The sequence below is a fragment of the Beta vulgaris genome, chromosome 9, assembly GCF_026745355.1.
Source record: "Beta vulgaris subsp. vulgaris cultivar EL10 chromosome 9, EL10.2, whole genome shotgun sequence".
Lineage (NCBI taxonomy): Eukaryota > Viridiplantae > Streptophyta > Magnoliopsida > Caryophyllales > Amaranthaceae > Beta > Beta vulgaris.
Genome location: NC_079210.1, coordinates 23,532,024 through 23,592,971, shown reverse-complemented (window position 1 = coordinate 23,592,971; position 60,948 = coordinate 23,532,024). Strand labels below are relative to the sequence as shown.

Sequence of the window (60,948 nt, the reverse complement as noted above, 5' to 3'; positions counted from 1 at the left end):
CGAAAGCTTCGGAAGAATTTGGAAAATTTGACTTTGGGTTCCGAGCCTTCTTCACCAATCTCAAGTACATCAAGTGAAGTTGAATCAGAAATGGGTGAAGCAAATCCACAACTGTTTAGGGATTTCGGAAATCCGGGTTCCTATGTTCTTCAAGGTGGAATTCGACTTCAGCATTCACCCTCAGTATACTCGGATGGTGAAAGCAGAGCAGTTTTGTGGGGGGTCAGATGAAGATCCTCTAGACCATCTCGACAGGTTTCTTGAGATCTGTGCCATGATAACAACTAATGATGTCTCTCCTGACTACATCAAGATGCACTTGTTCCGGTCCTCTCTTACCGGAAAAGCAAAGTCATGGCTCAAGAGCTTGCCTGCTAATTCCTTACTACATGGGAAGAAGTCACAATGGCTTCTTGAAGAAATACTTCCCGGAGTGGAAGACTGCGGACATAAGGAGGAAGATCTCCTCATTTGAGCAAGAGAACGATGAGACACTTGCCGAAGCTTGGGAGCGGTTCAAGGAGATGATCCGTTCATGCCCACACCATGAGTTCAACAAGAATCTACTCATGCGATTTTCTATGATGGTCTTGATCCGATTTCACGGGCCAACCTTGATGCTGGAGCGGGAGGTCAACTATCTAAGATCCCGCAAGAACAACTTGAGTCCACAATTGAGGAAGTGATCAAGAACTACTCATGGGGTGGAAGACGAAGAGGTGCTCAACCTAAGAAGAGCGGAAAGTTTGAAATTGACCCCATGGATCAAATTCAAGCAAGATGGACCAACTCGAACAGAAGCTCTCCAAGATCAATCTTGCATCGTCTACTCCTTCACAGGTAAACTCTTTTTCTTGTGATATTTGTGGTGGTACTAACCATGATACTTCTTATTGTGGAGGTACCCATTCGGAGCATGTGGCGGCAATTAATTCAAGAGGAGATGGATATCAAGGAAACCAAGGGTATAGGAACAATCAACAAGGAGGTTGGAGACAACCTCAACAAAACTACACCCAAGGATTCAACCAACCTCAACAAGGATGGAATCAACCTCAACAAGGGTACAACCAAGCTCACAACCAAGGGTTTGCGCAAGGGTATAACCAAAACCAAAACTATAACCAAGGTGGTTCCTCCTCACAAGGGTCCAACACTTACCAAGCTCCACATCAAAGGACCAACAACCCAAAACCTCCCTCCAATCTTCCATTTCCCCAAACAAAATCCCGAACCTACACCATCTTCCGATCCAACCTCTCTCCAAATTCTCCAACAACTCCAATCCATGAACCAAATTCTCCAAAACCATGAGCAAAGGTTTCAAGAGCTACAAGCCCACAACAAAATGCTTGAAACCCAAATTGCCCAAGTAGCTGAGAAGAATCCCTCACCCCCCAAATCAACTTCCAGGCCAACCCATCCCTAACCCCAACCTCCATCAAGCCAAAGCCATTCATTTGAGGTCGGGAACAAGTTATGCGGGTCCTAAGATGCCGAATGGGGAGTTAGAGAGGATGAAGAAGCTGAGGTTGTTGAGAAGGAGGATGGAGCTGAGGAAACTGAGAAAGAGGAAGTTGAGGAGAAAGATGAGTCACATGTTCAAGTTGGTGACAAAAACCCATTGCCATCACCTCCACCAACCAAATCTTATGTGCCTCCGGTTCCCTATCCTCATAGGTTGGTAGAGAGAAAGTTGAGTGACAAGTTCACTAAATTTCTAAATGTGATGAAGAGCCTGCAAATCAACATCCCATTCCTTGAGGCTATGTCTCAAATGCCAGCTTATGCTAAGTTCTTGAAAGAGATCCTCTCCAATAAGCGAAAACTTGAAGATGAGCTTATCTCCCTACCTTACCAAGTGAGTGCTCTTGTGCAACGAACTATGCCCAAGAAGCAAAGAGATCCCGGGAGTTTCACCTTGCCGGTGAAGATAGGTGATTAGAGCCTAAGGGTGCACTGGCCGATCTGGAGCAAGTGTCAATTTGATGCCCCTTTCTATTGCAAAGCACCTGAAATTTCCTCTTCATCCTACGCGCAAAAGATTCAATTGGCGGACCGCACTGTGAGAGTCCCTGTGGTGAGTTGGAGGATATACCGATTCAAGTTGGGCATGTGTTTGTACCATGCGACTTTGTGGTGATGGATATGGAGGAAGATCCTGAGACTCCTCTTATTCTGGGAAGAGAAGCTCTAAAGACTTTGGGTGCCGTGATAAACTGCAAAAACGACACAATCACGGTTGAGGTAGCTAATGAGCGGGTGGTGTTTAGTTCTCTAAGACATGAAGAGACCTATGATGGAGAAAATTTGCCGGGTAAGCCTAGTGAAGATGAGGTAGAGGACGACCATGAGTGTGGATAATTCTGGGACGAGTTGTATGCTACACTTACCGACACCCTTAGCTTGGACATGGAAGATGAAACGCAAGATGAGGCGTTTGAGGTTCTAGCTACATCATCCACTGATAAAGAGGAGTGTTCTAAGCCTCCTCCCAAGGTAGAGTTCAAACCCCTTCCCTCCTCTCTTAGATATGTTTTTCTTGATGATGCATGTACTTATCCTGTTATTGTCAATTCGAGTCTTGATGACATTTCTATATCAAACTGATTGGAATTTTGCAAAAATATAAAGATGTCATTGGGTATTCGATTGATGACCTTAAGGGGATAAGCCCTTCTCTTGCTATGCATCGTATCCATCTCATCGATAGTAATGCCTCCTCCATCGAGCATCAGAGAAGGCTCAATCCCAACCTCAAAGAGGTTGTGAAAAAGGAGATCTTGAAACTACGTGACGCGGGAATCATCTATGCTATCTCAGATAGCAAGTGGGTGAGCCCGATTCACGTGGTTCCAAAAAAGGAGGCATGACTATAGTTGAGAATGAGAAAGGAGAAACAATCTCAACTAGGACTGTCACTGGGTGGAGAGTCTGTATTGATTACAGAAAACTGAACAAATCCACCCGGAAAGATCATTTCCCCCTTCCCTTCATTGACCAAATGTTGGAGAGGCTTGCTCGTCATTCACACTTCTGTTTTCTCGATGGTTATTCCGGATTCTTTCAAATCCCCATTCATCCGGATGACCAAGAGAAAACCACCTTTACTTGTCCGTATGGGACATTTGCATATCGAAGGATGCCCTTTGGTTTGTGTAATGCCCCATCCACTTTTCAAAGGTGTATGACAGCAATCTTCTCTGACATGCTAGAAGATTCCATTGAAGTGTTCATGGACGACTTTAGTGTGTGTGGTTCGTCTTTTGACACATGTCTGGTTAATCTTGAATGTGTGTTAAAAAGGTGTCAAGAGACGAACCTTGTCTGAATTGGGAGAAGTGTCACTTTATGGTCGAGGAAGGCATTGTCTTGGGCATAAAGTGTCGAAAAAGGGTATTGAGTAGATCCGGCAAAGGTTTCGGTTATTGAGAAGCTTCCGCCACCGAACTCGGTGACGGGAGTTCGTGCTTTCCTTGGACATGCTGGTTTTTACGCGCTTTCATCAAGGATTTCTCTCAAATAGCCAAACCATTGACGAATCTACTTCAAAAGATGTTGATTTTGAGTTTGATGAGTCTTGTACTAAGGCTTTTGAAACTCTTAAAAAGCCCTTACTTCTGCCCCCATTGTGCAAGCTCCGGATTGGAGCTTGCCTTTTGAACTAATGTGCGATGCTAGTGACTTTTCAGTGGGAGTTGTTCTTGGGCAACGCAAGGAAGGGAGGCTTCATGTGATAGCCTATGCAAGTAGGACTCTGGATGATGCTCAACGGAACTATGCAACTACGGAGAAGGAAATGTTGGCGTGGTCTTTGCTTTTGACAAGTTCCGTTCCTACTTGACATGTAATAAGGCGGTGGTGTATACGGATCATTCTGCGGTCCGGTATTTGATGAGTAAGAAGGATGCCAAGCCTAGGCTCATTAGGTGGGTGTTGCTTCTTCAGGAGTTTGATTTTGAGATGAAAGAGAAGAAGGGGACGGAGAATGTGGTAGCTGACCATCTTTCGCCTCCCTCTTGACAATCTGGAGGAGATTCCTATCGAGGAAGATTTGAGAGAAGAAGCATTGTTCGCCATTCTGAAAATGAGGTTCCATGGTTCGCTGATTATGCAAATTATTTGGCTTGTGGGATTGAACCTCATGGTTTTACTTCCCAACAAAGGAAGCGGTTCTTAAAAGAAGTTTCAGGTTCTACTGGGATGACCCGCTCCTTTTTAAGAAGTGTGCTGATGAGTGTTTAGGGGTGTGTTCCTAATCATGAGATGGCCTCTTTTTATCATTGCCATACTTTGGCATGTGGAGGCACGGTGGAGCAAGCAAAACTGTTGCTAAGGTGCTCCAATGTGGTATGTTCTGGCCAACATTGCAAAAGGATGCCCGAACATTTGTGGTGGCTTGTGATAGATGTCAAAGGAGTGGTGGCATCACAAAGCGACACGAGATGCCTCAACAGAACATTCTTGAGGTTGAGCCGTTTGATGTCTGGGGAGTCGACTTTATGGGCCATTCGTTCCTTCCTGTGGGAATGTATACATTCTTGTTGCGGTCGACTACGTGACAAAATGGGTTGAAGCCATTGCCTCTCCACCAATGACCATAAGGTAGTCACCAAGCTTTTGAAGAAGATCATCTTCCCTCGATTTGGGGTGCCCCGGTGTTGATCAGTGATGGCGGTTCACACTTCGCCAAAAAGCAATTAGAAGCTCTATTGAAGAAATACGGGGTGAATCACAAAGTAGGTCTTCCTTATCACCCCCAAACCAAGGCCAAGTTGAGGTCTCGAATCGAGAGGTTAAAGAATTCCTTGAGAGAGTGGTCAATAGGACACGAAAGGATTGGTCTTTGAAGCTTGATGACGCTCTTTGGGCTCTTCGCACGGCTTTCAAGACCCATAGGCACCACTCCCTACGCCTTGTTATGGCAAAGCATGTCATTTGCCGGTTGAACTGAGCACAAGGCTTGGTGGGCAGTTAAGGAGCTCAACATGGATCTTCACTTGGCGGAGAAGCTCGAAAAGAAAGGCTAGTAGAGCTGGAAGAACTTCGTTTTGACGCTTATGAGATTCTAGACTATACAAAGAGCAAACGAAGAAATGGCACGATAATTGGATTCAACAAAGAGAATTCCGGGTTGGGGACAATGTCTTGTTGTTCAACTCAAGACTAAAGCTCTTCGCCGGAAAGTTAAAGTCCAAGTGGTCGGGTCCCTTCTCCGTGTTGAAGACTACTCCTATAGGAGCTTATGAAGTTATGGGTGAGAACGGTTCATTTTGGGTGAACGGTCAAAGATTGAAGCTCTACCATGATTCGCATGCTGTTGGCTCCATTGGTTGCTTGATTCTTCGCTCACCTGAGCGACTCTCATGATGGATGTATCCTTTTTAGTCAAGCTAATGACTTAAAACAAGCGCTACACGGGAGGCAACCCGTTTCTTTTCTTTCCTTTCTTTTATTTTAGTTTATTTTTCTTTTGTTAGTTAGAATTTTGATTTATCAGTTAGCCATGAGAGCTACATTGGGACATCTGAGTTATTGTGAAAAGTTAAGAGAAATGAGTGAATCGAAAAGAAAGAGTGAGAAAACAGAAGGTTAGGTGCTCCGCACGCGTGGACGTGCGTCCGCACCATTCTAAATTTTTTCGAAATTTAGTTTGGTGCGCCCGCACATCTCGCAGGTGCGCCCGCACCTTCCTCTACAATGTTTTTCAGAAAAAAACAGAAGACTTTGGTGCTCCTGCACCTAGTCAATGTGCGCCCGCACCTTACAAAAAAATTTCAAAAAAAAAAAGGTGTGCCCGCACCCACACAAGGTGCGCCCGCACCAAACGTTTTTTTTGAAATTTTTTTCGATTGGTGCGCCAGCACCAGGGAGAGGTGCGCCCGCACCAACCCGGCTGGGCAAAAAAACGCGAGTTTAGACTTTTTTTTTTCGACCCTCCTCACTCAATCTTCTTCATAATTCGAAACTCTCTCTCACACTCACTCACTTTCTCTCTCTTGCTCCTCTCTAGATCCGGCCACCACGACACTTTTCCGGCGACTTCCTACGACTTTTATCACTGGAATCTTCATCACCATCTTCTCTACAACATTCAAGAGCACAAAAATTGGGGTTTTGCAAGGATTTGATTTCTAGGGTTTCAAACTTGGGGATTTTCATGTCCATGTTGGTAACTCCCTTCTACCCTTGCCTTTTCATCAATAATCTACTAAATTGGACTTCTAGTGTGTTTTCTTTTAGATTGCATGCTTGTTTTCCTTAATTTCTTTTGATTATTCATGAACTTTGGTCATATTTGTGTTTGATGATGTGGTGAACAAGTGCAATTTTTGTGGTTTGTGATAAATTCATAATATTTTGACTTTTTGAGAACTACATTGCATAAATTTTTAGGTGTTGTTGATTCTTGTGCATAATTGTGGTTGGTTTGGTGAAATTGGCTTGAAAGTCTCTTTGAGTGGTGATACTCTTGATTGCTAGCAACTTGGTTGCTACTAATTGTGGATTGGCTAGCTGGTAGATCTTAGGATTAGTTTTTGATTTTTCTTTTTGTGTGTTTTCCTTTTTGTGTGGTTTGATTTTTCTTTTTGTGTGTTTTCGATTTTTCTTTTTGAGTGTTTCTCTGTGTGGAGCGTCCGCTTTGTGATTGTGTCATTGCAGGAGATCATCACTTCTCCTTCCTCTTTTTGCAAAACAAAAATTCTTTACCACCATAGGAAGAAGTAGTGGTGAAGGCTCCTCTAGGTCTAAGAGAGCAAAGACCGGGTCCTCTTCACAAGGACCCTCGTCCAGCTCTAATCCCCCTCCCCTCTATGCTGTGAAACTTCCCAATGCCGCTAATAAACAAATTTTTCAATAACTTTCTGAGCGCACGTTTCGTCCCACAAAGTTCTATGACTACACTACATGCAACTACCTTAACATCGAATCGATGATAAGGGAGATGGCAGGTAATGTCGGGTTATCGGACTTTCTTGACGTCCATGCACCTACTTATGATCAACTCACTCTCGAATTCTTGAGTACGTTGAACATAAGTAAGGAGCCGGGCACGGGTGCTCTAGCTATTCAATTTCGTATGTTTAATCAAGCTAGAACACTCTCCTTCGACGAATTTTGTGAGGCATTCGGGATGGATTCTCGAGCTCCCTGTGATGCCCCTTTGGGCACCATCTGGCAGGGATACAATGAGCAAGATTGGTGGGCCAAAATCACCAACGGCACGACTCCGTTTCGGACGAATTCGTCCAAAGCGTCGGAGATCATCCATCTTGCTCTCCGTTACTTCCATAGGATGTTGGTTTACACCATCTTTCCTAAACAGGAAGTAGGACAGTTGAGGAAGGACGAGTCGCTGGTTCTTTGGTTGGCCACTGACGGGGCCCACCATAGAGCCAGAATTAACTTTGCTGCGCTGCTCCTTCACCGACTGCTGGAGATTCGGGGGGGTACTACGGTGACTGGGGAGATCCTTTGTGGTGGAATGGTCACCCAGTTAGCGTCCTACCTCGAGTTGGACGATGAACTGGCTCGCTTGGAAGCTAGCGTGCCTACTGTTGGTCAGTCCAACAGATTGGATGGTGCGAGTCTGCAGCAGATGAAATTTCTGCGTAATTATAAAAAGGAAAACTGCATCTGGCTTGTGGGGGGGGGAGACCTTACTGTTTTATAGGGCCCGACTTCGTTTAGGACCTCCCCGCTAACTGTGAAAACCGTTGGCGGGTTCCCCCTGCCCATGACATCCCACGGGCTATCCCTGAGCCCATTCCTACGGAGCGCATTCCACGCGCTCCGAGAGGTCCGAGGCCCGACCACCGCATTCCTTAGAGTGAGGTGGCCGAAGTTTCCTCCTCTCAATCCTTCGACATGGGCTCCGTCATGGCAGCCATAGCCCAGATGCAGGCCTCTCAGGAGGCCAATCACCATGCGGTTACTGCTACTCTAGCCGGTATCCGCACCGACCTCGACCATGTGTCTCGAGTGGCTTGGTGCACTCACCTCGCCAATGTCCACTCCGGACATGAGCCTCCCTTCCCTAACCATCCCCACTATCCTCCTTCTTTCGACCCTCGAGAAGGGCCGTTTGAGGAGCCTTCTTTCCGTCCTTACCCCCACTACCCATCCTACTATCCTGATGGGTACTCTGGTGGGTATTTCCCTCCTTACCCCCCTCCAGATGGGGGTAATGGTGGGAACTATTAGGAGCTTTTCATAACCCCCTTCCCTCTCCCTCCTTTTGCAACTCCGAGCGCGGAGTTTTGCTTAAGCTTGGGGACTTGCATGTATGTCTATATCTTTGGGAGTTTTGGGGTCATTGATGGTTAGAATCTAGGGGTCTCATTGGTTTTCGGTATCAGTTGGTGATTGTTCCTGTCTGTTGGCTTTGATTTCCCCCACCCCTGCTGACTTCTCTTCACCTGTATAGCTTTGCTTTGGTAGTTTTGTTTTGCTTTTGCTTTGCATTTTTTTATAAAAAAAAAAAACATTTTCCTCTTTTATTCTTTTTCTTCTCCTTTTTCTGCATTTAGGATAGCTTGGTTGCATGCATGATTTGTGGCTAAAGTGTTCATGTCTCGATTGGAAGACCTTCCTTATATTAGACTTGATGATTTTGGAAGCCCTGTTGTGACTTTAAGCGTCTCTTGAAACCGATAACTTTTGGTAGAGTCTCTTTGAAATTAAGCGAGTTGGATGAATGGATTGCCTTGCCCCTTGTGCGATGAATCCCGAAGGAGGGCCAAGAACCTCGTAAGACTCACTCACAACCCTCACCATTGATCGCCTAACTTGTGACTTGCATTTTAGCTCCCCAAGATTACATAAGAACGAGCCTCTAAGAGAATGATTTAGGGCATTTCTTTTGCTAGTAATAGGAGCTACAAAACCAAAAGCTTGAATACCTGCATAATATTCGCTTCTCAACCCATCTGAGCCTTTCTATCCTATTTTTGCTTAACCCACATAATGAGTCATGGCCAAACTTTTCCCAAAGTGGAGTGCATGTGTAGTTTGTGTTGAGTTAAGTTGTTTTGAAATTAAGTCTTGGTTGAAAGTGAGTTAATGTGCTTGTATGATAGCAAAAATTGAAAAAAAAACTTTGTGGAAAAGAAAGACAAAAGAAATAAAAGAAAGAAAGTTCTTATTGTTTAATTTGGTTTATTATTGAAAATGAAAAGAAAGAAAGATCAAATTGATGAGAAAAATGAAAAAGTTCACAAAGTGAAAAAGAAACAAGTGAAATTCAAGACTATGTGTGAGATCTCTTTAATTGAGAATGGTGTTAGGACTAGCTTGGGGGAGTATCTACCCCTAGTTTGTACTCCACTTACCCTTTTTGCACCACATTCCTAGAATATAATCCACACCTCTAACCTAGCCCCGTTACAACCTTAACAAAGTCCCTTTTGACTTCTAGATTGGAATTGATCTATTTAGTAGTGGCGGGCGAGATTTTGTGCAAGTCATGACGAGGGTCATCAAAACGTGGTAGAGGCGAGATATTATGGTTGAGCATCCCTAGGGAGGAGTCAAACTTGGGTCTTGGAAGTGGAAAAGGGTGAGAAATCATCATTGGAAAGCTTTCTTTCAAAAAGACTCGGTTGATCGGTGGATAACCTTATAGTCACTCTTGTGCTTCCTAATCATCTTCCCTCTTGTGTTTGGTTGGTCTCCTAAATCTTGCTATGAACTCATTTAGCTTGCATGTCATGCTTGTAACCTTGCATTTAGAGCATATAGTATAGTTTGTTGCATGTTTCCTTTTTCTTCTGATTCTCTCTTTCTTCTTCTTTCCTTCATTCTCATTCTTGGTTTACTTGAGGACAAGCAAAACGCTAAGCTTGGGGGAGTTTGATAAGTGCGTTCTTAACGCACTTTATGGCTTCTTTTTGGCTTCTTTTGGTTCCCTTTTTCCCCTTTTCTTCCCTCTTTCTCCTCACTTTTCCCTTTTATTTCATTCACTTGATCATACTTGATCATAGTGACATTTTGCTAGATATTCGATATATTTTGATCGAATTTCTAGCACATATGCTTTCACCATGTTTGCTCGCATTTCTATTGCAGGTATGACCCTTTTCGGGGCCGAGAAATGCAAGACATGGCACAAGGGAACGAGCTAGAGGCTGAGAGTTAGCCTGAGGTGCGCTTGGTATGCCTCGCACAACAAGGTGCACCCGCACACGCTACTGGTGCGCCCGCACCATCGACCAGTTTTGGAGCACAAAACAGACGACATTGGTGCGTCCGCACCACGCACAAGGTGCGCCCGCACCTGCGTCTGGTGCGCCCGCACCAACTACATGTGCGCCCGCACATTTTGACGGAGGAATTGAGACTGAGGCAGAAGACATAGGTGCGCCCGCACCTGACATGTGGTGCGCCCGCACCTGACATGTGGTGCGCCCGCACCTGTTCATTGTGCGCCCGCACCATCTATGGAGCACTTTTACAAAAAGACAGAAGACTCAGGTGCGCCCGCACCTGAGGTATGGTGCTCCCGCACCTGAGCATGGTGCGCGCGCACCTCCTTTTGGTGCGCCCGCAGCATGCGTTCCGGAATAGAAAATCGTTCATTAAACCCTTTTTCTCTTTTAGTTTTAGACTTACGCTTTCATTCTAGTTTTCAGAGAATATTTTAGGGTTTGGTATTAGAGAGAAAACACTTTAGTCTTCATTGATAATTGAGATTAGTGATCATAGTTCGTGATTCCATTGACATTGAAGGTACTTTTCGTTGATCTTAATTCAAAGTTTCAGTTTTTAATTCATTCTCTTGGTGTTTGTTTATGTTCTTAGATTATTTTAGATCTTCATTCTCTTAGTTTAATAATTGCGATTTCTATTAGTTTAATAATTTCTTAATCATGTTTAACCTTAGATTAGTCATAGATTTTATGTTTAGTTGCTTAAACTCCATGATTAGTGAGTAGTTTCATATCTAGGGTTAGGGTGAAAGTATGAATTAGGGTTTTAAATATGTTGTTGATGTGATTGTGATGTATGGAGAAGTTTATGCATTGATCTTGGTGTTTTGAGACCTTAGGATAGATATTGATCACATTTATGCTTTGGTATTTTGATTTCAAATGTTCTAAATCGAATTTTGAACTCTTTTATCATCCCCAAGAATCAACTTAATTTCTATGCCAAGATATTGGATGGAAATTAAGGGGATCCTTCATTAGGGGTTTTCCATACTTATTGAATCTCTTAATCAATTAACTAAAGACCATTCGAGAGAGGATTTAATTGATTGGTTAAGTGATTACTCTTGAGGACCATTCGAGAGAGGACTCGAGTATTTTAGAGGAAAACTAAACCTTGCATAATCGTCTTCGTTGCTCCACAATCGCATTAACAATCATTATCCATTCTTATTCATACTAGTAACCTTAACTCTAGTGTCTTTTATCTGATATTTAAACTTGTGTTATTTGCTTGTTCGTGCTATTAGTTAGGTTTAATCGATACCAAAACTCTTTCAAACCCCCAAATACCCTTTCAATTAGGTAGTCTAGACTAGATAAACTTTAACCAATCCCTGTTTCCCTGTGGATCGACCCTTGACTTGCCCTTACTATTCGCTTAGTAATTGCTTGTTAGGACTTATAAATATTGTTTGGAAAGCGGTTCTTAGTGCCTTAACGACACACTAAAAACGTCTTATCATTCGGCAATAATAGTTGTTAACTTTTAGATGTGAAAGTAGTTGTTTAATATATAAGGTCTTGTTTGGTTGTATATAGGAAGTCATACTTTTTAGGAAGTTATTTTTTCCATGTATTTGAAATTTCTGGGAAGTGTAAAATTGTGTTTGGTTGATAGTTGGAAGTATAACTTCCTATTACCTAGGGGCACCTAGGTAAGTAACTTCCTCCATTTTGGAGGAATTAGAACTTCCTAGGAAGTGCAAATTCCAATGGTTTTGTCAACCAAACAACTTCATATACTTCTACTTCCTAGGAATTTGCACTTCCCATGATTTGTTTTGTCAACCAAACAAGGCCTAAGTGTTTGATAAAAATAATTGTTGAGATCATATATAATAAAATGATGTATTGTTTTATAATATTAATTTCAATAATATGATTAATTATTGTATGGTTAAATTAAATGTTAATATTATGATATTTTCTTTGTATTACAAATAAAATTTTAGTTGGATTTTAAAAATGCATTGTGTTCATACCACCAATTATACATTCACTAATTTACTATAGATAATTTTTTACAGTTTTATTTTCTTTTTATGCCACCACTTATGCATTATTCTTCTCCTCGTACTTATATGTAGATAACCTTGTGTTTCATCTCTCTTTATCATATACTTTTTCTCACCTCTCTCTCTCCCCCCTCTCTCTCTCACATACTATTTGAGAAAAGAAACCTTAATTCTCTTTCTCTTCTATTTCAAATATGGGCTTCCATTTTTTTTCTCTTTCTTTCATTTAACTCTTAAAGAAATTAGATCTTTAATTCTCTCTCGTTCATGATTGTGAATCTAAAAATCTTCCAAAAAGTTGAGTATATTCTCGTAAATATTTATGCGATTTATTGATTGATATCAAATTAATTGAAGATTCTATTCAAGGTTTGAGAGGAAGTTGCAGCGTTCATGGAGGTACGTAGAGGATAAGACTTAAAATCTTCTCTGGTTTTTGGTATTTTTCCCAAAAAAATAAACAAAAAACTTAGAAAGCTAATTTAACGTTATATTTTGTAACATTTTTGAAAAGCTAAGAAAAAGATTTTGTAACCATTGCTCCACCTCTCGACCGCCACCGGAGAGCTCTGCCAGCGCCACCAAAATCTTTGCCCAGCAGTCGCCTCCCTCCTTTCAATCTCACTGCTTTCCCCCGCTATTTCTCTTACTCTCACCCCACTCTCTCTCGTCTTTGTTGCCACCACTGCAACACCCCTCCCTGCAGCCTCCCTCTTGTCGCCTTCTGCCGCCACCAACACAACAACCCTATTTCCTTTCCTCCTCGCTCCCTTCTTTTCGTCGGTGTAGTTGTAGAAGACTAAGCTTCCTCAGCTCATTGTGTTAGTGTCAGGAGAGAATTTGGACTGAATCATATAGTAATTACACTTTATTCATAGGGTTGCTTCCAATTCGGCTAAAGTTTTGCAAGAAATTCAAAGATGTCAGTTTCAATTGGAATTCTTGGGTGATTGGTAGTAACAGTGGTGAGTTGTGGCGAGAGAAATGAAATACGAGTATAAATGTTGGCAATCGTCAAATCCTAAATTCACATAAACCAGGGGGGTAAATGGTGAATTAAGAATGTGACGGAAACTTAACGGTAGGGGCATTTTAGGAATTTTTCCAAACCTTAGGGATACCTGGTGAATATTGAAAAATGCGAGGGTACCAGGTGAATATTAAGAAACCTCAGGTGTACCTGGTAAAAAAACCGTATTAGATTCGTCTCAAATATCAAATTTTTATATTTTTACTTATACGCAATTAAAGCTATCAATGTCTAAAGAAGCATCTCGACAAGTGTGAAAAAATAAATGTTGCAACTAAAAAATACAGAGGAAGTATGATAGGAATGGGAAAAAAGACATCTTATCCCGCAAATCCTATATCTAAGGACGAAGGTATAAGAAAGAAGGATAAGGATTTTGGAGAATAAAAAACACATTTGTCCTCTAATGAAAATGAATGATAGGAATGGAAAAAAAGACATATTATCCCGCAAATCTTGTGTCTAAGAAGGGAGGTATAAGAAAGAAGGATAAGGATTTTGGAGAAGAAAAAGAACACATTTGGCCAATGATGAAAATGAATGACGGGTAGAGTTACTAAATTGGTATAGGTCTTTTAGTTATTTTGTTATTTATTATTTATTTATATATTTCTACTGGATACCAAACAAGGAATAAGTAATATTATATTCTTCTACAACTTATCAATTCTCAATCCTTATTTCACCCATTTATCCTCGTAATCTTTGTCCTACATACCAAATACTCCAACTTAGCTGGGGCTCAAAACTTACTCCGAATTTATAGCTGTAAATTTCGAATCTGAGTGCAACGGGCATGTACTTCACTTCTTGATCTAGTTCGGTTTTCTATAGTTGTGCTAGGTATGAATAAGTTGTTTCCTTTCTTAATCTATTTGGTAATTTTCTTCATTGTTGGAGGATATCCTTGATTTCACAATATTGGCAATGTTATTTGTAGTTGATTATGGATTTCGGGTAATTCTTGCCAGTTGGGCAAGAGGGTTGTTTACTAACTTTTAAAAGGGTAGATAGTGTAGGTTCCATGGAATTGTTGGAGAAGGTTATGTTGAATCAAGAGGAAGAAAAATCTTTCAGTGGGTATAGAATTGTCAATTTTGAGGGTGAGTAGTTGAAAAGGGTTCCAAAGTTAGGGGTGTGCAAAGGGTAGGGTTGTACTGGAACGAGGATTTCATTCCAGTCCCAGACTCCCAGGTGCATCAAAAATCAAGATTTTGGGTTTTCGATTCGCTCCGGTCCAAACCCGAAAAATTAAGGTCTGGATCGATTGAACCGGAATTTTTGTTTTTTCTTTTGTTAAAAAAATAGTTTAAAGGTTAAAAAAAAAAATCAAAGTTATAAATTTTGAAAGCTCAAAACCTAATTCTTATTAACTTTAAAACTATTGTTGTTAAAATTAATAAATTTAGTGTATCTATTTTATAAATATATATAAATTTAAATAAAAAAAAATTCTTTTTAAAATGCATATTCCAATTCAACAGGTCCAAAATCGGGCCGAACCGGATATATACCTTTCCAAAAAGATTGCAGATTTTAGTCCAGCGTCTAGTTGGTTCCGGACCGGTGCACACCCCTTATCTAAAGTAACATACTAAATGGAGGTAATATCTTTGAACACCTATGGATGGAAGATGAAAGAGGGGTCAGTGTTCTTTATGCTTAGTTACTTAATACACAAGAGCATGAGAAATCAACTCAATATTACATGGAAAAACATGAATAAATCAATACTACATAATGATGGTGGCCAACAACCAAATCAAGATTAGTCAACTCAATACTACATCAATAGATACACTATTTAGCATTGATCAACTCCTAATCACATCACAAACCAATAATCCTCATTTTCCAAGCTTTATACCTAAAATCACATATGAAAAGCTACTACTAATTATGGATGTTTATTTAAAAAATTGACATCAATAACTAATCTAGTGTTAAACATGATTCGTAGGTTAAAACTATATCAACAAAAGTAACATGAAAACTTGCAAACACATGAGCATCAAAAAACTTAACAAATAAAAGTAGAGATTTAAAGTTGAAAATGCTACATAATAGATTAAAGTACCTCAATGTTGTAGAAAATTCAATATTTGATGACAAACTAAACTCATCAATTCAACGCTAAAACGCCAAGTTTTCTCTCTCTTAAAAGTTCAAGATTTGAAAATGTGAAAAAGTAAAATCTGGTTAAAAAATCCTCTCTAAGAAGACCCCCTTCAAGTATTAGCCTTAAAAATATCATCAAACTCAGATGATGCGGGCGTACCATTATTAGTGGTGTGGGCACACCATGCTCTTTGCCAAGTAATATGGAGAACGAGAAACATGTGCAAGTGCACTATTTCGTAATAACGAGTGCATATTTGTTGTTGTTGCGGGTGCACCAATCTTCTGACCTATTTTGAGAATTCTTGGTGGATGCAAACACGTGTTCAAACTTAATCACCATTTTACCAATCGTCCCAAAAAAATATGCATATCTACCTCATTTTACCAATCCTTAAAAAGTTGTGAAAACGAGCTTTCACCTCCAACTTGAATCACCTCAATCGAATAAGAGGTTTAGTAGACATGACCATTTCAATCACTCCCTAACAAATTTTCAAGTGCATTTTGCTCCATTTGGTTTCTACCTCATTTCCAATTGTTTGGTCAAACAAGTAGGCCTCCAATAATTATGTTACCTACATAGTGGACAAAAAGAAAGCAATTAAGAAGCCAAATGCACAATATTCACTTGAAAATGGGTCAAAAAAACTAAATATTTACGAAAAGGACCATAAAGGAAGAAGATTATAAAAAAAATAAGGAAATTAATGGGAAAATAAAGGATAAAAGGAGAAGATAAAAGTGATAAAGGTACTAAAAGAGCTTAATCACATTTCAGCTTGGTATGATCTTGTCAATCATTAATTGAAAAAATCCATATTTGGAGGCGGCTCCCTAGCTGGAAAATTTACAAATTCAGAGCATGTTAATTGAATTGAGGTTATCATGTCCAAAGAAGAAACCCAAAATACCCACTCAAGAGGGTATTGAGTAACAAAGGAACGTGGCTATTCAAGGAATCATGCGCTATGAATTCCAAGTGGCAGCACATTACTAGGATTGCTCATGTTGCAAGTTCCAAATCTAGCTTTTAGTTGTTAGTTTTTCCAATCGTGAAAGAATTTCACTTCTTCCACCACTTCCATCATACATTGTTTACCCTTACAATGCAAGTTTTCCTCATCTAAGAAGCTACAATCTTTTCTCTTGTATTTACTATTGTGAATCAGCAATTGTCAACTACACACTAGAGTTATGACATATTCATCCAACAATGATGACCTCCCATATTCATCCAACAATAATGACCTCCCATATTCATCCAACAATAATGACCTCCAAAGCAATGAGGTCATATGAGTGTTAGTTGTTCTCTTTACTTTGTACACTTTATAAGAACTAGTTGATGTTTAATTTAGTGTTGTTTCTTAAATATATTTTTATGATAAAATGTATGAATTGAACAACCATGTCAGATAAAAACACACAAGTCATAACTTTTGCTTCTTTTTTTTCTTTAAAAAACTTTTAATATTCACTTTCTCCCTCTTTTGAAATCTTGTTTCTTGTAATCCATGATGGGTAGTCTTATTGAAAGGTTCGAGTCAAAGTATGACACATTACCCTTTAATTAAGTAACCTCATCAAAGTTCTTCACATACACACACACAAACACACACACACACACACACACACACACACAAAAGTTTTCTCGTGTTTCCCTCTTTTAACTTTTCACATTTTTGGTTTTGTTAATATTGTAAACACTTAGCTTATTCCTCAAACTAGCTGATTTTATCTCTTCTTTTCTATTTAAATTCTACTAGCTTATTTTCTCCTAACTTGTTTGTTTGTTATTCAAATTCATGTCCATATTAAATTTGGATCCCGAGGAATATATTTTCTTATAGCTATTTTTGCTTTTTTTCCCCCAAGTATCCATCTTGTATATTTTTGAATTATGGCATTTTCCATGTTAATTCAAAGATTACTTGTTAAATTGTTGTTCAAATTTCAAGTCCAACTTCAGGGTGTGTGTTCGCTCGCTCCAAATAATTTTTTGTGACCTTATATTTTTATGAACTTTTTGTAACTTCTCTCAATTTAATCTGAAAATTTTCTTATTTTTCCTGATCTTTTTCTTCTTATTATGATTTTTATTAGCTTCTTAATTTTCAGAAAAATAAGTCAAATAGAATAAATCATAATCTTCTTCATCTTGCCTATTTTATCCTTTTCCCTTTTACTATTGTTGTTTTGCCAAAATAAAGAGGATATTGATGCGCAAACTCCTAATATTTGTGAGATGTCTAACATTTAAGTTTTAGGATAGTACATAATATGTAATACATATGAATTAGTAGTCTTGGTTACTAAGAAAAAAGTTTATGAGTTAATTGGATTTGAAGACAGGTTTGATTTTAGATTTAGATCATATTCATAAAGTTGAACCTATTTATTTTCGACTAGCTACACTTTGTCTAAGAAGGATAAAACCAGTTTTTGTGAACTCCTGCATAGGTTAAAGGTTCCTGCTGGATACTCGTCAAATTTTCGAAACCTTGTCTCACTGAAGGACTTGTAACTCGTTGGTTTGAAATCTCATGATTGTCATATCTTGATGCAGCATTTATTACATGTTGCAATACGAGGAATTTTGCATTCCCAAGTAAGACAACGATCACAAAGTTGTGGTTCTTCTTCAGGACTATCTTTAGCCAGGTGATTGATCCTAACACTCTAGATGACTTGCAAGTCGATGTAATAGAGACGATGTGTCGATTTGAAATGTACCTCCCACCATCGTTCTCTGACATCATGCGTCATTTGATAATTCATCTTGTCTGAGAAATTAAACTTTGTGGCCCGTCTGTATGAGGTATATGTAGCATTTCGAAAGACATGTGGGTACTTTGAAGGGTAAAGTGATGAATCCAGCCAGAGCAGAAGTAAGTATTGTCCAAAGAACAGTTGCGGAGGAAGTATCTGAATATGTAAGTCAGTATCTAGCACGCGCACAAGCAATTGGATTGCGAAAATCTGGACATGAAGGAAGGCTTGATGGTTGTGGTACCATTGGGAGAAAAAAAATTGTATCTTGATGGAGAGTTGAAAAGAAAATCAGAATTGATCGTGTTAGAAAATCTGAAACAATTTTATCCTTATTTAGATGAGCATATGACTATGCTTAGTGTTCAGTATCCATTAAAGAATGAACGTGAGTTGATGATTGAGCATAATCGGACATTCGTTGATTTGTTTAAAGAAACGAGTTATGAACCAATTATATGACACTCCTAATGATGTATCGAATGTGTTGAGATGGTTGGCATATGGGTCAGAGATGCAAGTTCTTTCCTATGAAGGGTATGACATCAATGGTTATACATTTTACACTAAGCGGCAAGATGACAAATCGACGATACAAAACAGTAGTGTTACGATGGGGTATTTGTCATCAAAGTATAAAAGTAAATGGGATAGAACGATTGTTGATACGATGAAGTCTTACTATGGGTTCATTAAAGAGATATTAAAGCTTGACTATGTCGACTTCAAGATTCCGCTCTTCCAATGCAAGTGGGTTGATATTCGTCATGATGTTAAGAAGGATGAACATGAATTTTTTACATTAGTCAATTTCAGCCGGTTAGGGCATCATGAAGATAACTTAATATTGGCATCACAAGCAAAATAAGTATTCTACATGGTTGACCCTGCCGATTCAAATTGGTTTGTTGTCATCAAAGGAAAAAGGAGAATACTTCGAATTGATGATGTACACGATGAAGAAGAGTACGATACACAATTCAATAGAGTCATTGCAGTAGTCATTCCAAGTATATTAGGGGAAGATCTAGACACAAATTACATTCGTCGAGACCATAATGAGGGATTTTACGTTGTCAAAGAAAAAACTAATTAATAGGTAAATTATGTAATATTGACTCAACTGTTAATTTTCATAATCTTTAATTATATATTTTGTGCTTTGTTAAAATAATTTTGTACTACTTTATTGATGAATCTAACATGTACTTGGTTTTAGGTGTAATGATGGAAGATGAGATAATGTGTGATGCATCTGAGTCCGAGATTACTGATGGAGCTGCTAGGAAGAAAAAATTGAGCAGGCCAAGAGGTCCTACAAAAGGGATATGTTCCAAACACGAGGTCCAAAGAGTACTTCAATGGGATGAATTGATATGTCTGATTAGGGAGTATGTTGATGCGTACAAGACACATAGCGGCGAAATCAGTAGAAGCAAAGTGTTTATCTTGTACGACAGTTGGGATGATCTTCCAGAAGGCAAAAGAGACTTATGGGAAGATGTTAAAGTAAGTAAGTAACCTTATTCTCTTAATATAATTGAGATCATGTTTGTTATATTAATCGTGTATTATTGGTTTATTTTTGTATATTGAAGAGAGAGTTTGGAATAGAAGAGGATGCGAGGAAGAGACGAGATGTCCTGACTACTTGTTATAAGCGGTGGAGAGATTTCAAGTCAAGATTGGTGACTAGATGGATCACAAAAAAGAGGAAGGGGCCTAACAATGATACGCCACCGTATGTACTCTATCCTTTCATCACGCAAGAGATCTGGGACCAGTTTGTGAAAAAATGTAGCTCTAAGGAGTTTAAGGTATGTAATATGTACGTTACAATCATATGAAATTATATAATGATTTGGTTCTATAATATTGACTAGTTACTAAATCTTATATTAGGCTAAAAGTGAAAAAGCAAGAATGTTTCAGGCTGCTAACAAGCATCCTCATTTTTTGGGTCAAAAGTCATATGCAGAGATGATCCTGTCTGGAAACACAAAGGGTATATCCCTTCATCCTCTACATCATCATATGTTGACTCCTCTACATCATCAGTGATTTCCTCCTTGCCGGATCGAACATTGCCATGGCTTCTCGCGAGATCGAAAAAAAGATAAGGATGGAAATTTTTTCTTCCCTAATGAAGAAACACAAAAGATAAAAGAGTCTATTGTAAGCATTCTTCAAATTTTATAATATTTTCTTATCTAATTCCTTGTATTCTACTAATTATACGAATTTTTTTAATTAGACGCGGGATGATTGGAAAAGTAAAGAGAATGAAGGAGAGTTTGTTCCAGGTCGGATGGATGATGCTCTATCACGTGCTCTGTAGGGGAAATACCATCATGGGAGTGTGTTAACAGTTGGGCTTAACATTGGGATTACATCTGTTTGGGGAGATCCTGATCGGAGCAGTACTGCTCGCAAGGGTAGTGTAACGCCCCGACCTCTAATCATCATTATTAGGTTAATAAGAGAGTCATTAGCAGCGGAACCTAGAAGGTCGGTGCGTTACCACCGTACTTTCCGATTAGAAAGCACAAGGCTAACATAAATTCATAACTTAAACATATTATAACTTAAAGCATCATAATTATCCATTAATAAAGACTAAAGTTGAAACTTAACAATTAACATAGTTTGACATAAACTAAATCATAAGTGCTTTTAAGGAAGCTTAAAACTAACAACTCCTCACAGCTACGTCATCCCGTTATCATCATCAGTACCTGATACAGAAAACAAAACGTCATGAGCCGAGGCTCAGTAGCATACTATTCTTGTAATCCCCCACAATATTAAAGAATTTTCATAAATATATTAAAGTATTTATGTAGTTATATTTAAATCCAAATGAGTTTGGAAAATGATTTGACTTTTAAAAAGGGTTGACTATTTTAAAAGTCAACTAAAAATATTTTTCATAGCTTAATAAAATTTGTAATGTTTTAATTAAGCATATTTTAATAAGAGTTTTAATTATTAAAAACGTATTTAAAAAGGAAGCTTATTGGAATCGAAAGCCCAAAAGTGATAAAAAGGGAAAGGGTTATTTGATGACTAAAGTCCTAATGAGCCCATCTTATTAGTCATCAAAGTTTTATTTATTAAAATCTCTTTTCCTAAGCCCAAAAGGAAAAGCCTCTATTTAAATATCCTAAAAACCCAAATTTTACCCTACACATTTATTTCTCTCTCCTCTTCCACGTGACTCTCTCCTCCCTCTCACTCGCGCTTTTCTTTCTCTCTCTTCTCCTTTGTGCGCCATCTTTGATCTTCTCTCAAAAATTGTTTCTTTTCTTCAAGTAACGTTTCTTGTTGAACAAGAAACGTCACAAAACTTTGATTGAGCCAAGAAACCCGCTGCCGCCGGTCCGTTGCTGCTGCTATTGCCGCCGGCCTTGCTCTTCCTCCATTGTTGTGGTTGTTTTTCTTTCTTCCTCTTCAAGATTCCATTAAAGTACTAGTTTTTATATTATTTTATTATTAATTAGCATGTTTATGATTTAAATTATTGTTTATATGCCTAAAAATATTTCGGCCATTATGTTTATTAGTATAATAAATTCCAGATTTTATATGTTAAGTTTATTTCAGTTTTTATTATGAAATTTATAGTTTTTAGGATTTTAATCACTAGAAACTATATTTATAAATATAAATCATGAGATTTGGTTAGCATATAATTTTAATAGTATTAAAATATTTTCAGAAGATTTATAAAATTTTATAAATGCTGTAATTTCAGAAAATAAGTATTTTAAGGGTTTTAAATGATTTTTAATCACTAGAATAGTTGTACTATACTAGGGATTAATTAAAAATAACGAAAGTTTGATACATAAAAACGATTTTAAAACACATGTGAGGGAGTTTTGATCGTTTTAAAGTTGCTGTAAATTTTTAGTACGAGATATTTATTTCATTATTTTATTTTCTAGGCGGAGATTTCGTAGTAGGAGACTTTTAGAGCGTAAAAGTGGCCTACAGATTTGTTTATACAAGGTACGTACATTGTCTACGTGCTATATGATTTAGAAACATGCTCTAAGAATGTTTTATTTATTAGTATCATGTATAGGACTCTATTTGTTCATATATATGATTTACTGGAATTGTTTTACATGTTATTTGCCTGTGTGCTACATGTAAACTAGAAGTATTTATGATTATAAATGTTTGTATGGAAGTTTGATGCAAGCAGATAAGTCATTTATGTATTAATTCGTGAGTGAATTAATGTAAGTAAGATTGAATCATGTTTTACATGGATTCTTGAGTATTATTATTATCTTATTAAGAACCTGGATCTTATTTGGTAAGTACAGTTATACCTATATAAGGTAAAGTTTACTGTTGGCTAGGTTCAACAGCAAGTTAGTAAAGTATAAAAAGAAGTTAAAGGAGTCTTGATTGATAAGTTGTGAACACTTGTTAATCCAAAGATAAAAAGGAATTCTGTTATGATTGTGTGATTTTTAGTTATGTGTTATTGCTTGGTTGGTGTCAACACAAGTATTAAAATATATTCAACGTAAAGTGAAACGAGAATAGGTTATAGACTTTAGACTGGTGCACGTCTAGAGTTGGACACTAAGGGTTGGAGTACATGGTGGTAGCCCATGGCTTTTCTAGGATTGGATTGATCACCATTCCTCATTAGTTTAAAGGTTCCTCGATATCGCAGGTCATTTTGGAATATGTGGTAGCTCCCATATTTCCTATTTTCAGGTTGAGACAACTCGTCCAATAACTATTCCATTTAAAGAAATAAATAAAGTTTAGAGTCTAGTTCAGTAAGAGTTGTCTGCAGATTATTATTGTTTATTCCTGCATGTTATTTTGTAGTATCATGTTTAGGATTATGTATGTCTGATATGTAGTACTCAGCTTTGCTGATTACGTGCTTGTCTGTGTTTGTGATCATGGCTTTGCCTATTGATCCTGTGGTGATCCTTCGGGGGAGCAGAGTTGAGACGCATTGACATTACAGGTTCGAAGATGCATATCATTGGGAATCTGGAATGGAGAGACTCTTGTATTATTAGATTCATTTAAGTTGTTTTCCTAGGAGCTTACGTTTTCAAACATTAGTTCGTTTTAAGTTGGTGTGTTTAGTTTCAAACAATTGTTATTGATTTCATAAGTTTTAATAAAGTTGTTTTTAATAAGTTGTTTTCCGCTGCAAAATTCTGAGTAAGCCGAAACGTTATCACACGGGCGATAATGCCTGGGTAATTCTCTAAGGTTATTATAAAAGTATTTTCTAGAAAGAGAGAATTATCGGGGTGTTACAATTCTAACATCGTAAAACATTTCAATTCATTTTGTTAGCAAACAGGGAGGAGAGAAATAGTAAAACCATTTCATAAACATATCTGATCATTTCATAAATATATCATAATCTTCTTCATTATCTTTTCATCTTACTTTATAATCTTGGTAACTTGGTGAGTATCACATAAAGGGACGTCTCCCTAAAAACATACAGAAAGACGGCCACAACATAAGTGACACTTTCGGTGCCCACATTTTATCAGAAAGGCGGCCAGAACATAGGTGACACTTTCAGTGCCCACATACTTGCCAATTCAGGAATCATCTTTCACTTTACTTTATCATGTTTTATTTCTTTTCACATATCATAATTACATTACATCATTGTAATCGTAAACATAAAACATAATTAAAATCATAATATTATCATACTCATATTTTCATAAACATCAAAGTCATTTCATTTCATCGAAAATCATCATATTCATAAAACCTTTCATATCCCACAATCCATACATCAACAACATAGTGTAAAATACCATAAAACATCATTAGAAAGGGATTGTACGTGGGTGTAAGCAGTAGACGTTACCTAGTATCATAGTCATGTTTTCTTGAGAGCCGGGGGAGGCCTGTAATATTCCTTCTTTTAATCTAATAAAGAATTGAATAATGAAATTTATTACTTTTTAATTAGACGTTGCGGTTTTCTTAAACATTCCTTCATTAGGTCGTGAGATTACCAATTAAATAATTTAAGACCTTCAAGTTATACTTAAGCATAATCAATCTTAGTTTTATCTTATAGTTTATACCATTATTATCCAGCAACTCATTATTTCCTAAATAAGCTTATGTGTGGTTATCACTAAACTTGAATTATTATTATCATTAATCTAATGACCACTAATATAGTATAATACTTATTAACTAAATATAAAGTCATTTTTACAAACTAAAGTGTTCCTAGTATTCAATTATAAAATTCAGATTATATGAACTAAGAGTTAATTAATTTAACATAACATTTTCAACTAATCTTCAACATAATTATCAACCCAACTAGTTAAAGGTTTAATCTAAACCAAGTGATTTAATTAAATCCAGCAAAACAATCACTTAAGCCCAATAAGTAGATGCAACAAAATTAACTTAGGTGACTTAACTAAGTAAATCAGATTATAAGCCCGAAATTATGTTTAACTTAATAAACTAAACTAACATGGCTTAACAAAGTACTAAAACAACTTTAGTTTAACTCCATTAGCCCATTAATTATCAAGTAGCTCAACTAACATTATAAAAATCATATTTGAGCCCAAATAGTATACATGCAACAATTGAATTAAGTTGGTTTGACTAATGTAAATTAGTTTTTAGACCCAACTTAGATTAATTAACAATAGGGTAATAAGTGGGCTTGTATTATAATACTTAAAATCAGTTTTAGATGGAAAAATGAGGAGAGGTGGTATACCTCTGGTCACTTGGAGCAGGGACGAAACCAAATAGAGCAGAAGCCTTGGTAGGCTCCGGCGAGCGGTGCAGGCGACAACACGGGAGGTCTGCGTCGGAAACAGACCAGCTTCGGCGTTGATCTTTGGAACTCCAGCAACGGTGGAAGGCAGGAGCAGCAACATCGAACGAAGCAGAGGAGTGAGCGAAGTAAAGAGGAGAAAGAGAAAGAGCAGCGACGGACTGCAGGTGCGGCGCTGGTCGCCAACGAGAGACTGACGTGATTTGGTCGGTCAGAGGGTGGTGGCGCGCAGAAGGTGGTGCGCATAGTGGTGGTGACGAGAAGAGGAGGAGTGAAAGGAGAAGAATTTTGTGATTTTTTTTTGTGGTTTGAGTTTGTGATTCAAAACCTGCTAGTTCCTCTGTGTATTTATAGACAGATTTCTGGAGACAAAAATGGTGGTGATAAATGGTGGTTCACCATAGGGGTGGTTAGTGTAGGGAACAAAGAGGGAAGTAGGGTGAGGTGGTGGTCGATTAACCGTGGGTGTGGGAGGGGTTTCCTCCTTTTTTTTTTCTTTTGTTGATTTCCTTTTTGTTGTAATATAAGTTACTAACTTAGTTGTTATTAGTAATCCTACTCCTCATTTACAATATTTCTTAGAATTAGTAAGTCTATTTTGATAATAAATATTCATAGATAAGCTTATTTAGCTAATTATTACTAATCAATATTTTATCTTTCATATTTACTTAATTAAACGAGTTTAAAATTTCGGGATATTACAGGTAGGGGAATGGATGATGAGGAGATGCAGGCGTTAGAGGCTAGAGTGAGCGAAAGAGTTAGAGAACAGACAATGAAGAGATGAACTCGAAGATAGCTGCATTAGTTCAAGAAAGGTTCATGGCTTTTTCGGCGCAATTAGATATTCAAGTACCAAATCAAATAAGGGAAGATCCTCACACTCCAACCGCTCCTAGTAGTTGTCATTCGGGGGGCAATGGTCCATTTGTGAACTTGCAGGTATATATTTGTTTTATATATCTTCTAAGATTATGATATTATGCTTATAAAAACACTTAATTAATGACATTGTGCTCTCATTGGATGATAAGTGTCATGTTTCATGTCGTTTGGCGTTAGCCGATATCTCGGGACCGATCATTGTAGCTGAGGGTAATGTTCATCCACAAAAGGATTCATCATCACATCCTACCGCCGTGAAAGTGTGTGTTGATGATTTTTTTGCGAAGTATGCAGATGCTCCAGTTCCACTACCTACTCTATTCATCATGAAACTCAGTCAAGCTGAGGGTTCATGCATAGAATAGCCGAAAGAGTTGGTATTTTTAGTCTCAGATAATCAGTAACTTATGCTTAGTATTTTGATTTATATAATAAGAATTCTAAATGTATATACTAGGAAATATTCATTTATATATACCAAGTAATCTTTATTTTATATATAATATGAATTAAAAAGAAGTTGAATTGAATTAGGAACATATACCTAAAGAAGGTGTGATGAACAAGAATAAAAAAAAGAGTTGATAATGATCCTTGCACCGATGAGTCCGCCCATAGACACATAGATCCTTTTTTTGAGTTGTCAGTGGAGGATATGCTTGATATTGTCAAGGATATGCATCGAATATTGTGCAAAAAACCCGCAGATGAGCCTTTTACTATGGAAGTTAGTAAGGGTACCGTCTTCGACTATGATAGTGACCAGATGATCATTCTCTCGCAACAAGATGTTTTTCAATTTCTCACAAGAGAATGGATTAATGTATCCATTTTGCAAGTATTTATGATGTGAGATTTCTCAAACTCTAAACTAATTAAAATTGATATTTATTTTTATTATTGTTTCTCCTAACTATAAGTATTTGGAGTGTAGGTACTTGGCAAATGAGATTGAGGAGCATGGAGATGCAAATATTGGTTTCATGTGTCCAAGTATGATTTTGGAGACCATGATACGCAATCAACCAGATGTCGTGATCAACTACGTGGCAAATTCAATGAAAGCGAATCGACAAATGCGTTACATCATATGTCCGTACATTGAAAAGTATGTTAGTTAAACTAATCTTTACTTTATTTTATCTTTATAAACTTTAAGTTATATAAATGAACATCACATTTTGTTTTATGCCTTAGGGAACATTGGATTGTTCTTCATTTGTGTATCCAAAAAAATGGTATATATATCTGATTCGCTTCGGAGAGATAGATCCTTAGCTATCAAGATACCGCTGAATATGTAAGTTAATAATTGTTATATATACATGTTAATAAAATTACATGTATTTTATGATGTTTTAAATAATTTATAAACGCTTGTAGTAATTCTTTTATTGTTACAAATTTTTTGTAGTTAGTGCATATACAAAATTCACCCGCCTTGAAGGATCCAAAAAAGGAACTAAATTGTCTTGGATAACTATGCGGGTAAAGCTCTTATGGTTTTGTATTTGATATACATTTTATAATTCTATTTAGTATTTTTTTTCGATTCTAATATATATCTTACATTTGGTGTAGTGTGCTCAACAAACGGGAGGGGATAAATGCGACTATTTCGTGATGAGATACATGCTTCTAATCATCTGCTTTCACAACAAGAATGTCACTCGGACGCTAATTAGCATCCGTCTTAAGACTCGGACGCTAATGTCCAAGTATCAGATGGTAATTCCATCCCTGCTAATTCCAATATTCATGTACTTCTATTTTGTTTTTTATGACCTTAAAAGTCTGCTAATGTCAGATACTTTGTTCAGACAACATTTATTTTGTTTGATTTTTTTATTTTTTGTTAATATTAGTAATTGATTTTTTTCAATCTTTCAATAATATTAAGTAACTAATTTATTTAATAAATAACCAACAATAGTGTTATTTGTCTTAATCCAACAGATTTTAAAGGAAAAAGTAATTATTATTAATCACAATAAGAGTAATAACAACAATTATTAATACAGTTTTAAATCAATTACAAAAATTACAATATAAATAGAAATAAACATCAAAATTTGTGATAAATTACAGAATTAATTTAATCAATAAAGTAACTGAAAAATCTCTCTTCAATCTTTGCTTCTTCCATCTTTCCAATCTGGTAAAAAAAAAAGAAACAGTGTCATAAATCTTATACTGTACATAAATCAAAAATAAAAATAAAAATCATATACAAAAACATTCAAAAATAAAAAAGCATTCAGAAATAAAAAATATAATAAATCACAAAAAAAAATCATATACTTGTGTAAATCATACAAAAATCATAAATCATACAAAAATCATAAATCAAAAATAATAATAAAAAAAATCATACTAGCACATTCCACCCGACCAACCCAAACCCCGCAAGGCCGCAACCCTAACCAGCTACCCCCGAAACCCATAACCCAGATCCCCGAACCCATACCCCGAGCAAATAACCCATATCCCCATAACCACCATCCTATAACCCTGAAAACCATACCTCGAAAGCCAAACCCGTAACCCTCAACGAACCCCTCAAAAAAACCCCACCAAATACCCACCAAAAGCCCAGCCCAGCACAACCCCAGTCCCTTTACCCTAACCGCCGACACCCCAAAATCGCGAAACCCTAGCCGCCGCAACCAAAAAAAACCCCAACCCTACCCGGTCAAAATCGGAATACCCAAAAACAAACGAAATGAAAGAACTTATAGATCTAAAAACCTAAATTTTACCCACGAAAATGAAAACCAAAACCCACAAAGATGAAAATCAAAACCCATAAAGCCGAAAATTAAAACCAAGAAAAATGAAAATAACTAGAAAAACGAAAATCACCTAGCGTTTGGGTTTAAAGGATGAGTTTGAGAAGCGTTTCAGAGAGTTTGGGGTCAGAAGATTGAAGAGAGAGAGAGAGTTGAAACTTAGAATTTAGAGAATGAGAGAGAGAGAGAGAGAGAAGGCCTGAAGCGGCATTTTAGAATTTAGAGAATTAGAGAGAGAGAGAGAGAGAGAGAGAGAGAGAGAGAGAGAGGCGAAGGGTGAGGCGAGAAGAGTGAGGGAAAAAGAGGCCTGAAGCGCGTTTGAGGAACAGAGAGAGTGACAAGGGAAATAAATATACACTTGTTTGTTTGAACAGATTTGATGACCTTTTACCGTCCGTTTTAGCGGACGGTAAAAATAAAAAAGCGGACGGTAAATGTTTAATATATATTTTTTAAATTTTAATGCTTTTACCGTCTGTATATTAGACGGTAAACTTAAGGAGCAGACGGTAATTAGTATCTGTTAACATAGGCAGACGGTAAATTAGTAAAAATGGACGGTATTTACCGTAGGACAGCCAGCGGACGGTAAATTCGATTTTACCCTTTGTTTTTTAGGCGGACGTTAAAATTCAGACGCTAAAAGCGCGGAAACTAACTTGTTAGTGTTTTAGTAGGTTGAACATTCGGTGAATTTGGTTGAATTGGTTGATTGCAACATTGGTTGATTGCAACATTGGTTGATTACAACATTGGTTGCTTGTTTGAGATGTATTGAATCAGGTTTTGTTTATATATATAAATTTTCCCAACGATTTATAGGGTTGTCCAAATTACAAAGGAGACTTTGTCGAATTTTTCGCTCACAATTATTAGTATAAATGTTCGTTTAGTTTTAAATCATAAAGTTTAGATATATGGAAAAAAAACTAACAAAACAAGATGGAAAAAAAAAAAAAGAAAAACACACATCTGCGACGCAGATGTTTCATGTTTGCGTCGCACATAGAACAAGGTGCGATGCAGATGGCGCTATTGGTGCCCTTGGGAGATCCATTTGCGTCGCACCTTGTGCCATATGCGACGCAAATGACCAAGCTGCTAGTTGTAACACCCCAAAAATTTACTCCGAATTTTTCGCGTTTATTTCGTAGTGTTTAATTACCTCCGTTAGTGTTTCACTGTTTTAATCAATAAAATTTTTATCTTGATTTGAAAATTCATAAAAATTATAATTTTATTTCATTAACATGTTGGATTTATTTTCCTAATTTTTAAATAATTTTGTGAAATTTATTTCAATATTCATATTTTATTTGAATTTAAAATCGGTTTTGGAGAAAAATTAGGAAATCGGTAAAAATAATTTTAATTAATTTATAAATTTTAAAGCTCATTTCAAAGTTACTAAAATCAGTCTGTTATAGTGTTAACCTATTTTCGGATTTTCTAAGGCATTTATAAGCTTATTTGACTATTTGACTAACTTTAAGGTTTCTAATCTTTAAAAATATTAAAGTTGGTCCAAAAGTATTGAGATTTTTATGGGAAGTAAATTCTGATATTAGAGGAAGCTTCCAAGAATTTTCACTCCCTTGCCAACCCAGTTACTCCATCCTCCAACTACCTTGACTTCTTGACTTTTTTTTTCTTATTTACCTAAAGTTTTGGAGCAAATAACTTTTTACCCAAGATTTTTTCATCCTTAACTGAAGAGTAAGCTTCTCCCTTACTATATATGTCATTTTCCTACTCCATAAAAATTTTGAGTAATTTTTGAGCTTTAGAAAATTATTTATAGCATTTTCAAGTTGTTTTTGATTAAATTCCTAATTTCTACTATTATTTTCTACTTCAAATTCTAACACCTATTTCTTCCTTGAATATTTTTAGAAGGTGATACTTTTGATTGAGAGCTTGTGGAAGAGGAAGGATCTTAGCTCGTGTTCTCTTATTATCTGCATTCTATTTTCCACTATAATTTAGGTAACTAGGTTTAATCCTAGTTTAATTTCGATTAATAAGTTAATTAATATATATTATAGTATAAATAGTTATAATAATATTTGAGATGGATTATGTGAATTTACGTGAATTATATATAAATTTTTCGGATTTATGTGAATTTAATTGTTAATTATGATTTTCGATTTACCTATGTGTATTTAAGTGCGTGTATAATATATATTTACTGATTTTATATGTACATATCTTGATAAAATGATATATTTAATATTTATATGAACTCATGCATGTTATTAACTTGTTGGTGTGATTTAATTTAAATTTTAAAAAATTATTTTGTTAATTGTGCAATTATATCAGTAGTATTTTAGTGTTTTAGAATACGTTTAAATTTCAAAATTTATTTTTATACTCATGAAAATTATTTAAGATATTTTATTTTATATTTAAATCCTTATTTTTATGGTCGTGATTAACCTACTTGAATTATTGTATGAATTTGTTTAATTATTATTATTTATGATTAGTAAATTGTTTAATTCAAAAATCTATTAATTTAAAATTTATCTTTTTGAAACAAAATGAACTTGTTAAAATTCTATTAATATTAAGGTATTTCGTAACTAATATCCCTAATGTTAATTTTGGATTATTATTAATTTATTTTTGTGATTTAAATTCGAAATTATTATTTAATGAAAACCTAATTACCGAAACTAGTTATGTATTTTCAGAATAATTACATCAACTTTTAACTAAATTTTGATTTGTTTATTATTATTGTTACTTAATTTATTAAGTTTGTTTTACTAAAAAGAATTTAATCAAACTCGATTTTTCAGATTTAATTATTAATACGTGTAATTTAAGAATTTATAAGTTGATATTAAGTTGGATTGGGTGATTCCATCAACTTTTATGTCAATTTGACAAGTTGTGTATTTTTGGTTTAAAATATTGTTTATGTTGATATTAAGTTGAATTGGGTGATTCCATCAACTTGTATGTCAATTTGACAAGTGTATGTATTTTTGGATTAAAATATTATTTGAGTTGATATTAAGTTGAATTGGGTGATTCCATCAACTTTTATGTCGATCTGACAAGTTTTTGTGATGATTATAAAACTTCATTTTTATACTAAATAAAATGATTTGAAATTGTTCGATCTAAAAATGATGCTGTTAACAATCTCATGTTTACTACTACTTTAATTATGTTATGATCTTAATGTTGAATTATTTTTTTACCTTGTACTGTGATGGATACAAAGTGTTGTTGAGATGATTTTTACTTTTTATGTGTTGGGTACAAAGTATTGTATTGAGATAATTTTAGCTTTGCACTGAGCTGGGTGCAAAGAGATGTTGTGAGATCACGTTTACTATTATACTACGCTGGGTACATAGAGATATTTTTGAAATGATATTTTATTGAGTCATTACCTTTGTACTGAGCTGGGTACATTGGTTTGTTTTGTCGAGGAAGAGAAATCCTATGGGGATGAGCTGGGTCCCTTGGTATGAACTGTCATTTTGTGCTGAGCTGGGTACATATAGTTACTTTAAGTGTTGAGCTGGGTACGTAAGTCCGCTTTGATATTAGTCGTCGTCCAGTGTTAGGTTGTACTGAGTTGGGTACGACACACAAAGCTGGGTGCGTTGAAACTAGCACTATGAGTTATGGCTCTTTCTTAGACATAGGATATCGTATTCTGAGCTGGGTGTGCGTCCTAATACTTCTATCATCTAGGAACCGTGGGTGGTTGTATGCTGAGCTGGGTGTACATCTATCCACTTGCGTTCAGTTCTCCCCTCGATGTTGATTGTTGTGATGTTGTGTTTGAATGATTATTTGGGAGAGGTATTTGGATTTGGAAATTGAGCTTATTTTGATTTAAATGGTTATTTTGAGTATATTATTATTTTTAACGAAGAACTATGATCATTGGTGATGTTATGGATGTTTGTGATGCTTTGTGGTTACTATAATCGATGTTGATTCCCGTAATTAGCTTATTTGATCTTGTTTAACCTAGGAGGACTACTAGTTGCTCCCCACTGACTGTGGACCTCAATATATATTTTGCAGGTGAAGAAAGCTAATGATTCGGGTGGTTAACGGGCTAGAGTGAGAGATAGGAATTATGATATTTTGTTATCATGCTCTACTTTATGATTTTCGGAATTGCGTCATTTTGATAACTTGGGTTGTAAAGAGGTTTATAACCTCACTTTGGATGATATTGGAGAATTAACCTTTAGTTATGATAATTAGACAACCTTTTATTATGGTTAGAAAGTAATACTCCGATAGACAGTATTTCCGCTACTGTCTAATGATCATTAAATTAAGCATATTTTAGAAATTATCTTTTAAAATATTGGAGATGTTACAGTTGGTATCTGAGCAAAACGTTCCAAAAACTCTCTCTAGAGTTGCTACAAGTTTCCCGTGAAATTTGTAGTTTTAAAACATTGTTTTTGCTTAGCTTAGGCTTCAAGACGAGTGCTTTAGAGTGGGTTACTTGGGTAGGAAGAAAGCTACTATGGCATTGGGATATATGTCCTCTCAAATTTATATGACTTATGTGCTATGTGTTTACTTGTGTGCTAAATATTTATTTGGTGGTAATTATTTAACAACCCACTAAGGGCTCATGACGTATTCCATGTGTCGCAATTGCGAAAGTATCGTAGTGATCCTTCCCATGTGATCCTCGTTGAGTCAATCATTGTTGATCGGAACGTGACTTATGAAGAGCGACCTATCCTTATTCTTGACCGTCAGAACCGAGTATAGGAAAAAAAAAAGTGGTCCCGTTGGTAAAAGTGCTTTGGAGAAATCAAAAGTTCGAAGAGGCCACTTGGGAGACTGAAGAATCGATGAAGCAAAAATACCCCGAGTTGTTTACCTCATGTTCTTAGCCTTGTTTCTAAGTTTCGAGGACGAAACTTTCTTAAGGGAGAGTGATTGTAACACCCCAAAAATTTACTCCGAATTTTTCGCGTTTATTTCGTAGTGTTTAATTAGCTTCGTTAGCGCTCACTGTTTTAATCAATAAAATTTTTATCTTGATTTGAAATTCATAAAAATTATATTTTTATTTCAATAACATGTATTTATTTTCCTAATTTTTAAATAATTTTTGTAAAAATTTATTTTCAATATTCATTTTTTATTTGAATTTAAAATCGGTTTTGGAGAAAAATTAGGAAATAGGTAAAAATAATTTCAATTAATTAGTTCATTAATTTTAAAACTCATTTCAAATTTATTAAAATCAGTTTGTCGTAGTGTTAACTTATTTTCGAATTTTCTAAGGCATTTATAAGCTTATTAGACTATTTGACTAACTTTAAGGTTTTAATTTTTAAAAATAGTAAACTTGGTCCAAAAGTCTTTAGATTTTTATGGGAATTAAATTCTGATGTTAGAGGAAGCTTCCAAGCATTTTCACCCCCTTGCCAACCCAATTACTCCATGCTCCAACTACCTTGACTTCTTGACTTTTTTTTTTCTTATTTACCTAAAGTTTTAGAGCAGATAACTTTTAACCCAAGATTTTTTCATCCTGAAAATGAAGAGTAAGCTTATCCCTTACTTTCTATGTCATTTCCGTACTCCACAAAAATTTTGAGTAATCTTTGAGCTTTAGAAAATTATTTATAGCATTTTCAAGTTATTTTTAATTATATTCCTAATTTCTTCTATTAATTTCTACTTCAAATTCTAAAACCTATTTCATCCTTGAATATTTTTAGAAGGTGATACTTTTGATTTAGACCTCGTGGAAGAGGAAGGATCTTAGCTCGTGTTCTCTTATTATCTCCATTCTATTTTCCACTATAATTTAGGTAACTAGCTTTAATCCTAGTTTAATTTCGATTAATAAGTTAATTATAGTTAATTAATATATATTATAGTATAAATAGTTATAATAATATTTGAGATGGATTATGTGAATTTACGTGAATTATATATAAATTTTCGGATTTATGTGAATTTAATTGTTAATTATGACTTTCAATTTACATATGTGTATTTAAGTGCGTGTATAATATATATTTACTGATTTTATATGTATAAATCTTGATAAAATAATATATTTAATATTTTTATGAACTCATACTCCCTCCATTTCCTAAAGATCTTCCTTGTTACTGTTACTACAAATACCAATGAGAATCAATTTGTGTGGGGTGTGGGGTGGGTAAAGTAGGAGAAAGAAAGAGGTTAAGAAAAATAAACAAATAAAAAGGGGTTAAAGTAGGAGAGAGAAAGGGAGTAAAATTGAATCAATAATGTAATGGTGGACCATATGATAGGGACATGAGAGGGTAAAAAGGGAAGAAAGAATTCCAAATAAGGAAAAAAGTAAAAGAGGGAAGATATTTTGCCTACGCACTTAAACGGAAAGAGGGAAGATCTTTAGGAAACGGAGGGAGTACATGTTATTAACTTGTTAGTGTGATTTAATTTAAATTTTGGAAACTTATTTTGTTAATTGTGCAATTATATCAGATACTAACTCCGTTTTCTAAAGATCTTCCTTGTTACTGTTCCTACATATAACAAGGAAGATCCATTGTGTGGGGTATGGGGTGGGTAAAGTAGGAGAGACAAAGGGGTTAAGATAAATAAACAAATAAAAAAGGGTTAAAGTAGGAGAGAGAAAGGGAGTAAAATTGAATTAATAATGTAATGATGGACCATATGATAGGAACATGAGAGGGTAAAAAGGAGAAAAAAAAATCCAAATGAAGAATAAAGTAAAAAATGGAAGATCTTTTGAAAACGCACTTAAACGGAAAGAGGGAAGATCTTTAGGCAGTAGTATTTTAGTGTTTTAGGATACGTTTAAATTTCAAAATTTATTTTTATATTCATGAAAATTATTTAAGATATTTCATTTTATATTTAAATCCTCATTTTAATGGTCGTGATTAACCTACTTGAATTATTGTATGAATTTGCTAAATTATTATCTTTTTTGATTAGTAAATTGTTTAATTCAAAAATCTATTAATTTAAAATTTATCTTTTTGAAACAAAATGAACTTGTTAAAATTCTATTAATATTAAGGTATTTCGTGAATAATATCCCTAATATTAATTTTAGATTATTATTAATTTATTATTGTGATTTGAATTCAAAATTATTGTTTAATTAAAACCTAATTACCGAAACTAGTTATGTATTTTCAGAATAACTACAACAACTTTTAACTAAATTTTGATTTGTTTATTATTATTTTTACTTAATTTATTAAGTTTGTTTTACTAAAAAGAATTTAATCAAACTCGGTTTTTCAAATTTTATTAATAATACGTGTAATTTAAGAATTTATAAGTTGATATTAAGTTGGATTGGGTAATCCCATCATCTTTTATGTCAATTTGACAAGTTGTGTATTTTTGGTTTAAAATATTGTTTATGTTGATATTAAGTTGAATTGGGTGATTCCATCAACTTGTATGTCAATTTCACAAGTGTTCGTATTTTTGGATTAAAATATTATTTGAGTTGATATTAAGTTGAATTGGATGATTCCATCAACTTTTATGTCGATCTGACAAGTTTTTGTGATGATTATAAAACTTCATTTTTATACTAAATAAAATGATTTGAAATTGTTCGATCTAAAAATGATGTTGTTAACAATCTCATGTTTACTACTACTTTAATTATGTTATGATCTTAATGTTGAATTATTTTTTTACCTTGTACTGTGATGGATACAAAGTGTTGTTGAGATGATTTTTACTTTTTATGTGTTGGGTACAAAGTATTGTATTGAGATAATTTTAGCTTTGCACTGAGCTGGGTGCAAAGAGATGTTGTGAGATCACGTTTACTATTATACTACGCTGGGTACATAGAGATATTTTTGAAATGATATTTTATTGAGTCATTACCTTTGTACTGAGCTGGGTACATTGGTTTGTTTTGTCGAGGAAGAGAAATCCTATGGGGATGAGCTGGGTCCCTTGGTATGAACTGTCACTTTTGTGCTGAGCTGGGTACATATAGTTACTTTAAGTGTTGAGCTGGGTACGTAAGTCCGCTTTGATATTAGTCGTCGTCCAGTGTTAGGTTGTACTGAGTTGGGTACGACACACAAAGCTGGGTGCGTTGAAACTAGCACTATGAGTTATGGCTCTTTCTTAGACATAGGATATCGTATTCTGAGCTGGGTGTGCGTCCTAATACTTCTATCATCTAGGAACCGTGGGTGGTTGTATGCTGAGCTGGGTGTACATCTATCCACTTGCGTTCAGTTCTCCCCTCGATGTTGATTGTTGTGATGTTGTGTTTGAATGATTATTTGGGAGAGGTATTTGGATTTGAAAACCGAGTTTATTTTGATTTAAATGGTTATTTTGAGTATATTATTATTTTTAACGAAGAACTATGATTATTGGTGATGTTATCGATGTTTGTGATGATTTGTGGTTACTATAATCGGTGTTGATTCCCGTAATTAGCTAATTTGATCTTGTTTAACCTGGGAGGACTACTAGTTGCTCCCCACTGACTGTGAACCCCGATATATATATTTTGCAGGTGAAGAAAGCTAATGATTCGGGTGGTTAACGCGCTAGAGTGAGAGATAGGAATTATGATATTTTGTTATCATGCTCTACTTTATGACTTTCGGAATTGCGTCATTTTGATAACTTGGGTTGTAAAGAGGTTTATAACCTCACTTTGGATGATATTTGGAGAATTAACCTTTAGTTATGATAATTAGACAACCTTTTATTATGGTTAGAAAGTAATACTCCGATAGACAGTATTTCCGCTACTGTCTAATGATCATTAGTGCCCTTGGGAGAGTTATTTGTGTCGCACATAGCACAAGGTGCGACACAAATGACTCTCTCCTGGTTTGTGTACTTGAGAGTCATTTGCGTTGCACCTTGTCCTCTGTCTGATGCATATAGCTAAAAGATTTGCGTCGTTTCCATGTTTGATGCAAATCATTTATTGGTCATTTGCGTCGAGACCTATGTCGTCGGACCTATGTTCGACGCAAATAGGGGTACCACGTCCGACGCAAATCGTCCTTTCTCTACTAGTGTTCCAAATTATTTTTCGTAACCTTATCTTAATTTTTATGAACTTTTTGTAACTTCTCTCAATTTAATCTGAAATTTTTCTTTTTTTTCTTGATTTTTTCCTTATTATTATGATTTTTTATTAGCTTCAAAATTTTTTAGAAAATACTCCCTCCGTTTCCTAAAGATCTTGCCACTTACTGTTCCTACAGATACCAAGGAAAATCAAGTTGTGTGGGGCATGGTGTGAGTAAAGTAGGAGAGAGAAAGGGGTTAAGATAAATAAACAAATAAAAAGGGGTTAAAGTAGGAGAGAGAAAGGGAGTAAAATTGAATAAATAATGTAATGGTGGACCATATGATAGTGACATGAGAGGGTAAATAGGGAAATTTGTTTTGCCAAATAAGGAATAAAGCAAAAGAGGGAAGATCTTTTGGAAACACCCTTAAACGGAAAGAGGGAAGATCTTTAGGAAACGGAGGGAGTAAGTCAAAGAGAATAAATCCTAATCTTCTTCATCTTGCTTATTTTATCCTTTTCCCTTTTACTATTGTTGTTTTGCCAAAATAAAGATAATATTGATGGGCAAACTCCTAAATATTTGTGAGATATCTAGCATTTAAGTTTTAGGATAGTACATAATATGTAATACATATGAATTGGGAATCTTTGTTACTAGGAAAAAAAGCTTATGAGTTAATTGGATTTGAAGACAGGTTTGGTTTTAGATTTAGATCATATTCATAAAGTTGAACGTATTTATTTTCGACTAGCTTTTTCTTTTATGTTTTTACTTTATGGGTTTTGGTTTACTTTGAAGTGCTCAAGTCTCTTGAATGTGATTATATTTGGTTTTCAATAACAATAAACATTTTGGATTAGAATGAAAAGTTTACATGTGAAAGAAAAGAAAATTGGATTCTTCCTTTTTATCTTTGATGTTTTTTGTCTTTGGGGATTTTGCTTCTTATTTTGCATTACACTCTCTATAAATATAGAGCGTTGCACACTTCTAAATTGTATATTAGAGAAAGTCACAATAGATGAGTATAACAAGTATTGCAATTGAATATATTTGAAATGTTGATGCCTTTCATTATATAGACATACCAATCAATTGTTTAGTGAGACGCGTCTTAATATAGGTTGAGATATATCTTGGGAGTAGAAGATGTAAGAGCATGACGAAGAAAAAATGTAACTCAAGTGGATTGATAAATTAAATGATTTTAATGTAATGATAAAAAATTTGGTTATTTCTCACTTTCCTGATTAATATCTCTATGATATTGGTCTTGTTTTACCTATGAGGATTACATTCATCTATAATTATCATATAATGTGTTATTTGTATAGGTGTACATGATTTTTTCCACTAATAAAATACTAGTTATTGGACCACAACTTGTATGGATTTAATTATTGCCTTGGTTATTAAAATCGTGACCATTAGGTTTGTACTTTTGCTCTTTTATTTCCATTGGCCAAACATATTGTTGATAGATAATTTTGTCCCCCTAATTTAGTATTCAATGATGAATGAAGTATATCATTGTACTACTTGGTTCGGACTGAAGAGGAGCCATCAAAATCGGTACCCAAAATCCTTTTTGAATCAAAATATGTTTTTAATTTTGTTTAAAATAATATAAAATTTCCAGGTCCAATTAATTATTCTTAATAATTAATTAATTTTAAAATAAAATATATTAACGAATTATTTACATAAAATATATTTTATGATTTAAATACGTTATTCTTGATAACTTTTAATAAAAGATAAGTCAAAATGGTTATTCAAGATAAAAAGTAAACTTCGGAAAAAAAAAAGCAGAAATGTGCTGCACGCAAGGACAATGCGCTCGGCACGCGACGCGTGACATGGATGTGCTAAGTGCACCGAGACTGTGCAGAGCGCAAAGTTCTTTTTTATCTGCATCAACTTCTATTTTCCGAATTCTAATCATTAAAAATATCCCGTTTTGACCCGTACTTTCTAACGGACTTGTCATATATACTTCAACATATCTAAATACTTACAATTAAACATCAAACCTCAAAAAAATTCTCTCAAACGCATTCAAACTATTCAAAAAAATTTAACCAAGAATAATATTAATTCTTCTTCCTCCATTGAATCTTCATTTAAGAACTCACTTTTGAAGGCTAAAAGATTGATTCCTCCGACATCCGTACGATTAGATCTAGGAGACAAGGTATAACTCCCGATGGTCCATAATATTTCAATTCCAATTTAATTTCTTAAAGTTACTAACAAGTTTTTCATCATGTACATCTAAAATAATTCATGATTCTTGTATATTCTAATCTCTTATTTATATAACATTTTTCTATTATATTGCATGCATGCATATGTGTTTAATGCTTTTATCACTTCATATGTTTATTTTTTTTTAATTAAAGACCAAAATAAATGTTCTAACATTAACACTAGTAGGAAAAATCTTATCTGTCACTTACTAACAAATGCGGTTTTACAAAACCGCATCAGAAAATCAATTAAAAAATGGGAAGGAAAGTTGGGAGGAAAATTTGACGCGCTCCTCTTGTGGACCACATCAGATTAAAAAACTGATGGAGTTTTCTTGTAATCTAATGCGGTTTCTAGGACCGCATCAGATTTTCTTATAATCTAGGAAATAAATTAGGCCTTAGAAACACGCGGCCCAGCTTTGTCGTCAACTATCTTCTCTCAATCGGGCCGGACTCCCTCATCTCTCTCACCTCTCCACTTAAAACCTGCCTAGCTACCTCATCTAACCCTAACACCCTGCATTTCACACGCCTCGCTCTCTCTCCCCCTCCATTTCACGCTTCTCTCTCATTAACCCTAACACCCTCCATTTCACACGCCTCTCTCTCTCCCTCCATTTCACGCCCCTCTCTCTCAATCTTCCATCTTTCTTCTATCTCCGCCTCACCTAATCGCCCGTATTCGTTGCTGCATCATTCATTTGAAGCGACGAAGACCAGATCTACTCCAATCTCCAAATTTTTTTTTATATTTGGGCTCCAATCGAAGATGAATCCTCATTGTTGTCTTCACGAATCGAAGACGAATCAAAGGCGGCTCGACAATGTCTGGTTTCGGTCATTTTTATTTTCGTTCATTATCGTCTTTGAATTTTTTCGTTCATTTTCGGTCATTGTCGTCTTCGTTCATTCTCGTCTAGTAATTTTCGTTCATTTCCTGTAATTTATATTTTTAGTTAGATCTAGTTCGTTTTTTTTGTAATTTTCGTTCAGTTTATGTAATTTACGTTATTTAGGTAGATTTAGTTTTTTTATGTTCGTTCATTTTCATTTTCGGTTCTGAAGTAATTTTTTTTCGTTTTTTTTTTATTTTGGTTTTTCCATTGTTGAACTGGAAACTTTGGTATGTATATGTATATGTATATGTATATGTATATGTATATGTATATGTATATGTATATTACATATATATATATATATATGTATATATATATATATATACAATATATATATAATTATATATATGTATATATATGTATATATATATATATGTATATTATAATATATATATATGTATATATATATATATTATATATGTATATATATATATATATATAGGGGTGGGATCCGCTGAAAACAACTCTTAATCTGAAAACTGAAAACAAGGGTAACTTTTAACTCCTTTAGGGTAACTTTTAACACTTTTAGGGTAACTTTTACCAATTTTGGGGTAACTTTATTATATTAAGAGTAGTTCTATATATTTCAAGGATAACTTTATTTATTATAAGAGTAAATTTTACCATTTTTAGGGTAACTTTTACCATTTTTAGGGTAACTTTTGGTTAATTAACCCAAAACACATGAGCACCACCGTCCAAAACAAACAACACCGTCGCGAAGTTCTCCAGATCCGATCATGAACGAGCAAACAAAACCCAGAGGAGGAGGATAACTCGCGTCCTCGCCAGTATATCACGTCGCCCCTTAAAAAACCTCGTGATTGGCGCGGTTAACTTGAAAACCTCGATTTTACACTAACAAGAACAGCAGTAGGATCAACCGCAAGAGTAATAGTAGATGTAGTCATTTTGAAATTTAGACTCAAGAAATACAGATTCAATAAACAATAGATTTCAGATGAAACCTCAAGAAAACTCGATCAATTTCAGAATAAAATCTCAATTGATTTTACTTCCAGAAGAACTAGAACAAGAATTTCAGCAAATTCTTCAAGAAAATGAACTTCCAGATGAAGTAGAAAAAGAATTTCAACAAATTCTTCAAGAACATTAACTTCCAACTTCTAAACAATATATACGAAAATTAACTTCCAAAAAAACAGAAAAATTGCTTTTTCAAACAATATATAACAAAAATTTAGTATATCTTGCAAAAATTCATATGAATATACGAAATTCTTTTCTAGATCTAACAAAAAGTTCACAAAAAAATTTCGAACCACCATATCTAGAGATTATAAAAACTAAAACTCAAAGAAAAAATATTGTAAGCAAAAATAAACTAAACGTAAAACCAAAAAATAATTAAAAGCTTACAGGAATTATAAATTGAGGATGAAAAATGTTGCAAACAAGAAGAAGATTCAACTTAGAGGGGAGAAAAAGTGACGTTCCAGAAGAGAAAGGAAGGAGAAAGGAGAGAGGAGAGAGGAGAGAGAGTTTTTGGTAGAAAAAAATGGGTTTCAAATGACGTTCCAAAGGAGAGAGGAATGAGAGAGGAGAGAGAAAATTTTTGGTAGAAAAAAATGGGTTTCAAATGAACCGCACATGATAGTCAGTTTAAATTAATTGATTTATGTTCGCACGATGAAAGATCGACGGCAGAGATTCATTGTTTTCAGTTTTCAGCCTAAAGATGGTTTTCACGAGATCTCATTCATATATATATATATATATACATACATATATATATATATACATATATATATATATACATATATATATATATACATATATATATATATATACATATATATATATATATATATATAGGAATATATATATATATAGGAATAGGATCTTGTGAAAACCACTCCTAAGCTGAAAACTGAAAACATCCAATCTTGACCGTCCATCTGTAATCGGATGAATGATAATAAATGCTGATAATGAATGGTGAGGATCCATTCTCTCTCCTACTCCCTCCCACACGAAATTCTCTCTCATCCTCTTCTCTTCCACGCAATTCTCTATCTTCCTCCTCTCTCACTGGTTTTTCTCTCTCATCCTATTTTCTCTGGAGCTCGATTCTCTCATGGTCTACTGTTTCTCTCTCAACGGCGTTTCATCAGATCAATTGCTCGCAGCTAATTCTATCCCTTCCAATAATTTGTTCGCTGCTTCTATGATCTGAAATTTTGGTATGATTTCGTTTATTTTTTTTTTCATGGTTTTGTTCATGAAGTTCAACATTCTTTGACTTGCAAATCACTAGATTCACATCAATTTTAGCTAAATTTTGTTCTAGTTATTTGAAAATTATATGTGTTTCGAATTTTTAGGCTTAATTTCTTGAATTAGGTCACATTTGGATTTTTTTAGGCTTAATAATTTGATTGTTGCTTCTATGATCTGAAATTTTGGTATGATTTCGTTTGTTTTTTTCATTGTTTTTTTCATGAAGTTCAATTATTACTCATTCTTTGACTTGCGAATCGCTAGATTCACATCAATTTTAGCTTAATTTTGTTCTAGTTATTTGAAAGTTATATGTGTTTCGAATTTTTAGGCTTGATTTCTTGAATTAGGTCACATTTGGATTTTTTTAGGCTTAATTATTACTCATTTATGTATCTGTTGAGTTTGTTAGAGTTTAGTTTATTTGTAATTAAGTGTTGATTTTTGTGATTTTGTTGAATTTGCGTGTTTATGAAATCTTATGGTTACATTACTTGGATGTTGTTGCTTTCTCTGATGTAAAACTGATAATCTTTCCTTGCAAGTTTCATTTGCCAAAGTTTGGTTTCGGTGAAAGTAGGTCACTTAGTGAATGAAATTGGAGAGTTAGACCACCTTAAGCCTCCTTTGAAGAAGACTTGCACTCGTGGTCTGATTAGAACCTCTAAAATAAGCTCTGCAACTTCTTTCCTGACATTATAGAATTTTTTGGTGGAAAAAAGTAATTTGGTGCTCATGTTTACTTCCTCTGAGTGGTTGAGTTCTATTTGGGCATCAAGTGTTGAAGGTGAAATAATTGCTAATTTAATTAGTGATTGTTCCTTCTGGAATGGGGTGACTTTAGCTGTGAAATCATCCATTCCATTAGTGAGAGTTATATCCTTGATTAACGGATATGGTAAACCTCATATGGGATTCATATATGAAACAATGGATCAAGTCAAAGAGACCATCTGTGAGGAATTTGGAAGAAAGAAATCCTTGTATACTCCAATTTGGAACATAATTGATGAGATATGGAACACAATTCTTCACAGCCCCCTCCACGCTGCTGGTTACTTCCTTAACCCAAGCCTCCATTATACTGAAGACTTTTATTCTGACACGGAAGTTGTTGGTGGCCTTCTTATCACCATTGTTCGGATGGCTGGAGATCAGCGTATACAGGACTTGATGTCTTGGCAGGTTGATGTGTATGGAAGTTGTAAAGGCGATTTCAAGATCGGTACTGATAATAACGGTCAAGATAGCCTCTCTTCAGGTTTGTATTTAAGGATTTGCTTGTTTAGATGTAAGCAAATTTGTGAATTTGTGAATTTGGGAACTTCAAGTTCCACGGAAGAAGAGGAAATGAAATGTTTAGTTGACTCATCTCCATGGATCTTAAAATTCCCTGATTTGTTGAGTACTCATGGAAACCTGATACATGTAATTAAGTGCGTATTTATTTTGCTGTGAGTAGTGTCTACTTTTTACTTTTGGTGTTCACTCTGTTATTTTTATCTTGTTCTAATATGGTGTAGCATACTATGTTTTTATTAGTTTCCAAAGTATTGTTATTAGTTGCTGTTTTAAAGCTATTTGTTACCCCCCTCTCACTAACATATATTTGGCGAAATTCATACAACCTATTAGCCCAATTGGCAAAACATTGTGTAAGACACAATGATGTAGGTTCGAATCCTACATAGGTTTAACTATAATCAAAGTTAAAATAAGTTACCCTTAAAATCTAAAAAGTTGTCATAAAAATGGTAAAAGTTACCTTAAAAGTGGTAATAGTTACTCTTATAATAAATAAAGTTACCCTTGAAATATATAAAACTGCCATTACTATAATAAAGTTATCCCAAAACTGACAAAAGTTACCCTAAAAGTGTTAAAAGTTACCCTAAATGGGTTAAAAGTTACCTTGTTTTCAGTTTTCAGATTAAGAGATGTTTTCAGCGGATCCTACCCCTATATATATATGTATATATATGTATATATATATGTATATATATGTATATATATATGTATATATATGTATATATATATGTATATATATGTATATATATATGTATATATTGTATATATATATATATATATATATATATATATATATATATATATATATATATATATATATGTACCTTTATGGTACACAAGCTCCCAAATTTGTTGCACATTTTCATTCTGATACAAGAGTGCAAACCTGCATAGGTCTGCATTTTTTTTTTGACATAAATTTTTCCACAATTTGATGCGGTTTTAAGCTAGAACCACATCAGTTAATGCGGTTAACTGATACGGTTTTAGCTTAAAACCTCATCAGTAAACAATTTACTGATCGAGTTTTGGACCGGATCAGTAAACAATTAGGGTTTGCTACGAGCCCATCTGATGCGGACCAAAACCGCATTAGTAAGCCCGGTTTTGACCGCATCAGACTGGCTTTTTTCCACTAGTGTAAAGTCAAATAATTTGGACAATTGAATTAGGTTCCTAGTAATCTAATTGCTTAAAGTTTTGCATATGCATGGTTATTCTACAAAGCCACTATAAGCTCTATGTCCTTGCTTCATTAGCACATGTTTTATACGCGAGACCAGCCCTGGGGGTTTGCACTTACTCCCTTCAAAAAGGTGCCTGAGCGATAGTGTTGCATGTTTGTCATAAGCAAACTTACCCAATCATGGCATTGCTCTCATGTTCTTGACTTTCTAAGCAAGGACACGAAGCGTGGGATCAATTTCTTAGTCATGGACCCTTTTAAGCGTAAATCGAAGCATTACCATAGTATCAAACATAAATCTTGACTTTAGGGTGGAAACTGCATACTATTTCTTGCCTATTTGACATTATTAATTGCTTCATTTTTGTTGGTAATTCAAAGTTGTTATTTAAAACCAAAAAATAGTTTTCAGCAAAATGTATTGTTCTGATTTTTACTTTGTTTTTTCTTTTCATGACTCGTGACTTCTTGATTCTTTTCATGTGTTATTTTCTATTTTTTCTTTGTTTTCTTTTCTCTTATTCACTTCACCTCATGTCAACTTAAAAATATTATTTCCAATCAACCCGAAAATCAACCACACACATAGTTTTAACCTAACGAATGCTCCCCCAAGCTAGGCTTGGGACAATAAATATTGAAAAGGCTCAAGGCATGTAATGTGGCTTGATATAGATCCAAAAACTCATTAGGCTCAGCGGGGCTAGGAGGGAAATGATTCTTTTTTAGAAAATTCTGAGGCCAAAAATCAAACAATTGAAGCCTCTATCACAGCAAATGTCACTCTAGAAATCAACGAGTACAATGCCAAAGTCAAGATAAGAATGATATGAGGAACTAACACACAAGGATAATTCGGACTAAATATGCATCCGAAGGCTCGAATGAATCCTTACAATGTAACCAGTTCAAGCATGCAGTTAAAGTAGGTGTTTTATCATCAAAATCTACTCAAGACCAAGGCAATCAAAGATCACATCACAACATCCCAATCACGAATGCCCGACTATCCAGTATAATGAGTTAAATCATTTTTCAAGGCAAAGTTTGGGGCACAGGGAAGCAATTAGACTATTCATGTTCAACTCGTATTTTTGGCATTTTTTTCAGCAATATTTCATTTTTTTTTGTTTTTGTTCTTTTTGAAAAGAAAAAGTTTACTAATTAACTAACTTAACTAGCCTAAGAACACAGTAGAACTAACCTACCTAAAAAGCAATAATAGTGAGAGTGATCTTACAGAAAGTCCTCCCCCAAGCTGAACGTGGCAATGACCTCATTGCAACAAGAGGAAGGAGAGACATGGATATCAGTCATCCATGTGCACATCCTCACTAGCCTCATCTCCATCCACCTCACCGTCGGGCTGACTGTAGCTCGAGTTCCAAGTATGCTAAGAGGGATGTGCATCATGCTCAGCAATGCGATGCAAGTGGCAGTTCTCGTCGTACATCGAATACAAAGCCAGGTGCTGATCATTGGCTAATGTATCGACCAGCTGACTGAGATTCTGTAGAAGGACACCATTGACATCAACCTGCTGGCTGATGCCCTGGATGGCCGACGTGTTGGCTGCAATGCCAGTATCCATACGCTGAAGCAGGGTCATCATCTCCTGAAAATCAAAGGAAGGAGGAGCAGTAGAACATGGGGGAGGGGGAGCATCAGAAGATGAGGGGATATCCTCAACATGGGGAGCGGTAGTAGGTACGCTCAGGGATTGGGGCGAGGGGTGGGAAAGTCAACGCAATGGGAAGGTGATAGTGAGGTTGGCCAGGTTTGATTTTGGCCAAAGGGTTGGGCAGTCAATGGAAGCATTCCGTTAATTTGCCACTGGTATGTATCCCCACCCCGTCCAACCAATGAAGGCGAGTAATAGGCATATCCAATAGGTAGGCCTAAGGCGGCTGATAACAGTCTCGCCAATGTCAGGAATGGCCCTAGCAAAAAGAGTGACTAGCCCCCGTTCACGATGGGCCGAGAGGAAAACGTCCCATCGGCGCGCCGCTTAGGGTATGTGGTGGCAATACACTCCATTTGGAGCGCAACATGGTGAGGGATGTTGTAGTGGAAGCGGCAGGGAGTGCCCTGATACATGTAGCTAGGGGTGATAATGAGCCTGACAAGCTCGCGAGCAGCTCGGGTCGGCTCGGTCAAAGCTCGGTCAAAGCTCGGCTCGTTGAAGCTCGGCTCGAGACTTAAACGAGCCGAGCCGAGCTAGGCAAAGCTCGGCTCGTAAAGCTCGTGAGCAGCTCGTTTATTATTTTATATTAAAAAAACATATTTATATTAAAAAAATATAATGAGTTATAAAAGCATATGTAAACAAAACAAGGGTATAATGAGTTTTTTCCTTAACAAAACATGGAGTCCCACATTGAAATTTTAGCAATGGTAAGAGGGATTCCAAGTTATATAAGCATATGTAGAACGAGTTTGTTTATCTTAAACAAAACATAAAGTTCCACATTGAAATGGGGATAGTGAGTTTGTTTTTCTTTAACAAACCATGAAGTCCCACATTGAAATCTTAGCAATGCTAAGAGGGAAATCAAGTTATAAAAGCATATGATGGGTGAGTGAACAAGCTCACCTACTTCGAGTCAAGCCGAGCTCATTAGTCGAGCCTAAACGAGCTCGCGAGCCGAGCCGAGCCTAAACGAGCTCGCGAGGCGAGCCTAAACGAGCTTGCGAGCCGAGCTCGAGCCCCAAATTTCCATCACGAGCCGAGCTCGAGCTCGGCTCTCCCAAGCTCGGCGAGCTCACGAGCCGAGCCGAGCCTGGGAAATTTTAAACGAGCTCGAGCCGAGCCCAGTGCTATTCGGGCTCGGCTCGCTCGATAAGCACCCCTACATGTAGCTACCTATCAGATAAAGCTCATCCCCTCGAATGAGCTGCCCTTCAACCCTCCCAAACAAGGTCTTTGACATGAAACGAACCCAAATTTTAAAGATGGGTTGGTGTATGTACCTAGCATGACAGTGTTGCAAGGTAAAATCAGTTTCGTCCCTTGTTACGGCATAGTAAATGTCCCTGTGATGATAGTCAGGGGGGTGCCCAATCTCCCCCCGGTTGAGGACACGGAGTATGCGAGCAAACTTCGGGAGGGTGAGGGTGAAGTCCCTATAAGAAACATGCGAAATTGGTCCTGAGCGAGGGTTGGTCACTTTCAAGCTACTGTAGAATTCATACACAAGCACTGGATATGTGTTGACATGAACAGAATAAAGGGATTACATACCAATTATTTTCATAAAATCTCTAAATTCATTATTAATTCCCAATTTATCCAAAAATTCAATATCAAGGAACGTTGTAGGACTTACCTCGCGCCCCTTGAGGCGCTGAAATCGTTCTCTTTGTTCCTCCGTGGAGAAGATGACGTCCGGGAAGGTCTCATCTCGGGGAATTTCCGGTGGTGGTGGTGGTTGTGAGCCCGTTGTAGATTTTCGTCGCCTTGTGAACATGATGCTAGGATGTGCAAAATTTCGAAGCTTCAGGTCACTCTCTAATGGGGAAAAGAGTGGAGAACTTGATCACTCAAATCTCACTTTAATGGTGGAAAAGATGAAGAAGAAGATGGAGGAGAGAGATAGAGTGGGAGAAAAGGGAAGAAAGTGGAGTGCGAGATGAGTAGAAAGTGATGTGAGAAAAAAATTGGTGAGAATTTGAAGATGTAAGTGAGGGTCTTCAATGGTGGAAGGGGTTTGGAGAAGAAGATGAGAGAATTTGGGGGTTAGGGTTTGGAGGAGAGAGAAAATGTGAGAGAAAGTGAGTGAAAACAAGGGGGAAAACCCCTTTAATTTCGCCAGCCGGTCCCGAGCCCAATCGGGCGTTCTGGCCCAATGCAATCGGGCGTGTTTTTTTCTTCTTTGAAATTTTCAGAATTCCGTTGCGCGCCCGATCGGGCAAACTCGCTCGATGCCATCGGGCGTCTGTCAGTTTTTTTCACCTAAGTAGAATTGGTTGCGGGCCCGATCGGGTGTACACGCCCGATCGGGCGATTTTCTTCTTCCCAATTTTGGTTGCGGGCCCAATCGGGCAAACCCGCCCGATAAGATCGGGCGTATGGCACTTCCTTGATGTTTTTGTCGTGAAACCTGTTGACGGAACTTCGCTCGATCGGGCGTCCAGGCCCGATTCAATCGAACGCCTGTCTTTTTTATCAGTTTTTTGGTTTTCGTTGCGCGCCCGATGGCCTCGGGCTATGCTTAGTAAGCAACGGCTCGTGTTTTTGAGTGAACTTCTCCAGTTGGTAAGCACTCCTGCACACATGTAACCTGAAGAGGAATATCAGTACCCTCTCACTCTCTCACCAAACTACAAAAATTAGCAAAGTAAAAAATAAAAATCTAGAAAAACTACGAAAGAAAAGGAAAGAAATCGGGTTGCCTCCCGATTAGCGCTGGTTTATAAAGGTCCCGCACGACCATAATGCTTCATCCCTCAGACAGAAGGGGATGGGGGTTGAAGGTATAACTCCTCCACAGATCCAACAGGGATTCCGGTATAGTACAACTTCAGACGTTGTCCATTAACTTTGAACTTCTCACCTGTTGCATTCATCACCTCAATAGAACCAAACTTGTTAGTGTTAGTGACAGAAAAAGGACCAGACAACCTAGACTTCAGCTTACCAGGAAAAAGCTTTAGTCTAGAGTTGTACAATAAAACCTTATCACCAATATTGAACTCCCTCTCAGAATTTTCTTATCATGCCATCTCTTAGTGCGCTCTTTGTAGAGCGCGAACTATCATAAGCATTAGTCTAAGTTCATCAAGCTCATTGATTGCAATAAACGCTTTTCTCCTGCTAATTTAGCATCAAGGTTCAACTCTTTAACCGCCCAAAAAGCCTTATACTCTAGTTCGACAGGTAGGTGGCATGCTTTTCCATAGACTAGTCGATAAGGGGTGGTACCAATAGGGTCTTAAAAGCAGTTCTATAAGCCCATAAGGTGTCATCTAACTTATCACTCCAATCTTTTCTCGATTTAGCTACCACTTTCTCCAAAATAGACTTTATTTCACCGGTTAGACACTTCTACTTGCCCACTTGTCTAGGGTGGTATGCTAGGCCAGTCCTATGGTAGACACCATACTTCTTGAGTAGGGCTTCAAAGGTTCTTTTGTGAATGTGGGATTCCCCATCACTAATGACAACTCTTGGTACCCCAAACCGTGGAAAGATAATCTTTTTGAACATTTTCATGACAACCTTAGAGTCATTGGTCGGTGATGCAATAGCTTCTACCCACTTAGAGACATAGTCAACAGCAACAAGTATGAAATTGTTGCCTGAGGAAGAGGGAAAAGGACCCATAAAATCAATACCCCACACATCAAATAGTTCAACTTCTAGGATGGGGGTTTGGGGCATCTCATGTCTACGGGAAATATTTCCTGTTCGTTGGCATGCATCACAAGACTTAACAAAAGTACTAGCATCATGAAAAATGTTGGCCAATAAAAACCAGATTGAAGTACCTTTGCTACTGTTTTGGAGGCCCAGCATGGCCTCCACATGGAAGGGAGTGAGAGTGCTTCAGAATGTCATGCACCTCCCACTCTGGGATACATCGCCTATAGATGGTGTCAGCACAGAGTTTGTAAAGCAAAGGGTCATCCCAAAAATACTGTTTGGCATCATGGAGAAATTTCTTTCTCTGCTGGTAGCTCAGCTCTGGAGGGGTTTGTCTACTCACACAAAAATTGGCGAAGTCCGCATACCACAGGGTAACAGAAGTGACTGTCAGGAGCTTATCATCAGGAAAGGAGTCGTCAATGAGTAGACCTTCTTCCATATCTTCATACTGCAATCGGGACAAATGGTCAGCCACTACATTTTCTGCACCCTTTTTATCTCTGATCTCCAAGTCGAATTCTTGGAGCAGCAAAATCCACCGAATGAGTCGAGGCTTGGCCTCCTTTTTGGGAGGAGGTACTTCAATGCAGCATGATCAGTGTAGACAATGACTTTAGACCCAAGCAGATAGGTCCTGAACTTGTCCAAGTGCATAGACCACAGCTAGCAGCTCTTTCTCTGTAGTGGCATAATTAACTTGAGCTTCATCGAGTGTCTTGCTAGCATAGTAGATGGCATGGAGGATGTTGTCTTTTCTCTGACCAAGGACAGCTCCCACAGCATAATCACTGGCATCACACATAATCTCAAATGGGAGGGTCCAATCTGGAGATCGGATGATAGGAGCAGTAATCAGAGCTTGCTTGATCCTGTTAAAAGACACTAGACACTCATCAGTAAACAGGAACGGGGCATCCTTGAGGAGCAACTGAGTAAGTGGTTTAGCAATTTTAGAGAAGTCCTTGATAAAGCGGCGATAAAATCCCGCATGACCAAGAAAACCTCTAACACCCTTAACATTCACAGGCTGGGGTAATTGCTCAATCACTTGAATTTTTGCTTTGTCCACCTGGATGCCTCGTTCAGAAATAATATGACCAAGTACCACTCCTTCAGTAACCATGAAGTGGCACTTCTCCCAGTTCAAGACAAGGTGGACATCCTCACATCTTTTCAGTACTTTAGTCAAATTCAGCAAACATGCATCAAAATCAATGCCATACACACTAAAGTCATCCATAAATACTTCCATGATGGACTCAATAAATTCAGAAAATATGGCCATCATACAACGTTGGAAAGTAGCAGGGGCATTACATAGGCCAAAGGGCATCCTTCATATGCAAAGGTACCATAAGGACATGTAAAGGTGGTCTTCTCCTGGTCATCTGGGTGGATAGGGATTTGGAAGAAACCAGAATAGCCATCTAGATAACAGAAATGAGAATGACAAGCTAGACGTTCCAACATCTGATCAATGAAGGGAAGGGGAAAATGGTCTTTCTTAGTGGCAACATTTAATTTCCTATAATCAATGCACATACGCCACCCAGTAACTACTCTTGTAGCAATTAATTCATTTTTCTCATTTTTAACTACAGTAGTACCGCCCTTTTTAGGAACCACTTGAACTGGACTCACCCACTTAGAATCAGAAATAGGATAGATAATCCCAGCATCAAGCAATTTCATAACCTCTTTTTTGACAACTTCCTGCATATTCGGGTTCAAACGACGCTGACCTTGTATACTAGGACGATGATCATCCTCAAGATGAATTTTATGCATGCAAAAGTCAGGGCTTATGCCTTTCAAATCATCAATATTATATCCAATGGCCTTTTTATGTTGTCGCAAAACAGACAAAAGTTGAGACATTTGACCATCATTTAATGCAGCACTAACAATCACAGGGCAATTTTCAGAATCATCCAGAAAAGCTATCGCAGAGAAGGGGGAAGGGGTTTCAGTTCAGGTTTCTTTACCTCTACCGGTGAGTAGCACTAACTAACCGTTCATCCTCATGAGTGGTGAGTGGTAATACCGTCAAGCTCGACACAGGTAAAAGCTGCTTCCCAAGCATCCACTTCAGTAGTTCGGATAATATCATCACCTGTGGAAGAGGTAAAACAAAGCAAAGCCTCCAGTGGATCCCGCAAAGGGATTGAGGCATGTCATCATTAACCAGCACATCAATGACATCTATTCTGTAACAGGCTTCCTCTAGCATGGGACTTTTCAAAGCATTGGTCAAACTAAAAGTTACCTTATCATCCCCCACAGTCAAAGTAAATTCCCATTTTTACATCTATGACAGCTCCAGCAGTATGAAGGAATGGTCTCCCTAAAATGATTGGGATTTGAGTATCCTCTTCCATGTCAAGCACAACAAAATCCACAGGAATGTAAAATTTACCTACCCTCACAGGAACGTCCTCTAAGATACCTAGGGGGTATTTAACAGAACGGTCAGCCATTTGAAGAGTAATGTTGGTACATTTTAAATCTCCCATGTCAAGCTTTTTACAAACAGTCAAGGGCATGACACTAACACTAGCACCTAAATCACATAAGGCTTTGTCAATAAATATGGTGCCAATATTACAAGGGATGGAGAAACTCCCCGGATCTTTCAATTTAGGGGATTGATTTTGCAAAAGAGCACTACATTCTTCAGTAAAGGCAACAGTTTCTACTGCATTAAAGGCTCTTTTCCTAGTCAAAATTTCCTTCAAAAATTTAGCATATGCAGGTACTTGAGTAATGAGTTCAGTAAATGGACAGTTACCTGAAGATTTTTTCACTACCTCCATAAACTTACCAAGTTGGTGATCCAGCTTATTCTTTGATAGACGAGTGGGAATGGAACCTTATCGCAGGAGTGGTGGAGGAATTTTTTCAGGTACTATCTGCTTCTCTGCATTTGTGTTGGTGGTAGCCTCAGGAGCTGACGAAGTTTCAGTCGTCTGCATTTTTTTCTGGCTCAACCGGACCATCCTTAGGCATTGGGGGACCATCATAATGTGTTCCACTCCTAAGAGTGATGGCATTGGCAGTGTCCCTTGGTTGCATTGATTGTGAAGGTAAGGCCCCAGGTGGCCTACTAGCAGAAGAACTAGCCAACTGAGCTAGTTGAGTCTCCAACATCTTGTTATGCGTGCCCAAATTTTCCAGTTGAGCTTTTGTGTCAGCTTGAAAAGCATTGAACCCTTCTGCATCTGGAACATCATATTCTTCAACTCTGTCATGGCTGGGTCACAGAGGGGAGCAGGCTGTGGAGGTGCTTGATTTCTCTGAAAACCAGGTGGAGCTTGTTGTGAGGTTGGTATTGTTGACCCTGTTGTTGAGGTGGATATGGTTGTTGAGGTTGAGGGTTCAACACATTAGTACTCCTATATGAGAGGTTGGATGGTGTCTTAACCCAGGATTGTAGGTGTTGGAATAGGGTTGAACTGGTTCCTAGGTTGTGACTGGAAAGCATTGACGACCTCACAGTTATTTCCCAGCGCAGGACACTCTTGAGAGTTGTGCCCAGATATTCCACAAGCATCACATATGTGCACATTATAGTTAGAAGCACTAGCCATCGCATTAACACTCATGTGGGAGGAATCATTACCTAACTTCAGGGATCAATTTCTGAGTTAGAGAGCTAGTTGCCCAGACAGTAGGAAATGGCTTCAACATCATGTTTACCTCCCTTTTTCAAAGAGGAACGAATGGTAGAGGCTTGATTAGATGCTAGCTTCTCCAAAAGTTCATACCCTTCCTCAATTGCTTTATCCATGAAGAACCACCAGATGCTCCATCAATTACCCGTCGTGTATCTGCATCAACTCTAGTGTAGAAAATCTGACACAAGTACCACTGGTCCAACCCATGATGAGGACATAGACGCTGCAGATCCTTGAACCGCTCCCAAGCTTCATATAGAGATTCACCAGGATCTTGGGTGAAAGTAACTATGGCATGTCTCATATCTGCAGTTTTCTGGTAAGGGTTTGATGAGGAAAATCTTGGAAAGTTCTGGCCAGGTGGTGATGGTGGAAGGCAGCTTTTATACCAGAACAAAGCTTTATCGCGCAGAGAGAAACCAAATAGGAGGAGTTTCATCTCATCAGGAGTAACACCAGCTTGCTTCTGAGTAGCACAACACTGTAAAAATCTCTGCAGTGCTGATTTGGGTCTTCAGATGGTAACCCAGCGAACTGATTGTTCTGATATTCAGAACATGAGATTTGATCTCAAAATTTGTAGCAGCAATAGTGGGCATCCGTACCCCAGTAGGCACGTTATCAGGAGATGTGTTGGCATAGTCTCTGAAGGTTCGAGTAACATTCTCACCCATGTTGAAGAATAGGTGAGGTGGGGGTTTCTTGTGTGGGGAAGATGGTGGAAGGTGTCTTTTGGGAGGTGGTTCCCTGCAGACAGCTTAGCTTGTTTAGTTTTCTTTCTGAGTCTACGAGCGGTCTTTTCAATCTCGGATCGAACGGGATGAGATTTGGGATTTCAATTTCCTGCTCATACACCAAAAACACTAAAACAAACGTGAGATGCTCCAAAGAACAGGTGTTCTTCAGAGTAGAGGTTAGTTTAATACTATAATTCAGAAAAATAAAATAAACCGTCTCCCCGGCAACGGCGCCAAAATTTGATAGGCTAAAGTCGTATCACCTAATCAAAAATAACCTAAGGTCCACTAACTAGTAGTCAGGGAAGTCAGGATCGAATCCACAGGGAGAAGTTATATATCGTATCTGAACTCTAATATTAACTAACGAAATCAGATGAATGGTTGTGTTACTAAACTAAACAGATAGCAGAATTAAATATGAAGGTGTAAATATATTAATAAAGTACTAGAATCATGGATCACTATGCATACAATTCGGGAAATCAGGATAAATAATAACCACCTAGTAAGTCAACTGTCTAGGGCACATGTAATTTCTCTCGAACATTACCTCCCTCAAAGATCACCCAGCCGCTCTCGCATAGTCAAGGGTCATTTGCCTAATAATTGAAAGCCTATACGGTATCTCTCCTCTCGAAGTAGATTCAGTATTGCACAAATAGAAATATAAATCAGGCCTAACTTATAATCCTAGCATGAAGAATCAATCAAAGGAAACAGTTGAAATACAAGATAATCAAACTAATCTATCAATCCCTCATTGCATACATAGATCTCCACAATTCTAGTATAGAACTACTCACTCATAATCATGAAAACAATAACAAGAGTCATATAAAAACTCATACTTTGAAACATGGCAATTAACTAAGAAAATAATCTAATTAATAATGGAAGAAATAACAAAGAAATAATGAAGAAAGATTACCGAATTATATTGAACTATGAATAAGCAAAAGGTTTGATCTTGAATTGAAATCACAAAGCACTAAATTAAGGTTCTTGAAACACTCTCTAGAGAAAACTACTAATAAAAACCAAGATGATCCTAATAATTCTGATTTTCCTATTTATACAAGCCCTAAAACAATTGCCAAAAGTCTCGAAAAAAGGACCCGTATTCATTAAAAAAACCGCGTGTCGTCAGCCGCCCGATTGGGCCAGAGATGCCCGATGGAATCGGGCTCAAAAGCAGAGAAAGGGCCAAAATCCACAGGCGCCCGATGAGATCGGGTTGACCTGCCAGATGACATCAGTCGGCCTATTAACATAGCATTTTGGCAGCAGCTGGCAGGGGCGCCCGACGTCGGGCCAGGTCGCCCGATCGGGCGGAAGATCGAATCACGACTGGGCGTCCGACACCCGATCGGGCCCGCAACAGAAACATGGAACCTGCTTCTTCACTCGATCGGGCTGGGCCGCCCGATCCTGTCGGGCCGGTCAGCTTAAGCTCGTTTCTTGTTCTTCCTTTGCTCAAAGTCCTGGAAAGCATCCTCGGGATCTTGAAACTCAGCGTCCAACCTCTCTAATCCAGTGTGCAATCATATAAAGTAGGTAATAGCTCCCTAAAACCTACAATCCAATACAAAACAGCAAACCACAACTAGATGGAGAGAGTTAGTACCAAATGGCTCCTAAGAGCACCATAACCATAACTTTTAGCATATAAATAGGGGAGAAAAACTCTATATAAAATCATAAACGAAGAAACAATTTTTTTTATAAATCTAAAATGTCAAATACAAAAGATAACCTGAAAAAATAACTTAAAACAACCTAGCATTTGGACTAATTATTGTACCAATTTCAGTTTGATTCTTGGAATTTATTTTTTTAGTCTTCTCAAATTGATGACTTTTCTTTATTGCACTTCTTTTCTTTGTTTTTGAACCATCCAAGTATAAAATAACCAATGCAGTTGTACTTGATAAGCATAGTTCTTCTATGATTGGTTTTGTAATTAAGACTTTGTTTATAATTCCAGCAGTATTTTCGTAGACTTCTTGGAGTGCCTTTCTTGCATCTTCATTTTCTTGACTTTTGCGAATGAGATTGTAGAACTAATTTTCTTGCGATTTCATATCGCCATGGAGTTACATTGGTTTATCTATTCATTTTACTTTTCCACACTTTGCTCTTTACATATCTAATCCACCTTTTGCACATGTACTTATGTAGTATTTTTGTGATTGAACGCATGTACATGATTCTTAAGCCATGAGAATACAATAATCCTAGCAGCATAACTATTACTTCACATTATTTCATTACGAATAGATTAATAACTAATAACATTTAGGTATTAGTCATGTTTTTTGAATAAAAAGTTAAAATTTCAAATGCAAAAGTTAAGTTTACGGTACTAAAAGTGATATGACCTGTTTCTTCAAAGTTTTTGCACGTGCAAGTTATTATCTGATAATGGCTAGTATATATTACCCCAAGTGATGAATATGTGTCAAGCTCTTCTTTCACTTCAAACATGATAAACATCTTATTAGGTGAAATAACAAAGTAAGTATTTGTGGACATTGTCATTGCAAACTCGTGCTCAAATATTTTACTTACATTCAAATAAATCAAACATTGAATCCAGGTTGTATGCAGAGAATGGAGGAGGAATACAATACAGGTTTTAGGGCGTCTCGATGGATTAAAGAAGAAAGAGAGTATGTTTATGTGTGATACTGAAGTTAGGGTCAATAAAATACATTATAATATGAAATCTATGATATAACTAGAATAATTCAACGCTTAACTGACTTACTTGAGCGCTTAACTAATACACTTCAGAGTATAACAAATTCATCTACAAGCAATTTGAGACTAGCGTAACTAATAGGTCCAAGCGTTTAACTAATTCTGCTGCTAGTTTGGTGCACGCGCATGATGTCAGCATGACATCAGCCGGTCTCACGTCTTTTCAAAAACGAACTCTTATTATTAATGTCGTTGCTATTTTTTTTTTTGAGAGGAGTCATTGCTATTATTATAAATGTCATTGATATCACTATTTGAAGCTATTTGTCTTCAAGAAGAAAAATATTTTTTTGTCATTTCTACGTGTTCTTTTTTATATTTGTTCTAATTAATAATTTTGTTATGTGATGTTCTTTTTGATGTTGTACATATAACGAACATAACAATAGTATATGATGTTTATTTTTTAAAGCAATTTTGGTAGAATACTATAAATTATATGTTAATAGTTATATATAAAACATGAGTAGTATGAGATAACCTAATGGTGTTGGCATCACGTTCAAAAAATTTCCTACAAAGGATTTCAACTTATCTTTAAAGAAAAAGTTTATACAGAACAATACAACGATATAAGAAGAATATTTAACCATTTTGTTCAAAATCATATGATTAGGTATATTTATATAAAATTTATTGATATAGCAAAGAACATATTGTTTGTTATATACAAACATGTTATCAATACAAAAATAATATCTATCTTTTTTTTTAGAATGTGTTCTTTAACTGGATTTTGTATGTTGTTTCAGTATATGTTATTTTTTTTAAATATCATTATATGTTCTTTCCATTATTATCTAAATTCTTATTATTAACAAATCTTGAACATGAACAATATAATTTATAGACAATTTATTGATATAGCAAAGAGCATGTTGTTAGTTAAATCCAAACATGTCATTAATACAAAAATAACATCTATCTTTTATTTTTAGAATGTGTTCTTTAATTGGATTTTGTATGTTGTTTCAGTATATGTTCTTTTTTTAATATCATTATATGTTCTTTCCATTACTACCTAAATCCTTATTATTAACGGATCTTGAACATGAACAATATAATTTTTTTAACCTAAAATGTGTGTTATTTTATTTTATAATTTTTAAACCTAAAATTAGTTTTTTAACCTAAAAAAACTAATTATGCTATTATTATCATTGTTATTCTTATTATAATATTATTTATGTTATTATTATAATATTATTTACATTATTACTATTATACTACCTCCGTTTCCTAAAGATCTTCCTTGTTACTGTTCCTACACATACCAAGGAGGATCCATTTGTGTGGGGTATGGGGTGGGTAAAGTAGGAGAGAGAAAGGGGTAGTTAAGATAAATAAACAAATAAAAAGGGGTTAAAGTAAGAGAGAGAAAGGGAGTAAAATTGATTTAATAATGTAATGGTGGACCATATGATAGGGACATGAGACGGTAAAAGGAAAAAAAAATTCCAAATAAGGAGTAAAGTAAAAGAGGAAAGATCTTTTGGAAACGCACTTAAACAGAAAGAGGGAAGATCTTTAGGAAACGGAGGTAGTACTATTATTATTTATAATAATAATAATTGTTATTGAAAGTTGTGCATAGTAATAAAATGATAGTAATAGTAATACTAGTAATGAAATACAAAGTAATAATATATTTTATAAAAGATAAGTTCAAATTAGATTAGGTTAGATTAGTTCATCACATCATATTAGAAAAAATAAATTTAGATCAAATCATATCAGATCAATAAATCTAAGGTGAACTAAACATAACCTATATACTACCTCCGTCCCAAAATATGATTCCTGTTTTATTTTGCATAGTCTCCAAAAGTACCTTTGACCTAAGATATCTTCTATTTCTTATTTGTAAAAAAAATAAAAAGTTGATATTACGAATTTACATATTGAGACGAATCTAACAATACCCCTCATGAATATGTTTTTTTTATACATTAGTAAGAATATTTGGTCAAAGTTTTTTAAAATTTGACTTCCAAAACATAAACAAAAACTATATTTTGGTATGGAGGGAGTAGTAAATACTCCACAAGAAATAACTTACTCTTATTTCCTTTAAAAGAAGTAGAATAACCCCATAGTTGGCCCAAAACCTTGGTTACATAAAATCTCAAAAGATTCCCTAATCCATAAACAATTTATTTTCTTCCAAAACAAAAACAAAAAAAAGAAAAGAAAACGTAAGCATCGAATTGGAGGATAGGATAATAGAACCTTTTTCAATGCAACTGATCATCTGATCCTCAATCAGTTTTATCCAAAATTCTTCCCCCCCACCGAACCCCACACACTACAAACAGTACGTTTCGGTTTCTTCACATATAAATATAGAACCTTCCCTAAATCCCCATCTCTACTTTTCATTCGCTCATTCTCTCTCATCTTTTTCCTCTTTCACTAAACCCTTTCTTCTCTTCAGAACTCAAAAAATATATAAAGAAATTTAACCCACTGTGGTAAATTTGGTTTGGTATGTCTTTCTAACTTTGTTTTTCCTATTAAGATCTTATTTTATTTGCTGATTACATTTTTTTTTTTTGTGTTTTTGTTGACTTATTTATGACTAGCTCTAATTCATTATTCATCCATTTTCTGCTATTTATTTGGGATTTTCCCCATATTTGAATTTGATGTTTTTTTTTTTTTGGATTTTGAGAAATAATTTGTAGCTTTAAACCTAGTTTTCCTTTGCTTTTTCATCGGTTGAAGGAAAAGTAGGCTTTTGATTTACCTTTAGTTGTTGTATTTTCTACTTTTCACGATTTAATGCTTCAATTATGAAATCATCCGAAGAAAAAATCTGAAAAAATGTGGA

The 60,948-nt window shown here is 36.1% G+C and overlaps 1 protein-coding gene, 1 long non-coding RNA gene and 2 other non-coding genes across 4 annotated transcripts in view; 2 read left to right on the top strand and 2 right to left on the bottom strand.

Moving 5' to 3' along the window:
* Positions 1 to 446: 446 nt before the first annotated feature.
* LOC125493870 (small nucleolar RNA R71) lies at positions 447 to 553 on the bottom strand. Its single transcript, XR_007270197.1, has one exon. It is a non-coding gene; the product is annotated as a small nucleolar RNA R71 (small nucleolar RNA).
* A 27,260-nt stretch (positions 554 to 27,813) lies between these two features.
* Positions 27,814 to 28,898, bottom strand: LOC125493285 (uncharacterized). Its single transcript, XR_007269798.2, has 2 exons — positions 28,717 to 28,898; positions 27,814 to 28,009 (listed from the first exon to the last, which is right to left on the bottom strand). It is a non-coding gene; the product is annotated as an uncharacterized LOC125493285 (long non-coding RNA).
* A 25,920-nt stretch (positions 28,899 to 54,818) lies between these two features.
* LOC125493961 (small nucleolar RNA R71) lies at positions 54,819 to 54,925 on the top strand. The gene has a single exon (XR_008967846.1). It is a non-coding gene; the product is annotated as a small nucleolar RNA R71 (small nucleolar RNA).
* A 5,176-nt stretch (positions 54,926 to 60,101) lies between these two features.
* LOC104903025 (E3 ubiquitin-protein ligase RMA1H1) overlaps positions 60,102 to 60,948 on the top strand; it is a 4,356-nt gene continuing 3,509 nt past the window's right edge. Inside the window, exon 1 of the mRNA XM_010690994.4 lies at positions 60,102 to 60,603. The gene's annotated coding sequence lies outside the window, so the exon portion shown is untranslated. The remainder of the gene's footprint in view (positions 60,604 to 60,948) is intronic.